This window comes from Bos indicus, chromosome 6 (genome assembly GCF_029378745.1).
Source record: "Bos indicus isolate NIAB-ARS_2022 breed Sahiwal x Tharparkar chromosome 6, NIAB-ARS_B.indTharparkar_mat_pri_1.0, whole genome shotgun sequence".
NCBI lineage: Eukaryota > Metazoa > Chordata > Mammalia > Artiodactyla > Bovidae > Bos > Bos indicus.
In genome coordinates, this window is record NC_091765.1 from 115,804,700 (window position 1) to 115,873,561 (window position 68,862).

The following is a 68,862-nucleotide window of genomic DNA, read 5'->3' on the forward strand; positions in this document are numbered from 1 at the left end:
ACGTTCCAGCCTCCAACCACAGAAACTGGTTCCAGGATGCTCAGGTGCTCTAAATCCGCCCAGCCAGTTCGGGGTGGGTGTGGACGAAGAGCCGTCGCCTCAGGAGTTGCTGGCAGACAGCTCGAGAACAGAAAGGGGAGGAAGCCCTGGGGCAAGCCAACCCTGCAGAAGCTGCATGCGGAGATAAGGACTGGGTCCCGGGTGACTGTCGAGCTGCTGGAGCACGCCTCACCTGAAGCTGCCAGTCCCACTGGGTTGGTCTGCTGTAGAAGCTGATAGGTTCATTTAGGTTGCATTTCTGTTGCTTGCAAGCTAAAGCATCTTTTAATGCTATACAGTTTTATAGGGGAGTCTTTCAGTCCCTCGATTATAGCCTTAAACCTGCAAAAGATGCAGTATCTTATTTCCCAGAACTCAGGAGTGTAGATGTTGTAGCCACGCGTTCCAGGAAACAAACTCACTCAGAAGGACAGTGCAAATGGTGGAGGGCAGCTTATTACACCGGCGGGCCCAAGGCAGAGTCTCCTCTTAGCCAAGGACCTCAACTGGTTTTTGTGAAAACCTTATATACCGTAAGTGTATGTGCACAAACCCACCTCCCCAAATTCCCTGAAACTAGTCTGAACAAAGGAAAAGAAAGATACAATCAAAGTTAACCCGTGATTCGTCTGCCTTAAGCCTAGATAGTTAACAGTAGACAATTATCAATAGGCCTGTGGTCATACTCCAATAAGCATAATAGAATGTATGATTCTATTTGGTTACACAGATAATTAGGGTATTCTTTTAGGTGGCAGAGAGTCTAGGTACCAGTCCTGGGGCTCTTCCATCTGGGGGGTCTGGTTTTCCAGCTGGTATGTCGTTTCCATAGATACAGGGCATATAGCTCAAAGTCCACAGTCGGCCCAAGATGGAGTCCTGCTTTCATGGTGGAGCCTCTTCTGTTTCCTCCTTCACAGACCCTAAAAATTAGGAGAGGGAGGGGCAGCTGCAGGCAGGCACACCAGCAGCACACGAACACATGGGCTCTTCACAAAAGAGGAAACGAGATGCTCACCCTTGTGTATGACCAGCAGCACACGAACACATGGGCTCTTCACAAACAGGAAACGAGGTGCTCACCCTTGTGTATGACCTGAGAAATGCGTATTAAAGCCACAGTGAAAGGCTTTCCTGCTGGTCCCGTGGCTAAGACTTCGAGCTCCCAATGCAGGAGGCCCGGGTTTGATCCCTGGTCAGGGGACTAGATCCCACATGCCTCAGCTAAGAGTTCACATGCTGCAAGTAAGGCCCGGTGCAGCCAAATAAAATTTTTTTTAAAAAAAGCCCACAATAAGAGAGTGCTTCACACCCACCAGGCTGGCAAAACCAGCAAAACCAGGGTAACAGCAAACGCTGTCAGGGATGCGTAATGACTAGACTGTTCACACACTGCTGGTGTGAAAGGGTAGCGGGTAGGAAGGCCAGAGGTGCCCAAGCAGCAGGAGGAAATGCACTGCAAGCAGCAGACGCTTTCCGCTGGCTCAGCCGGTAAAGAATCTGCCTTCAGTGCGGGAGACCTGGGTTCCATCCCTGGCTTGGGAAGATCCCCTGGGGGAGGCCATGGCAACCCACTCCAGTGTTCGTGCCCGGAGAATCCCCATGGACAGAGGAGCCTGGCAGGCTACAGTCCACGGGGTCACGGAGAGTCACACACGACCGAGCGACTAAGCACAGCACACAAAACCAAAACAGGCTTGTAATTCTGCGTTGAAGACACCTGCTTCTGCCTTGGCTAACAATGCGTTTTCCTTATGGAAATGTTTTTCTTAAGCTATGCTAATGAAACTGTGTATTTGCTTTGGAATCTGCCTTTCTTCAAAATGGTTCCACCTAAGACGAACTGTTTTCCTTTTCTCAAACCTTGGGCTGATAATAGCTGGACAAACCAGTATTCATATCAGTTGCCTATGGCTGGGGGATGACATCATTCCAATGACATCATTCCATCCTATCTCAAAAACGGGTATTGTGGGAGAGGGGCCTGGTGAGGCTCCCTCAGCCTTGAGCTGTCCCTCTTATCGGATTAATAGCTTCTAACAGACATGAGACACCTGTGAAAAACTAGCGAGGCGGGCACTCTTTCTGCCCCTTCTATGTCTGTGTCAGAAGCTTTCCCTATCTCTATTACACTTGAATAAAACTCCGCTACACAAAATGTTCCAGGTAGTCAAGCCTCATCTCTGGCCCCAGATCCAAATCCTCTCCTCTGGAGGTCACGAATCCCAGCATAGCACACAGCTCACAGCAGCAACCGTTCAGTAGGAGTCAACGCATGGAGCATACTTCAGAAAGCAGTGTAAAGCAACTATACTTCAATTTAAAGTAAAAATTTTAAAAATAAAATTTTTTTTTAATTTTAAATTTCTAAAAGAAAGCAATTTAGCACACATATACATGTGCATATACACATATGCTTGTGTCTGCAATTTGCATTATATGTATGCATATGTGTGTAGGTCTATATGTATATAAATATTTATACTTATATGGCAAAATAGTAATGACTAGTAAATCTAATTGGAGGGCATACAGGTGGTCACTGGCTTGTTCATTCAACTTTCCTGTTTGCTTGAAAATTCTCTAAAATAAGCTCAGGAAAAATAGAGTAAAAGAAGGCCAGAAAGGGAAGAAAATATACACAGAATCAGTGGACAAATAGGAAGCACGAAATAGAAATTGTGAACTTCAATGTATCAGAAATGCATTGAATATAAATGGACCAGGAGCTCCAGGGGGAAATCCAGCACTGCATTCCACGGAGCACTGAGTATTCAGTAAATTCCATGAGACAGTCAACACTTGCTTATGAAACAGGCTCCGGGGACTTCAAGGGGTGAAGAAGGCGGCTGGAGGCGTCAGAAAGGGGTGGGCCGACATGCAGAGGCCTGGCGTGCTGCCATCCGTGGGGTCACAGAGAGTCAGACCCGACCCCACTGAACCGAACTGAATACCCAGAAGACTGCGTGCAGGGTATCTCGGCAGAGCTTTCTCCAAAACGGCTGAAACAACAAAGCCAGAGCCCTCCCTCGTGGGGGGCGTTCACGGAAGACACCCCACAGCACAGAGCAGCTGAGGCCTGGCCTGACGGGGCCCCCGGGTGACGCTGCTGGCCCCCTCACCCCAGGCCCCACCACCCTGATGCACGCAGACCCACACGAGCGCCCTGGGTCTGCTTCAAGGAGAGGGAGCCCCTGGATGCTCCCGACACCCAGGGATGCAGTGCCTGGTCGGATGCCCTGCACTAGCTAAGCAAAGGGCCGTCCAGCAGGCCTGACCCACCCGTCCCCTGGCTGGCCCAGGGCTCCCCTGCTGTGGACAAGCCACGTGGGCAGCAAAGGGTCAGGAGACATCCCGGCAGCCGGAGTCAGGCCGGAAGCTGCCACCTGGGAAAGGCAGGCAGAGGCCAGGGGCCCACCTCCAAACCCCACCCCCCCGGGCGGCAGCAGTCACCTCTCCCTTGTCCTGGCTCCGGCCATCCTGAGCCTGGGCAGGCCTTCTGGAAGGAGACTCGGCTCCTCTTCAAGGTCAAGGTCACCTGGCCCCTCCTCCCCTCCTCACCTGCGGAACATCCTCGCTTCATCTCGTCTTCCTAAACGTGCTCAGGAGCCGACGTGACCCTACAGCTGTGCAAATCCCCCCTAAATTCTTTCTTTCCTTCTTTGTCTCTTTCGGCCACGCCGCTCGCCCTGCAGGATCTCAGTCCGCCGGCCAGGGAAGGAGCATGTGTCCCTACAGCAGATGCACACGTCTGCACCCCTTGAAGTCCCCGGGGCCTGTTCCATAAGGCAGTGTTGACCGCCTCACGGAATTTACTGAACACTCGACCCAAAGTGAAACCAGACCAGTCCTCTGGGCCCAGAGGGTTTGTGAGTGTGTCGCTTGTCAACCTTCTGATCTCAGTCTGACCGGGAGCTTTGGCCATGGCCCAGCCTCTCGAGAGAAGGTGGGCCTGAAGGTAGAAAAGCTGTAAGTCACGCCATCATCAGTCAGGCACCGCCTGCGTTCAGTGGGAGGGGTCTGTCTCAAGGAGTTAGCTCACACGGGGGTGGAGCTTTGTGGGTCCAGGATCTCAGGACGTGCAGCAGGCTGGAAACTCGGGGAAGAGTTGAGCTCAGGTCCAAAGGTGGGCTCAGAAGTCCTTCTTCCTGGGGGAGGGCACTCTTTGTTCTATCAAGGCCGAACAGACTGGAGGAGACCCCGCAAACCCAGGAGTGTGGACACTAGTCTCACCCCGAAGATGCTCCAGCAGAAAAACGTCCTGACCAGGCTATCTGGTGCACGGCTCCGCCATGCTGGCACAGAATTACCCTTCACAAATACCGTCTCTAGCAACACTGGTAACAGGAAATCCTGGGAATAACACTCACAAAATACGTGAAGTATAAACAGAAAAGAAACGGACGTTTTTCTGCACGTCCTTAAAGGAAAGCTAAACCAGCAAAGAGGGAAAAACAGATCTGTTTAAAAATCAAACATGAGGACTTGCTTGGCAGTCCAGGGGTTGGGAATCCACCTGCCAGTTCAGGGGACGTAGGTTCAACCCCTGGTCCGGGAGGACTACGTAAGCCACGGGACAGCTAAGCCCGCACGCCACAACCAATAAGCCCGAGTGCAGCAGCTCCCGGAGTCCTCAGGCCCCGGAGCCCGCGTCCACAACAGAAAGACGGAGCACCGAGACAGAGTCGTCCGCAGTCGCCATAACTAGAGAAAGCCCATGCACAGCGACAAGGACCCGGCACAGCCAAAATTAAATGGATAAAAAATTTTAATAACAGTAGAAGTTAAGATGTCTTACTGCAAAAATAAAAAACAAAACATGTATGTGAATTAGAAGTCCCTATAATGTTATCCCCAAATGACTTGCAGGGTCAATTCAATGTCGATCACGATCTCTGTGTGCGTGTGTGTGTGTGTGTGTGTGTGTGTGTAGCACTTGGCAATCTGATTCACAAATTACCAAGATTAGCCAAGATACTCTTGAAGAATAACAAGGTAGGGGACATCCCTGATGGTCCAGATGTTAGTACTCCATGCTTCCAATGCAGGGGGCACAGGTTTGATCCCTCGGCAGGGACCTAAGAGCCGGCATGCCGCAGGAAATGGCCAAAAAGAAAAGAATAACAAGGTAGGAGGGCCTGCCTGCCCTACCAGATACCAAGATTTCCTTTAAAGCTACAATAAAGCCACCGGTGAGGAACCAGAGCGTGGGTACCGCCTACCATAGGGAGATACAACCTCGCCTGTCTGCTGGTCCAAGGGACCGGTGGACAAAGGGCAGGCCTTTCCTTACAGCCAGTTTATAGACCTGATTATCCAGAGAGGAAAAAATATTAATGAGACTCCTGTTTCACACTGTCCACAAAATTCAATGCCAGGGGCGGGGGGGAAGGTACTAAATTAAAAGCAATACCAGGTGGATTAAAGACTGAACTACGAACGACAAATCCACAGATCTTTCAGAAAGGCACAGAGGGGAAAACGCGAGGATTTCAGGGTAGGGAGGAATTTCTTTTTTTTTTTTTTTTTTTTTAGGGAGGAATTTCTTAAGCAGAACACAAAGGGCACAAACTATAAAGAGAAGGAAGAATTAATTGGGCGACATTAAAATATAGTCCCTTTAGTTCACCAGACACCACACAGAAAATGAAAAGATAAGCCACGCTGGGAGGACACATTTGTAGCACAGACGACCAGCAAAGACTCATTAGGAAATATATGGAGAACTTGACTATTCCCTAAGGAAAAGTCCAAAAAAATATTTTTAATGGACTAAAGCCTTGAACGGGTGCTTCAGGAAAAAAAAAAAAAAATTCAAATGGCAAATGAACTCAAGCAAAGATGCTGCCCTCACGCGTACTTGAAGGGAAGGTGAAAGTCACTCAGTTCTCGTCTGACTCTTCAAGACCCCGTGGAAGGTCCATGCCCTTCCCCAGGCCAGAATACTGGAGCAGGTTGCCATTTCCTTCTCCAGGGTCTTCCCAGATCAGGGCTCGAACCCGTTACTCTTGCACTGGCAGGTGGATTCTTTACCATTGAGCTACCGGGGAAGTCCACGGAAATGAAAGCGAAAGTCGCTCAGCCGTGTCCCACTCTTTGTGACCCCATGGACTGTACAGTCCATGGAATTCTCCAGGCCAGAATACCGGAGTGGGTAACCTTTCCCTTCTCCAGGGGATCTTCCCAACTCAGGGATCGAACCCAGGTCTCCTGCATTGTGGGCAGATTCTTTACCAGCTGAGCCACAAGGGAAGCCCAAGAACACTGGAGTGGGTAGCCTATCCCTTCTCCAGGGGATCTTCCCGACCCAGGAGTCAAACCAGGGTCTCCTGCATTGCAGGCGGATTCTTTACCAGCTGAGCCATCAGGGAAGCATCACGAATATTTAAGGAAACGCAAATGGACCACTGGCAGTCCTCTTGGACATGCACTCCGTTGTCAAAGTGTTGGAATCGGACAGACCCCAGGGTTGGTGGGACACGGAGCGTGGGTCAGGCTCACAGGGCACCTGGGCACCAGCCCCTCGGCCACCCGCCCTCGAGTCCAGGGAAGCTGAAGGGGTGAGGACCATGGACACAGCAGGTCCCTTCTGGGAGTTTCAGTAAATGAGATTTCGTGACCCAGGCGCCAGAATGCGGTGCTTCTAGCGTGCGCGGCAGGGTGGCCCCTGTGATCACAGGGCGCACGCGGCGATGACAGTGACCCTCAGACGACGTCAGCCTCACTGCAGCAAGGCACCGAAGGGCTCCTACTGCGTGGCCCCGTTTACAGCAAATTCAGACACAGACGAGCAAGCCGCAGGGGCCCGGGAAGTACCTGTGGTAGAGACACTGTCGCGGAAGCCAGAACCGGCTGCCGCAGAAGTAGCCTTAGGGCTTCCAAAGCGCGAGGGGGCTATGTCTGTCCCGGTCAGAGGAACTACAGCCAGACAGGGCCCACCCCACCCGCCTCCAAGCTGAACTGACGTGACACCTCCTCCTTTCCCCTGCCCCCCACCCCCCAGTTAACGTAGAGGGTAGCCTGCAGAAGGGCCTCCTCCTGGCCCGTCCCCTGAGGTCTGCGGGGTCGCAGCGCCAGGGACCGAGCCGCCTGGCCGGGAGGGGCCTGCCTGTGTGGGAGGGGCCTGCCTGTGTGGGAGGGGCCTGCCTGTGTGGGAGGGGCCTGCCGGTGTGGGAGGGGCCTGCCTGTGTGGGAGGGGCGTGGCTTCCGGGTCCAGCGCTGGGTGTGCACCCTTTGGTCGGTGACCCAGGGCCACTCCCAGCCCCTCACGGCCCTAGTTTCCCCGGGAGCAGGCAGGAGGGCCCAAAAATGAGTGAAGGAGTGAGTGATTAGCCCCGCCCCTCCCCTCCTCCCCCCGCCCCGCCCCTCCCCTCCTCCCCCCGTCCCGCCCCTCCTCCCCCCGCCCCTCCCTCCTCCTCTGCAGACCCCGCCCCCCGCCATCCTGCCCGCAGCGCTCACTGGGCCCCTCCAGTCCCTCCTAAAGGGAGAAAGTGTCATCGAACCCTCCAGATCTCGCCTCCCTTGGCAGCCACATGTCCAAGTCCAGGAATCCTGCTGCCCCTCCCGCCCCAGAAACCTCCTCCCCAGCCCACCCACTAACCCTGTCCTCCTCCAGTCCACAGGCCTCTGGGCTGCACGACTTTCTGTCCTTCAATTCAGTCACTCAGTCGTGTCCGACTCTCTGCGACCCCATGGACTGCAGCACGCCAGGCCTCCCTGTCCATCACCAACTCCTGGAGCTTGCTCAAACCCATGTCCATCGAGTCGGTGATGCCATCCAGCCATCTCATCCTCTGTCGTCCCCTTCTCCTCCTGCCCTCAATCTTCCCCAGCATCAGGGTCTTTTCTTCAGCTCTTTGCATCAGGTGGCCAAAGTATTGGAGCTTCAGCTTCAGCATCAGTCCTTCCAATGAACACCCAGGACTGGTCTCCTTTAGGATGGACTGGGTGGATCTCCTTGCAGTCCAAGGGCTTCTCCAGAGTCCTCTCCAGCACCACTGTCCTTACATCACTTCTTTTCCTCACTTCACTCGGCCCCGGGGGTTCTGCCTCCCTCTCCCCCTACTCCCCCCTTTTTCTGAAAACCCACCCCCCCGGACCCTACCACCCACACAAGCTGGAGCCTGGCATACAGTAGGAGCTCAAGCAGTGTCTTCTCCCTCCAGCCAGTGCGTTTGCTCTGCACACACTTACATGCACCCAGCAAGTAAGTACCTCGAGTAGACTCGAGGGACCCAGGGGCCACCCCCCGCCCCGGGGACCGTCCCAAGCAGGAGGGTGGGCGGCGGGGCGGGGTGGCCACGGGCAGGGGAACTTCTGTGGCCCCAGGGACGGCCGTGGACAGGGAAGAGCTGGAGCCCTGAGGCCTCCGTGTCCGGTGGGATCTGCCAGGGGGGACCGGGCTGGACAGAGGATTTCAGGTACATGTCCGTGTGTGGACTGGAAAGGAATTTCCAGACATGAGACCAAGTGAGAGGACAACAAAGTTTATTAGAGTGGGAGACTTTGTTAGAACAGCAGGCTGGCTCAAGGGAGGGCCGAACGCTTTCACAGACTCGCAGCCAATTTTTATATCCTCAAGACAGAGAAAATTCCCACTGGAAGGGTGGTATTAGGCAACTGGTTATGATGCTCTGGGGTGGGTAATAGGGTAGATGTTTTACCTAATATGGGGTCAGGGAACTGGCTGGATTAGGTCTGGAGGCTCAAGGCAGTAGCCGTAATGGGGCTTGGCCCGTTCTAGATTTTTGTCCTGTGATCTTTATTTTTAACATTTCTCTGAGAATATTTTATCAAGTGCAGAAAAAATAAGAATAGGAGTATCTTGAATGACATAATTAACAATTTAAATATAATAGATCTCTATTTGTATTGCTGCTGCTGCTGCTGCTAAGTCGCTTCAGTCGTGTCTGACCCTGTGTGACCCCATAGACGCCAGCCCACCAGGCTCCCCCGTCCCTGGGATTCTCCAGGCAAGAACACTGGAGTGGGTTGCCATTTCCTTCTCCAATGCATGAAAGGGAAAAGTGAAAGTGAAGTCGCTCAGTCGTGTCCGACTCTTAGCGACCCCCTGGACTGCAGCCTCCCAGGCTCCTCCGCCCATGGGATTTTCCAGGCAAGAGTACTGGAATGTCCTACACAAACACATTTAAAATTTTGTATCTCATACATTGTTATTAGATGTCCATGGGACATTTAGAAAAATTTTGTCCTGTGATCTTGATACAGGGCTCCACACCTGTGACCCTGTATGGGGCTCCACAGTAAACATGGAGGAGACAGCATTCAACGTGATGCCGAGGGTCACGGGGCCCTGGGGACTCAAGCAGCCAGGTCACACACGTCTGGGAAGATGCCGAACTCCTGGGACGGGGCAGAGCCCTCACCGCGTCACCGGACAGAGCAAGAGCACCCACATCCCAGACGTGAGCGCCGGGCTGCTCCTTCCCCTCACGCCGTGCTCCCAGGAGGCTGCAGGGCCATCCTTCAGTCCAGGCTGGGCAGTGCAGTGCCGGGCAGGGGGCTGCCGGGCAGGGGCTGTGAGGAGGCTCGGTCAGCTTCCCATGGATGCCGAGGACACTGTCCCTCACGGAGAGCTGTCTCCTTTCTGTCCTTTCACAGACCAAGTTCACGGCCTTGTAGCTCCTATGACAGCTGCAATTGTCCATTTGTCTGTGCCCTTCACTGCCGTGAACCCAGCCCCTAAGCGCGCGCACACACACACACACACACAGGTCAGGGGGTGTCCAGCAGGGCTCCTGGCCGCAGATCCAACAGGGCAGCTCTGACCAAGGGCTGGCAGGAGCCCCGGACCCCTGGAGCCCTCACGATGAACCTTAAATGTCCAGGCTTCTTTCAGTGAGCTCCACTGCCAACATCACACAGAAGGAGGAACTGGGGGTTGAATCTGGGCCACTGGCGCCAGGGCACACACACCCACGTCTGCACCCGCGATCCCAGACGGTGGGGACAAAACAGGACAAGGGAGGGGAAAGGGCAGAGGGAGGGTGGGGCAGGGCCTCCAACGCCCAGGCGTCATGCGAGTCCTGTGGTCCAGAAGGGGCCTCCCTTTAGCTGTGGGTGTTTTTCTAGTGTCTGCCACCTACTAGGTCCCTTAGGCAGCGCTTGTTGGCTGGCTGGATGAACGGGTAGATGAATGAACGGGTGGGTGGCTGGACGGGAGAGTGGGCCGATGGACAGATGGATGGGGGGGTGGGTGAGTACGTGAATGAGCAGGTGGGAGGCTTCTAGGGCCGTTGGACAAGAGGCTAGAGTGTGTAGGACGCAGGGTGACAGGGTAGACGGTTGAAGAGGAGGAGGAGTGGGAGGTGGTGTTAATGTGACATTGCTTCTAGGTCTGCGAGCGGGCTTCACTTAGGAAAACTATCCAGAAATCCATTTTATTCATTAAATTTTCATTTATTAATGTTGCAAAACCAGAAACCTAGATTTTTTTCTTCCTTTAAACTCAATTCAATCTCATTATACTTTTAAGTCTAACAAATTTCAAAATGCTTTTTAAGGATTCTTTGATTAACATTATGTCCCATGATCAAACTTACTTAACAAAACATCTTCAGAAATATAATTACATTCAAAAACTTCATGTACTTTATTTTATCTGATGAATCTTCCCAATATGTTAGGTAATTCTTATAAATCTAAAAAGATAACTTCTTGGGACTTCCCTGGTGGTCTGGTGGCTAAGACTCTGTGCTCCCAGTGTAGGGGGCCCAGGTTCGTCCCTGGTCTGGAAACTAAACTCTACCTGCCACAGCGAAGGTCTGAGATCATAAGTTTAAGTTAAATAGCTAAGTATGTATTTAAAATCTGTTAAAAGGTTGATGTGTTCTCCTGATTGTCCAAATTCCCTCAAACATCACAAATGCTTACAATATCAGACACCTAGATTCTTTCCCACAAAAATATCAGTACTGTGGAGTGGATATCATTACACAATTCTGTACAGTAGAAGTGAGATATAGATTTAAGGGACTAGATCTGATAGACAGAGTGCCTGATGAACTATGGTCGGACATTCGTGACATTGCACAGGAGACAGGGATCAAGACCATCCCCAAGAAAAAGAAATGCAAAAAAGCAAAATGGCTGTCTGAGGAGACCTCACAAATAGCTGTGAAAAGAGAAGCCAAAAGCAACGGAGAAAAGGAAAGATACACCCATTTGAATGCAGAGTTCCAAAGAATAGCAAGGAGAGAGAAGAAAGCCTTCCTCAGTGATCAGTGCGACGAAATAGAGGAGAATGGCATTAAAACATGTATAATATCATATAAGAAATGAATTGCCAGTCCAGGTTCCATGAAGGATACAGGAAGCTTGGGGCTGGTGCACTGGGATGACCCAGAGGGATGGTATGGGGAGGGAGGTGGGAGGGAGGTTCGGGATGGTATGGGGAGGGAGGTGGGAGGGAGGTTCGGGATGGGAACACCTGTACACCCGTGGTGGATTTATGTTGATGTATGGCAAAACCAATACAATATTGTAAAGTAAAAAATAATAATAATAATAAAAATTTTTAATAAAATAAAAAAATAAAAAATAAATTTAAACACCTTACTCTTTAATAGGAAAGAAATTCAAATAAAAATATTAGGAACAAAGGAAAAAAAAAGAAATAGAGGAAAACAATAGAATGGGAAAGACTAGAGATCTCTTCAAGAAAATTAGAGATACCAAGGGAACATTTCATGCAAAAATGGGCACAATAAAGGACAGCAATGGTATGGACCTAACAGAAGCAGAAGATATTAAGAAGAGGTGGCAAGAATATACAGAAGAACTATACAAAAAAGATCTTCATGACCCAGATAATCACGATGGTGTGATCACTGACCTAGAGCCAGACATCCTGGAATGTGAAGTCCCACTCAATATGCCAGCAAATTTGGAAAACTCAGCAGTGGCCACAGGACTGGAAAAGGTCAGCTTTCATTCCAATCCCAAAGAAAGGCAATGCCAAAGAATGCTCACACTACCTCACAATTGCACTCATCTCACACGCTAGCAAAGTAATACTCAAAATTCTCTAAGCCAGGCTTCAACAGGACGTGAACAGTGAACTTTCAGATGTTCAAGCTGGATTTAGAAAAGGCAGAGGAACCAGAGATCAAATTGCCAACATCCGCTGGATCATGGAAAAAGCAAGAGAGTTCCAGAAAAACATCTATTTCTGCTTTATTGACTATGCCAAAGCCTTTGACTGTGCGGATCACAACAAACTGTGGAAAATTCTGAAAGAGATGGGAATACCAGACCATCTGACCTGCCTCTTGAGAAGTCTGTATGCAGGTCAGGAAGCAACAGTTAGAACTGGACATGGAACAACAGACTGGTTCCAAGTAAGAAAAGGAGTACATCAAAGCTGTATATTGTCACCCTGCTTATTTAATTTATATGCAGAATACATCATGAGAGACGCTGGGCTGGAAGAAGCACAAGCTGGAATCAAGATTGCCGGGAGAAATATCAATAACCTCAGATATGCAGATGACACCACTCTTATGGCAGAAAGTGAAGAGGAACTAAAGAGCCTTCTGATGAAAGTGAATGAAGAGAGTGAAAAAGTTGGCTTAAAGCTCAACATTCAGAAACAAAGATCACGGCATCCAGTCCCATCATTTCATGGCAAATAGGTGGAGAAACAATGGAAACAGTGACAGACTTTCTTTTCTTGGGCTCCAAAATCACTTCAGATGGTGATTGCAGGCATGAAATAAAAAGATGCTTACTCCTTGGAAGAAAAGTTATGACCGACCTGGACAGCAGAGGCATTACTTTGCCATATTAAAAAGCAGAGACATTACTCTGCCAACAAAGGTCCATCTAGTCAAGGCTATGGTTTTTCCAGTGGTCATGTATGGATGTTAGAGTGGGACCATAAAGAAAGCTGAGCACTGAGGAATTGATGCTTTTGAACTGTGGTGTTGGAGAAGACTCTTGAGAGTCCCTTGGACTGCAAGGAGATCCAACCAGTCCATCCTAAAGGAGGTCAGTCCTGAATGTTCATTGGAAGGACTGATGTTGAAGCTGAAACTCCAGTACTTTGGCCACCTGATGTGAAGAGTTGACTCATTGGAAAAGACCCTGATGCTGGGAAAGATTGAAGGGCAGGAGGAGAAGGGGATGACAGAGGATGAGATGGTTGGATGGCATCACCAACTCAATGGACATGAGTTTGAGTAAACTCCAGGAGTTGGTGACGAACAGGGAGGCCTGGCATGCTGCAGTCCATGGGGCTGCAAAGAGCTGGACACGACTGAGTGACTGAACTGAACTGATACTTAATTCTTAATACACTTTTGAGTTTAAATTCCTTATTGACTAAGCAAACAAGCAAGAGCTTTGGGGGCCATTATCCTGCTGATCTGAGGTTGCAAGACACCAGCACCTCCACCTCTAGCTTGCTTTGGTGCTTTGACGATCCTTCCATCTGATAGAGTCATTTCCTAGGCAGGTTGATAGGGAGTCTAGGGGTCCCCAAGGAGAGAGGGGTCTGGAATTCTCAAGGAGGAAGAAAGGACAAACTTTTTTTCTTTCTCCACATTCCTTAGGATTATATAACAATAATGTATCCTGCCTGAGGACAGTATCTGGATTAAGGACAGTCTTTGGATTAAACCTTCTGGCTAATTCTGTTATCTTAAAATGTAAATTATGGGAGTAGGTCTGATGAGGTCTTTACAACCTCCAGACATTCTTTGGATTCATTAGAGAGTATATAACTTCATTGTCAACACTAGCAAGCGGGTACTCTTTCTACCCCCTTCTGATGCCTATGTCAGAAGCTTTCTCTATCTCCTTTATACTTTAATAAAACTTTATTACACAAAAGCTCCGAGTGATCAAGCCTTGTCTCTGGCCCCGGATTGAATTCTTCTCCTCCGGGGGCCAAGAATCCTGGTGTATTCGTGTGATTCAACAACAACCTTTCACATCTGCACAGAGGGAACTTGCAGAGTTTATGCTTTATTATGTTTGAGGACTGCAGAACTCAGAGTCCAGTCTTCAGCCCTTGACCCCATACATTCCCATCCCCATCCTCTCATGCACACCCACAAACTCCAGCCCAGAAGCTCTACTGGATTTTGCATTTATCAAACCCTCCACGAGAAGCATAGCCTTCCTGGCAAGACCACACATCCCAGGTACTCGGAAGATGCCAATCGGAAGACAAAAATCTCAAAACTGAATTGGAGTCTGCAGACAAGCCTTCTAAGATACCAGCACTGCTGTGTGATGTTCGGATAACTTGGATGAGGGACTGTGATGAGGTGGAGAGACGGCTTGGCGACCGGAAGTCAGAACAGGCGTGTATGTGGGTGAATACAAGTTTCACAAGTGTGGGGGTAAGTGGGCAGTAGGGCAGGTGGGTGGGGAGTGGGGGAGCAGGTGTGTGTGTAGGAGGTGAGCGAGTGGGTGGGAGACGGGGAAGGGGGCTGTGGATGGAGGAGGGGCAGCTGGATGTGTGGCCCTGCAGGGAGCCGGTGGACAAGGTGGGTGTCTGCCGGGTCAACAGTGGTGGGCAGATTGAGGAGTGCGTGGCTGGATGAGGGCACGGGCAGGTGGATGGAGGGGCAGGTAGATGAATTGGGGGAAAAAACATGTTCAGCTGGTTTGTGGGGGGATGGATGAATGAGCAGGGGCGGGTGAGTGGGTGGAGGGGCAGGGGGCTGGGGGAAGGGACAGAGGAGGGATGGGAGGCTGGTGGATGCAGTAAATACAGAAGCTTAGAGTTCAGATGACTTGTCAGAAGTTACCTTGCTTTCACTGCCAAGGGTCTGATTCCTGGTCAGGGAGCCAAGATCCCACAAAAATAGACAAACAAAGGGGACCAGCGCCCCTCCCAGAACCCTCTCTGAGCGTCTGCCCCTCTGCTGGGCTGTTTCCCCTTCTGCTCCGCGAGCGTCTTGGTGCAGATGGAGCCGATGGGCTGTGCCCGCTGCAGCCGTCCAGCCTCCCAGGCCAAGCCCAGGTGCCTGGAAGTGACACCCCAGGGCATGGCACTTGCCCCTGGGGCCAGGGTCAGCAGCCACGGGCCAGGCTCGCCCCCTAGGGGCCAGCTGGGCTGGAGAAGACGCTCTGTGTCCAGTGGTTGCCATAGGAAACCCCTCACTGCTTGTTTTTCTCCTTGACTGATTAAGGAAAGAGACTCGTGAAGTGACAGAGCCTCATGGTCTTTGCCTCCGGCCAGCTCTGACTCGTCCTCTGACATTTCCCAAGAGCCAGCTGACCTTTTCTGTCACAAATAAGGCTGACGGGGCTCCCTGGAGGCGACTTGGCCTGGCAGGGTCCGGTCCCAGGGGCAGGAAAGGGAGTCAGATGATGATAAAGACCGGGCAAGAGGGCGGGCGGCTCTGCGGGACCCTTGCGTCCAGAGGTGGGTGGTGGGCACGGTAGGGCTGTGGGGGCTGCAGGAAGACAGACTCCCAGTGGGGCAGGTGGCCATGGGCACCCATGGCCCCAGAGATGGTGAACTCCCCGTCCTTGGAAGTGTGCAAGTTGAAGCCACTCGACCACCTGTCATGCAGGTTGAAGAGTCCGGGGGTCAGTGAGGTCTATGAACTCCCAGCCAGCCCTGCATTTCTGTGAGTCTGATGCTCTCACAGGATTCCAGGATTCTGGGTCTTTCTGCGGGGAATCGGTTAGGCAGCCACCATCTGGTCAAGGGATAAGGCCAGTTCGGCTGCAGTGGTCAGGGAGGGCAACCTGGAGGAGGTGCCATCAAGCCAAGAGCTGGGGGAAGGGTGTTGCCATCATAGGGAACAGCTTCCCGGGTGGCACTAGTGGTCAAGACCCTGCAGGAGGAAAAGGCAACCCACTCTAGATTCTCATCTGGAGAATCCCATGGACAGAGGAGCCCAGTGGGCTACAGTGCACGGGGTCGCAGAGAGTCGGACATGACTGAGAGACTTAGCACAGCACAGCACTGGGCCTCAGGTGGGTGAGTTTGGGGCCCAGATGGTAAAGGCATGAGGGGCCTGGGAGGGCCTGGCTGCAGCCTGGGCTCAGGACCACGGTCTGAGCACGGGGGCCTGGGCAGCTGCAGGCGGTCAACTGGGAGGTGGCCGGAGGGAGACCCTCTCCTGCCTCCTCTCCTTGCTGCCTCCCTGAGCCCCAGTGGCAAGTTGGGCGCCTCCTTCCCCAGGGCTCTTGGGGCTTCCCTGGTGGCTCAGATGGTAAAGGGTCTGTCTGCAATGCAGGAGACCCAGGTTTGATCCGTGGGTTGGGAAGATCCCAAAGAATCAGATACAACTGAGCGACTTCACTTCACTTTCCCCAGGGCTCTGCCTTTCTGACCATGAGTTTGGGTGGGGCTGAGCCACTGGCAGCCCCCTCTTTCAGATCTGAAGGCCCCAGGAGTGGGCTCTGGGCCCAGCATTCACGGAGCCCTCATGGCAGAGTCTCCCCAACCAGGCTCCTGGGGGCTTGGTGCCCCAGTGGTAGGAGACGCAATGCCCCCTCCTGCACAGCCCAGTGGGGCCATGGGACCCCCCTCACTCCGCAAGGAGCCAGTCAAGGAACTCACTGCCCAGGGCGACCCCTTGGTGGGCTCTACTATGACTTGGGGGCCACAGGAGCAGGGCTGGGGGGGTTCCTGGATGCAGGGCCCACAAGCCTGCCTCTGGCAGAGCAAAGCTAGTGAGACAGGGTCCTGCACGTCTGGGTCTGGGGGTGGCCGGCAGCTACAGGGAGCTGGCTCTGCCTCCAGACTGACCCTCGCTGACCTGCAGCCCAACCAGAGAGCTGTGCGTGGGAGCTGGGCCCGGCCTGGCTGGAGAGACTCAGGAGGGGCCCGAGGCGGCTGTTAGACACTTCTGTGCTTCCAACTGTAAATCAAGCATTAGCCACAGAGCTGCTCCAGAGATAGAGGGGCTTGCCCACAGGATCCGAGGCTGGTCTGAGCCCCAACAGAAGGCCGCTCACCCTGGAAGGCCTGGAGGGAGGTCAGTGAGCCAGCATCACGCCTCGTGGGTGGCTTGAAACCTCACCTGCAGACCAGGAAGCCAAGGGAGAAGCCTGCCTGGTCCCACAGCCAGAACGGGGTCCAGCTGAGACCACAGTCAGGCCCACCCGGGGCCCCACCCGGCCTGTGTCCTGTCCACGCTGCACCCCTGCCCGGGGTGGGGGATGTGGGGTGAGGCTCATTCTCCCACCTTGGGGGCCAGGACATGCCCCGCAAGGAGCTGGGACAGGATTGGAGAGGTTGATGAGTGACCAGCTCGTGGACAGAGGGGCCCAGGCCAAGGGAGCCCCCTCTGGGTTTGCTTCCTCCAGACACAAACGCAGCTGAACACACAGCCTCAACCTGGGAGGGGGCCTCGGGCCACTGGGCCCAGTGCCCTGGTTTTATTGACGGGGAAGCTGAGACCCAGAGCCACACACATCTTGGGGTCTCCAGCGACCCCAGATCCCTCCAGGGTCCCACCCTCCAGAGACCCTCCCCCATCTGGGCCCCAGCCCCCCACCTGGGCAGTCAATCTGATCAGTACCGGCCTCCATGCCCACATGGGGCCACTGGTCTTCAAGCAAGGGTTCTGAAGTGGACGGCACCGGGCCAGGGGTGCGTCGAGAGGCACTGGACCAGCCTGGCCCCCAACGGTGCTTCGGAGCAAGTGTGACAGCCAGACCAGGCTGACCCCACCACCCCTGGGGCCCAGAGGTCCACATCGCAGTGCCTGAAGGGAAGAAAGGGGCTATTTGTGCCAGGGTAGGAGGTGAGGAGGGGGTTCCCACCTGAGATGTCCCCAGGATCCGCGCTTGACGACTCTGACTCAGCGAGTGTCCCCTTCGCAGTCGGGCTGTGTGCGGCTGTGTCGAACTTCCCAATGCCCAGAGCATGGGCGCACTTGACCTTGGGAAGCCAGCTCTGTGGGGCACTCCTTCCACGCTAACCACCCCAGGGCAGGCGCTGGGCTTCCCAACCCAGAGGGACAGTGGGGAACCTGGCGAGGGGAGGGGAAGAAAGGAGAGGGAGGGAGGGGGAGGGGGGCCAGGAAGCAGAGGGGCGGGGAGGTTGTTGTCCCTGCAGAGAGCGTGGTCTGGGAGGTGGCTCGGCATGAGGAAGTGTCTATGGCTGGAGTGACGCGGGCAGTGCCTGGTGAGGGTGGCCACTGAGTGGGCGGCTTCTCTGATCCCTGTTGGCTTACTGGGCCACATGCCCCTTTAGCCAAAGGGGATCAGCACCTGTGATGCCAGAGGAGACTTGGAAAGCTCCAGAGCCTGGGGTCTGTGCTCATACCTCCGCCTGCCGGCCTACCTGCAGCCCAACTCGGGACACAGGAGAGAGGCCACATACCTGACCCAGAGCCAGCCGTGCCACCGGCTGAGGGCAGAGCCCAGCCCAGCCCACTGGGAGCAGAGGAGCTGTGCACTCAGCCCAGGAGTCTTGAGCTGAATGAAGTCACTGATGTGTTTGATTGTGGCCTCGCTGGGTGGCATGTGACATCTTAGCTCCCCAAACAGGGATCAAACCCCGTACCCCCTGCATTGGAAGAGCGGAATCTTTTTTTTTAATTCACTTTTTTTTGACAGCACTGGGTCTTCGTTGCTGTGCTTGGGCTGTCTCTAGTAGCATGGGCAGGGGCTGGTCTCCGTCGCGGTGCTTCTCTTGTTGCGGAGCATGAGCTCAGTAGGTGTGGTGCACGGGCTTAGTCGCTCCACTGCATGTGGAAATCTTCCCGGACCAGGGAGCAAACCCGTGTCCCCTGCATTGGCCGTCGGATTCTCTATCCACTGGACCACAGGGGAAGTCCTGAGAATGGTGTCTTAACCACTGGACCATCAGGGACGTCCCGTTGCTGGTGCTTTAAGTCACTTTGAGGGTTTTTAAGCAGCCAAAGCTCCCCTGGCAACAGCCTCCTCTTCCTCAGGGTCTCTGCCTGCACTGGAGGATGAGCTTGAACACAAGACCCTGGTCCGTCAGGCGGTGTGGACACTGCACCCCTCCCCGCCTCCCCCGCAGAGCGCTGGGCTTCAAGCTCCCTCCTTCATCAAGCACCTAAGTTCACTGGGTCGAATTTGCTGGGATGAGGAATTCCACATTGTAACAACGTGCCACTTGTCACCTAGATTTCTAAACTAGAAAACAGTGCGGGCATGTTCAGGGCCCCAGTTCTCAGCAGCAGTGCCGAGGAGAAAGAACCTTGGCCGTGGAGTCAGCAGGTGGAGAGGCTCACGCCGCTCAGTAGAGCTGGTGCTGTGGCTTCAGGAGTACTCAGCATGGGGGGAGGTAGAGGTGGACGGCCCCGCCCACCCAACACTAACAGCATCCCTGGTCCTCAGCGGCGAGGAGGTGTGGCTCCCCCAATCTCCTCCCCGAGGAGTCATGGCTCCCCAATCCCTGCCCAGATGAGGTGTGATTCCCCAATCCCTGCCCCAAAGCGGCGTGGCTCCCCAATCCCTGCCCAGATGAGGCGTGGTTCCCCAATCCCCGCCCCCGAGGGGGCGTGGCTCCCCATCCCCGCCCCTAGGAGGCGTGGCTCCCCCAATCCCTGCCCAGATGAGGCGTGGTTCCCCAATCCCCGCCCCAGAGGAGGCATGGCTCCCCAATCCCCGCCCCTAGGAGGCGTGGCTCCCCATTCTCTCCCCAGAACACAGGGGCCGCCTCTGACTCTGGTCTATCTCGACCCTGATCCTCCCCTCTGTGCATGTCCTGGCCCCTCGGGGAACCCTCACGACAGCCATTGACCCTCCCAGGTCACAAAAGTAAACTGGAGCTAAAGGCCACAGGCCAGTGAGGACAGAGGAGAAACAGCAGGGTTCAAGGCGCTGAGCTGTCCTGAGAACCAGCGAGCCTTCCCAGAAGAAAAGCTGATCCACGGGGACCAGGAACCCTGGAGCAGCGTCCCCACCCCCATCCCACTCCCCACCACCGTCCCCCACCTCCAGGGTCAGCACCAGCCCCTGGGCCCAGAGCTGGGGGAGGGACTCCCTAACGTTTTAACTGGGGACATTAACAACCTGGACAAGAGACGCAAGAATAGTAGTGACGCCCATACACTCCTCATCACACACACGCACACGCGTGCATGCGCCTGCGAGACCAGTGAGCACTGACACGAGGGCACTCTAATACACAGTCAATACTCAGACTTCTCCCAGTGTCCTTTCCGGCCACATTGTTTGACCCAGGATCCAACAAGGAAGATCCGTGGAGTTTGGGTTCCTGTGTCTGATTTTTCCTTTAATGACCTTGACAGCCTTGAAAGGGTCAGGCCGGTTTCTATAGCACACACCAGCATCTGGACTGGCCATGGTCAAATTCAGCTGGGGCATCAGCACTCTAAGGGATGCTGGGACATCCCACGGGGACATGTGGCGTCTGCCTGTCCCTTTGCAGGTGAGGCTAAGTTGCATCACTTGGGGACGGGCCCCTGACACCCCCACCCTATAGTTCCCCTTTTCCTTTGCTGTCAGTGAGTCAGCATCGGGGTGTTTCTCTGAGTGTGAATCTCCCGTCCCCAACAGCCTTTAACTCGAAGCTCTCAGCAGCTGAGTCCATCTCTTGCTGCTGAAACAATGACCACAAACTCAGTGCTCTAAACAACACGAAATTATTCTCTTATGGTCCATGGATCAGGAGTCCGAAGGGGTCTCACTGGGCTGAGGTCACCGTGTCCCAGGGTGGTTCCTTCCAGAAGCTCCAGGGGAGAAGCGTGTCCTCCCCAGCTTCCCGAGGCGCCTGCACTCCTCAGCTCCCACGTGACCCTCCTCCACCCCCAGCCTCTGCCTCCCTCGTCACATCACCTTTTCCTCTGACTGGTCGCTCTCCCTCTTCTAAGGATACTTGTGATTGCATTTAGATAGAGGAGGAAATGGTACCCTACTCCACTATTCTTGCCTGGAGAATCCCATGGAAGAGGAGCCTGGCAGGCTACAGTCCGTGGGGTCACAGAGTTGACCATGACTCAGCGACTGAGCACACACACAACCCAGAAAAGCCACGGCCGGGGAGGAGGCGGCCCTGGGAAAGCAGCGCAGGTGCCCTGCACCTGCCTCATTTCTCCACCGGCTCAGGACTCACAACGGAAATGTGAGTGATCACGGGTCCCCTCGGAGGCCCCGGCGACTCTCTGCCCTGTGGCTCTGTTTTATTTCCTCGGCAGCACTTAGCACCATCGAAACCATCCGAAGTGTCTGCCTCCCCGCCTGGAAGCCCAGTGCACAGAGCAGGCCCGTGGCTGACCCCCAGCAGCTTGGCATCACAGGTGGTCTGTCGACCACTGTTGGATGGACGGACGTACGTTTGGTAATGGATGCAGGATGGGGAAAGGGTGGAGGAAGAAAAGAAGGAGGGATAGAGGGCTAACTGGGGGTGGCACGTGAATGGGAGATGGATAGATGGGCAGATGGACGAATGGGTGGGTATGAGCAGATGGAAGAATGGAAGTAGAGTGGAGGAGGATAAAAGAAGGAAGGAAGGAAGGAGAGAAGGGAGGGAGTGAGGGAGAAGCTGGGTGGTAGATGGATAGAAGATGGAGAGGTAGGTGGGTGGATACAAGGATGGCTGGATCGCAGAGCAGCCTCAACACCGTGCTGTCAGTCCCTGCATCGTCAGCCCTGGGCAGGGTGCAGAGGGAGGGGCTGAGCGGTATTCTAGAGCCAGTCAAGGCATCGTCACAGGGACTGAGATGACCCCAGGCCTATCCCCCAGACCAGGGCCCCCACAAGCCCCCTGTCCCCACCTCCAGCCACTCTGATGGCTACAACAGAGCCCAGGCCTGGGGGCTCCCTCCAGGCTCCTCCTGTGCAAACTTCACGGCTCCTCTCTCCTATCAGTTCCAGTTTCTGGCCATGAGGACCAATGCAGGGTTCACGGTGACAGTGAACAGGTTCAATCCTGTGCGGCCATTTACAAAGCCAACTGGAATACAGCTGTTCCCCTGGAAAGCTGGAGGGGGTCTTGTGCTGCACCCCCTCCAGCAAGAGAGCCCTCCTGCATCTGCTCTCAGCCCCTCTCTTCACTGTTGTTGTTCAGTCACTCAGTCGTGTCCAACTCTTTGCAACCTCATGGACTGCAGCACTCTGGGCCTCCCTGTCTGTCACCAACTTCCAGAGTTGACTCAAACTCATGTCTATCGAGTCAGTGATGCCATCCAGCCATCTCATCCTCTGTCATCCCCTTCTCCTCCTGCCTTCAATCCTCCACAGCATCAGGGTCTTTTCCAATGAGTCACCCTTCATATCAGGTGGCCAAAGTATTGGAGCTTCAACTTCAGCATCAGTCCTTTCAATGAATATTCAGGACTGATCTCCTTTAGGATTGACTGATTTGATCTCCTTGCAGTCCAAGGGACTCTCAAGAGTCTTCTCCAACACCATGGTTCAAATGCATCCGTCAGCCCCTCCCATGTCCCTCACCAAACTGTCGGGCTGTGTGAGAGCCCAGCCGTTGTCCACCCAGCCTCCTTCCAGCACTCAGCGAGGGGCCTGGTACGAGGTGAGTGCTCAGTGCAGCTGAATGAATGAATGATGCAAGAATCCGAGGGCTTTGCACAGTGATAGCACCACTCCTGGTGCAGGGCTGCAGTTCAGGAGGACATGGGAAGAAGCAGGTGCTCCAGGGCAGAACCGATCCACACACAGGCATGCACGCATGCACACACACAGACACACACACACACACACACAGACACCAGGTGTGCGCAGGAAGCACAGGCAGAGCAAGTCCTTCCCTTCAGAGTGACGGCAACAGAGCAGGCGCCTCTAAACGTGCCCCCACATTGAGGTCAGAAAGTGACTTTACAGTTATTTGTCTCCAGGAGCCCTCCCTCTGCACAACATCCCAGAAATAGCCAGCAGCCGGCGAGCTACAGGAGCCCCCAGGGCAAGCCGCTGTGGCTCTGCTCCCATGCACACCACCCATGGGGAAGCTTTGCCAGGAGGATGTTGTTTGCATCCCAGGCTGCCGGGGTCAGAGTCCCGTTGGTGCCGGAATGCAGACATTGCCAGCCAGAAGGAGGGGCACGTTCAGAGTCTGCACCCACCTTTCTTCCATGAAGGTGTCCTTGGGTGATGCCCTCTCTATACTCAAGGCTTGCCTACCACATGTCTTCACGTCTCTGAGCGTCCATTTGTCCTTCTGTAGAAGAGTGGTCAGGGTTATGACGGATACTGGCAATAATATGTCCATCGTGGTTTGGCTTGGCTGCGCGTAAGCAATCCCAACAAAAGAGGCATAAACAAGATAGAGGCTTATTTCTTTCCTAGGTAAAAAAGTCTCAAGTTGACAATTCCAGGGACGCATGGCAGCTCTGCAGTGTCCTCAGGGACCCAGACTCTTACTCTCTGCTTTTCCCCATCCTCAGGGCATGGCCTCGATGCCCAGCCCACCTCATGTCCAACATGGCTGCTGGAGCTCCAGCCATCAAGACCACAGGACAGGAGGAAGAAAGCTGAGGAAGTACAGGGCAGGAAGGGCCCCTCCCAGGAGTCCCAGGTGAGTCAGCTCATTTTTCAAGCAGTCATTCTGGAAGCCTCACAGAGAACTTCCTCTTTTGTTTCATTAGCCAGAATACAGTTGCCTGACCCGGTTTAGCTCCCAGGGAGGGAGGTTAGGAGTTGTAGCCTTTTATCCAGACCAACTACCCTGCCAGATAAAACTTGGGGTCTGTTCCCACAGAGGACAGGGAGCAGGAATGACCAGGAGCACGTGGTCCCAGCCCGAGGCTGACCCGTAACGAACGGAGCCACTGCTCTTGCTGACATTGCCAGCATCCCTGGGGACCGCCCACAACTCTGCCTTTCCTGAAGTCACACCCCCGTCACAAGCGTCCAGCCCAGGCAGGTCCTCCTGCAGCCGGGAAGGGACCAGGGTGCAGGGGGACAAAACCACATCAGAGAGGGAGCTGAGGCAGAGGCCACCCAGGGGAGGGAGTCCTGGGGCTGCCCGGGTCAAGGGGCCCTCTCCCTCTGCCCCTTTCCTGCCCCTCCTCTCCCCTCACCCCCTTGCTGTGGGCTTTTTAATTGTATCCCCCCAAATTCATGTGGTGAGATGGCTTGTGGAGTGAAGGGGGTCAGATGAGGTCACAGGGGTGGGGCCCTGTAAAGGATTAGCTTCTTCATCTGATTGGGATCAGAGGGGAGATGTCAGCCCCACCCACCGTGGGCACCCCCAGAAAGGCTGTGAGGATGAACCAGGCGGGGGCCTCCCCAGAACGCAGCCTGACCCTGGAGTCCCTCTGGCAGACTGAGGGGTGAATGTCTGTTTAAGGCCCGTCTGTGATGTTCTGTTTATGGCAGCCTCGACCTGCCCAGGGGGGACACACACACCCCGGCTCCCCGTGAGGTAGGAGACTGTGACAGCCAGGGTGGGACGGACCCCCCACTGAGGCTCTCGGACAGGCCTGAACTGGGTGCCCCCTCACATGGACCCTTTGTAGCCCAAAGTGGGTGCCGGCTGAGAGGTGGGCAGCTGGGCTGGAGACCTCTGTCCCGGGGGCTCTGCAGGTGGGTGCCGGGCCAGGGGCGGGTGCGTGCTCTCACGGGACCTGGAGCTGAGCGCCAACTGAGAGCCCCGTTCTCCTGAAGGTTTCTTTGCACTTGATTATTCACAGACGCCTGGAGTATCTAGTGAAACATTTTTAATCAACATTTTATCGCAAAAATCTTCCAGCACACAAAGTCACTGCCTTTTTTTCTTTTTTCCAGTTTGCAGGATCTTAGCTCCCCAACCAGGGATCAACCATGACCCTGCTGTGGAAGCATGGAGTCTTAGCCACTGGACATCCTTCTCACTGCTTTGTATTTTTTTGTAGATATGCTTTGGGTTTTTTAATTGTTTAGTCTTGGCTGTGCTGGGTCTTCACTGCTGTGCGGGCTCTTCTCCGGTTGCGAACAGTGGGCTTCTCGAAGCAGGGGCTTCTCCTGCTGTGGACCACGGGTGCTCGGCTCACCGGGTTAGCCTAATCTGGGTTATCTTAGCTAACCTAGGGCTCTAGGCACTCGGGCGTCAGTGGTCGGGGCTCCCAGGCTTCATTCCTCTGCGGCACGTGGAGTCTCCCCGAGGCAGGGACCGAATCCACGTCCCCTGCCAGGCCGGCAGATTGGACCACCTGGGAAGCCCCTGTCATCGCTGTGTAAACTCACTCTACCCTGCTCTGGGCAGGTACCCGCCTCCATCTGTCCCCCAGGTTTCCTGCCACATTCCCACTTTCCTGCCATAAACCCTCCTGGTTTCCCTGTCCACATTCCTGATGGAGACATCAGGAAACTCCACGTCTAGACAACTCCACGTCCAGACCATGAGCTAGAGTTCACACTCAGAGTTCTAAGCAGGGTCTCCAGGGACAATGGCAGGGTCCCGGGGCTGCCATAAACAGTCCCATGGGCTGGGTGACTTGAACCAGGAGGTTATCGTCTCAGTTCTGGAGACCAGACGTGCCCAGTCAGGGTGTCAGCAGGGCAAGTTCCTTCTGAGACAGTGAGGGGACCTCTGTACGTGGCCTTCCCCCTGTAGTCGTGTCTACAGGGGGATCCCCAGGTCCCCTCTGCATAAGGATGCCTGTCAGAAGTGGATTCGGGATGCACCCTGCTCCATTATGACATTGTCTTAACTAATTCCATCTGCAGGGACGTGTGTCCAGATAAGGTTGCATTCTGAGGAGCTGGGGGCTTCATGTATGAATCTGGGGGGAACATGACTCACCCCCTAGCAGTGAGATGTACAAACCTCACCCACAGAGCTCGGCAGATGCAAACCCCATCAAGCGACCAAGCGTGCCTGTCACCCAATGCCTACCCGCCGTCCGGTGTGGCCACCCTTGCAGAGGCAGCCCCATCCCGCCTTCTCCCCACAGACTGGGCGGGCTGTTCTCGAACTTCTACCGATGAAGTCGAGCTGAGCTGGTAGGCCTGGGCGCAGGGCCGCTGTCCCTCAGGCACCAGCACCACCACCAGCCGGAGCAGGGCAGCGGGACCTTGAGGCGGAGCCTGTCCACATGCCAGGTGGGGACGCACTGCGCTGAGGGCAGGAGCCGTCTGCACATCCAGGGAAAAGCACGCCACATGAAGCGAGTGACAGGAAAGGACCGTCTCCACTTTGGGGACCGCACCGTGGCCCCGCAGGTGAAGCCTCAGCAGACGATCGCCATCACAAGCAGCAACCCCGGCACCTGAATCTCCAACACGAACTTCAGCTCTGAAGGAAGACCACGATCCAGGGCAGGTGGGCACGGAGTCTGACACGGGAACCGACGTAATTCAGGGAAGAAATGGAGGGAAAGGCAAAACCGTTTCAGAAACAAAGCGATGACTTTACGAGGGAGGTGAGAAGAGAGATGGAAGTCACAGGAAGGGACATTGAAAAAAGGGACAAGTGAACAGATGAGAAGAAATAGGGAGGAGACTAAACAGGATTCGAGAGAAAGTAGTAACCATAAAAGGCAGGGAAGGAGTTAAAACACACACATAATTGGAGTCCTGCAAGGCGACACCAAAAACAGTCAGAGTATTTGAACAATTGCTCAAGAACGCTTTCTTGAAATAGCTTGAAACGCTTTCTTGAGTTTGTGCATCTGTGTATCAGAGTACATGCCGTGTGCATGGGCATACTGACCACGGAACAGTCAGCAGCAGGACGTAGCCTGGTAAATAACCTGGCTTGAAAGGAAGAGAAAAAAATCTTCTGGGCAACTGGACAGAAAGAACAAGCATCTTATCAAAGGAGGAGAACCAGGCTGGCAGCAGATTCTCAACAGGACCATCGAACGCCAGAAGAGACAGAACAGTGTCTAGAAGCGCGTTGCTGTTCAGCCGCTCAGTCGTGTCTGGCTCTTTGCGAACCCGTGGACTGCAGCACGCCAGGCCTCCCTGTCCTTCACCATCTCCCGGAGCTTGCTCGAATTGTCCCTTGAGTCGATGATTCCTTCCAACCATCTCATCCTCTGTCACCTCTGAAAGATACCTGTGGGTTGAAAGTGTCCCCCCTTCCAAAATCTATGCTGAAACCCTGAGCCCCGCTCTTGTGAATGTGACCTGCTGTGGAAGTCGGGTATCAGTAGGTGCGCTCACGTTACAGTGAGATCGTACTCCATTCGGGGGCCCCGATCCAAGATGACTGTTGTCCTTATAAGGAGGAAAAAAAAGATGCAGACACAGGGGAGGACGACATGTGACGGGGACGCAGAGACTGGCGTGTTTTGGCCACGAGCTCGGGGCCTCCGAGCACCACCGGCAACCCCAGACGCTGAGAGTCCACAAAGCGGGGGGCACACACGGTTTCCTGGGGAACTGTGCTGGCTTCTCCTGCAGAAAGAGAGGGGCAGAGAGCATCCAGCGCAAGTAACTGAAAAATTGTCAAGAGCGGGAATGAGCCTGGCCTAACAGAAAGTGAATGCAAGCGTGTCATCAGATGACGACACAGAGCGAGTAAGCCAGCAAGCCAGGAGACAAGAAAGACGCCGGGTCCCAGCTCGGCTTTGTAAGCACTGGAGGGCGGGAAACGGCAAAGCTGGCTGCCGGGAGCATCCAGCAGCACAGAGCAAACACACAGAGAGCATTGCTGACCAGGTGGGGAGTGCAGGACGATGGAGACGGGCTGGAGATATGGGCCGGGCACCCCCAACACACACACACGTCCAGACGACGGCCCCAAGAGCCGTTCCTAAGCAGACTCGCCCGCCAGTTTCCCACGAGGGGCGGTGACCACGCAGATACACAGCAGGACCGGCCCAGCGGTGGGTGTCAATCCTGAAGCTGCAAGTTCAGATCCTGTGTGAGCCCCCGCTTTCCAGCCCAGGGCTGTCTCCCCATTTTAATCCTGAGCTCTACCCCATTCCCTCCACTCTGTAATGTCCCAGACAAAGGGCCTGCGGTGTCTCCCCTGCAGAATCCCAGGCCCTCCCACACACCCAGGACCCCCAGTGTGGAAGGACCTCACCAGGCTCCAGACTCCATGCCCCAGGCAGGTCAGGGCCAGGGGTGAGTGCCGGGGGTCAGTCTGGCTCTCACGGACGAGGTGGGTGGCAACCCCTGCAGACTCTGCTTCCTCCTGGGGGTCTGGCAGGGGCCCAGGGCCTCAGGTGGCCGTGGGGGTTTCTGGCACTGAGACCACAGTGGGGGTCCTGGCGTGGGTGAGCAGTGGGGACCCCCTTCCCTCGCAAGGCAGAGGGGGTCGTGCACCTACCAGGCTGGTGAGGAGGAGGTGCCGGGCCAGGGATGGGGCAGTCCCAGCCTGAGGCTCCTCCAGGGACCGGGCTGGCTCCCAGGCCGGTTGCCATAGCTGCCACTGGGGAGCCCTTGGCAACAGGGCTGCCTTGTCCTCCAGGACACCAGGAGGTGTTGTGAGCAGAGGCTGCGGGGGGAGAGTCTGGACAAGCTTCCTTTCCCACCCCGAGACCCACGCAGACACCTTCCTCTGCTGGCCTTTGCTGGCATCCCCGTCAGGGAGGCGGCAGCTGGGGGGCAGGTACCCCCAGGACTCATCGTGTGTGACTGTTCACACCCGGCTCTCAGGAAAGCCTGGTGTGCAGTGTTTGCACAGATGCCCGCTGCGGCTGATGTCAAGCTACAAGTTGACACCACACCCCACCAGCTCTCACTGCAGAATCAGCCTTGAGTTTCAGTCTGAAACTTGCATGGGAAAGGTTGGGAGGAAACAACCCTCTAACGGTTGTTGCTGTTCACCCAGTCATGTTCGAGTCTTTGCGACCCCATGGACTCCAGCATGCCTAGCTTCCCGCCCTTCACTATCTCCTGGAGTTTGCTCAGATTCATGTCCATTGAGTTGGTGATACCATCCAACCATCTCATCCTCTGTCACCCCCTTCTTTCCCATCATCAGGGTCTTCAATGAGTCGGCTCTTCACATCAGGTGGCCAAAACATTGGAGCTTCAGCATCTGTCCTTCCAATGAACATTCAGGACTGCTTTCCTTTAGGATGGACTGGTTGGATCTCCTTGCTATCCAAGGGACTCTCAAGAGCCTTCTCCAGCACCACAGTGGGAAGGCATCATTTCTTTGGTGCTCTGCTTTCTTTATGGCCCAACCCTCAATCTGTACATGTCTACTGGGACTATATGGTGCTCGCCCCCATTTCAGGACCCGTATTTGCCTACCTTGTCCGGCCCAGGCACCACGTTCCACAGCCAGTCACCCGCCCCCAACACCCCATCCTCCATTCAGAGGAGGCTGGGACACCTCCGAGAGAGAGAACTCAGCCAGTAAGCCAAGGACACCACTGTCCCACCCGCAACCAGGCCAAGCCCCTCCCCTCTGGCCCTGGGCCTGACTCACAGGTCACTGAACAGCCTGAGGGAGTCGGGATCTCCACCCACCCCAGGGGTCTCTGCACCGTCCCACTTGGGAGCTACACATTCCTGTCTTCAGGCCCTCCCTACCCCGGAGCGACCCTGGCTGGGCCCAGAGGCCGGCTCAGACCCGCCCCCCACCGCCCCCACTCGGAACCCCATGCACCATTCTCATTGGAGCCCCCCCCACTGTGGGAGAGGACAGGCCGGACAGGGACAGAGCCCAGCCCCTTACACAGCGAGCAAACCTGTGGAGGCCCCAAGAGGTCAGGTCAGAACTGGCGCTGCACAGTCAGGAGGCAGACAGCAGCCACGGCTCCTCTGCTCATGAACGCCTGGCCCCGAGGGATCGTCCGGTCCCATAGGACAGGCCGACACCCACCCCAGCAAGCAGCCAGGCCAGGGGCCACTCAGCCCTGCCTCTGGCCTGCCGGGGAGTCAAGGGCTGGGCTTCTTTCTGAGCCGTAGCTCCTTTATCCACACAAGGCGTGTTACACTTGAGTGTGCAGAGCCTGGGCCTGTGGGCGCGCTGGGAGACTCCTGCGGCACCCCACTTTCCGCCCCCTCCTCACACACACAGCAGCAGGCTCCTGCTGCACCCCACATTCCGCTCCCTCCTCACACACACAGCAGCAGGCAGCTCGAAGCTCCTCGGGAGCCCGGCTATGACCACCCCTCAGAAATGCAAAGAGGTCCTTCAGGCCTCAGTAAGGTGATTATCTTCCCAAACAGGTAACCTTAGCTATCCCACCGTGGAATCTCACCGGACAAGCTCAGAAGGCCTCCAGGACCTGCGGTTACAAATTCCGGACTCGTTCAGGTGGACCCATGTCTGGACATGCTGGCCCAGCCTCAGCAGCTGCATCTGCAAAATGGGGACAAAGGCCTTTCCTTCTTGATTCTTGGAAGCGCGGGAGGACAAAGTAAGGACGTGATCTGGAAGGGTGAATTTCTCTGCACACGAGGAGCTTTCTGCGGCAGAGTAACGGGGATGCAAACCCTGAGCTGTGGGACTGGCACGGAGGGGGCCCCAGCCCTCCAGGACCCTGTCTTTCTGTGAAACAGGAACAGGAGTCCTTGCGCCCACCCCAACTCCCAGCTGCTTCCCTGACCACCACGTGGCACAGACTCATAGATCCCTGAGATCGCCCAGCCCTGGGACAAGCCAGCACCTCTGCTCGGCACCAGGCTCCCCTCACACCCCCGGCTCTACAGGTGGGACTGGATAGGGGGGCTGCCCCTAGCATCGCTGTCCTCCAGCCCCGAGAGGCTGGTTTCCCTCTTTCTACTGGCTGGTGACGACCCCCTTGCCAACTGTTCCCGGGGTTGGGGGGGGGGGGTTGCGGAAACTTTCCCCAGTCGAGAACTAATGATCTGGAGAGCATCCGTTTTACCATCTCTGACTCCTTCTCCAGACAGGGAGGCTGTCTGACTCCTCCTCCTTCAGGCGCAGGCCTCATCCAGCTCAGGTTTTTATAAACCAAGCCCGCACGCAGCACCAGGCCCCAGCCTGGGGAAGGGAGGAAGGAAGCCAGGGCAGGATGTGAGAGAGCGCGACACGTTACGGGGCGACCTCATGGGAGCCCTGGTTTGTCGAGGCCCACATGTGCCAGGTGCCATGTGGAGCGCTGCAGGCGATCACCCTCAAGCAGGATTCTAGGGGGTTCTGTCTCGCCCCTGCAGTGCACAAGTCCCCATCCAGCCATGACGCCAGGCCTCACCAGCCCCACACCCCCCAGCCTCCGCCGGGTCCTTCCTCCACCCAGGCCCAGCGGGCAGGAGGCAGGGGGCAAGTGAGATCCAGGGAGCTTCATGGGGCCTGAAGCTCACACGGCTTGGGGCTCTCTTTACAGAAGAGAATGCAAAGTTACAGAAACCAAATGAGGTATGACAGGGAACGTTTATTTAGAGTGAGAAAAAATGAAGACAACTTTAAACTCCGACAAATACACAAAATCTGAAAAAACAACAAGATGCTTTTATTACCTAGCTGCCTGGTTCATCTCCATCGTACTCTTCCGGGCATGACTTGGTCACATCTTTTTCAGTCGTCTCAGCGTACGGCGATGCGATGTCACGTCTGAGAGGCCGTTCTCCCAGCAGGGCTGCCTGTGATGCATTTTCTCTTCTTGAGATTTAGGATACATAGAACGTGGTCCCCCACCCCACGCAGTATATATAGATGGCTTCCTTGGTGGCTCAGACAGTAATGGATCTGCCCGCAATGCAGGAGACCCAGGTTCGATCCTTGGGTCGGGAAGATCCCCCAAAGGAGGGCATGGCAACCCACTCCAGTATCCTTGCCTGGAGAATCCCATGGACAGAGGAGCCTGGCGGGCTGCAGTCCATGGGGTCACAAAGAGTTGGACATGACTGAGTGACTAACACTTTCTTTTCTTCTATATGTGTATATTTTTTGTGCTTAGTCGCTCAGTCATGTTCAACTCTTTGGAAACCCATGGACAGCCAGGCTCCTCTGTCCATGGGGTGCTTGATGACTTGAGAATTTAATCTCATCAAAGAACCATTTCAACATGGAGGAAAGGATGAATCGGGTTTAAAAAGGATTTTTGTTGAGTCACTAGTTGGATGGCACCACCGATTCAATGGACATGAACTCGGGCAAACTCTGGGAGATGGTGAGGGACAAGGAAGGCCGGAGTGCTGCAGTCCATGGGGTCTCAAAGAGTCGGACACGACTTGGCGACTGAACAACAACAGCAACTCTATCCACGTAGTTTGGATCACTGGGTATTCGTATTTGAGGGCCCACACTTCAGGGCACTCTCCTAGGGCACAGCTAGTTTCTTGTGCCCTACACAGCAGTTCTGGTGAAGTCCACTTCCTAAGATTCCCATTTCTGAAAAAGAAACAGCGCATGATGCACGTTTATCGTCGCAAACAACGCACGGTCGACCACATTTCTGCTCTGAAAACTGCCTGCCCTGAGGCCCTGTGCTGTGTGCGTGCTAAGTCGCTCAGCCACGTCCGACTCTTTGCGACCCCTGGGCTGTAGCCCACCAGGTTCCCCCGGCCATGGGATTTCCCAAGCAAGAATACTGGAGTGGGTTGCCATTTCCCACTGTAGGGGATCTTCCCAACCCAGGGATGGCACCTGCATCTCTTATGTCTCCTGCATTGGCAGGGAGGTTCTTGACCAACTGAGCTACCAGGGAAGCCTCCTAAAGGCATTCTCAGGAGTCAATCCCAGGCGGAGCAGAGACTCCAACGTGAAAGGCAAAGCCACAGGGTCTTTAGAAGCTAATGTGGAATGTACTCATCTCCTTGATGCTGGAAAGGCTTTACACAAAAGCAGTAACAAGCGAAGGAAAATATTGATTGTTACAGTTATATTAAGCTGCCTGTTCATCAAAAGAGGCCATCAAAAGAGTGAAAGCGAGCCCAAGGATGGGAGGAGATAGTCACAACACACAAAACTGATGAAGCATAAGTGTCTGGGTTACACAAAGAGCTTCAGGGACTTCACGAAGAACATTGGAGAGGCTCGCACCAGAGCCCCCGTCAGCTCAGGGGGTGTGTGCGCTGGGCCCAGAGCCAATTTCCCTGCACCTCGGCAGGCATCATCGCGAAGTTGAGTCACATGGAAAGTGCCTGCGTGCAGGTCTCTTTGGGGAAGGATGGAGGCGGGGGAGGACGAACTCTTACAAAAACGTCAACTTTTTAAAATGCGTTTTCAGTAATTGCTGTTCTGTGCCAAGCTCGGCCTGGTAGGAGTTCCGTTTCGGAGTCACTAAGTAGCAGGTGATAATGGACAGGTTAATCGTCCTCGTGCAGCGATGTGGTGCTGAGCGATGATCCAGGGCCAGGTGAGGTGCTTCCCCGGGGCTGCCAGGGCAGGAGGCCACGGGCAGGGCAAAGGGTACAGGAACGGGGGGCGGGGGAGCAGGGCACACCTGGGCTGGAGAAGCTCCAGGCCAGCCCCCAAGCCCTGAACCAGGAAGCTGCAGTCTGGTGAAACACTGCAGGGGCAGGCGCCGTGCGGACGGAGCTGTCTGGAGCCTGGAAAAGGAGGTTAGAGCCGCTTCTCTACCTCACCCCCACCCCAGCCCCTTCATCAGGCCCTGATGGCTGATGTCGCTCCCAGTCCCGCTGCAGACCTGAAGTCTATATGAGATGCTCACAGTCTTTCCCTCTGCCCATCACCATCAAGGGCTTTGTGGCATCTTGTTGTTGAAAAAAGACAGCATATTCTAGGACCAGGCTGGGAACAAAGGAAGAATTCATTATGCATCCCTCCATTCGTCCATCATCCAGCAAATCACAGCTTGATTCCAGGCACCTCAAGCCCCTTCTGGAACATCACAGGCTACAATTTACTACAAAGTAACTAAAGTCGCTCAGTCCTGTCCACGACCCCATGGACTGTAGCCCACCACCCCATGGACTGTAGCCCACCAGGCTCCTCTGTCCATGGGATTCTCCAGGGAACGATACTGGAATGGGTTGCCATTCCCTTCTCCAGGAGATCTTCCTGACCCAGGGATTGAACCCTGGTCTCCTGCATTGCAGGCAGATTCTTTACCTGGAGCCACAGTAGGTGCTGTTCAGTTCAGTTCAGTTGCTCAGTCGTGTCTGACTCTGCCACCATATGGACCGCAGCACACCAGGCTTCCCTGTCCATCACCAACTCCCGGAGCTTGCTCAAACTCGTGTCCCTTGAGTCGGTGATGCCATCCAACCATCTCATCCTGTCTCTGGAGGTGCTGTACAGCCATAAAAAAGAATGAAATGATGCCTCTTGCAGCAAGATGGATGGACCTAGAGATTATCATGCTAAGTAACTCAGACAAAGACAAGTATCATATAATATCGCTTACCTGTGAAATCTTAAAAAAATGATACTAATGAACTTATTTACAAAACAGAAATAGACTCACAGACATGGAAAATGGAACTTATGATTACCAAAGGGGAAAAGGCGGGGAGGGACAGACTGGAAGCTCAGGATTACTAGTTACACACAAGAAGACATAAATAGATGAACAACAAAGACCTACTGTATAGCACAGGGAACCATATTCAGTGTCTTGTAATAACCTGTTATGGAAAAACTTGAAAAAGTATAGATACACACACACACATATATGTATATCTAACTAAAATACTTTACTGTGCGCCTGAAACTAGCACAACACTGTAAACCCACTATGCCTCAATTCTTTCTCTTTTAAACAATCACATGAAGAAGCATTTATTTGCGGTTTAACATATAATCATACAAATAAAGTTTGTATAAACACAAATCCATACTGAGTCACAACACAGACAGCAACAGACAAAGCTCAGTTCCGTCCACTGTGTCTCTACTTGCTCCTCGTCTGTATTTGTAATAAAGCAAAATCCTCTTCTTTCCTTTGTTTTTGTAACCACAGGAAGTTCGATAGTTTCAATCTCTCCAAAGTCTCCAAAATATTCTTTCGTTTGTTCCTCCGAAGTATCTGGGCTCAATCCACCCACGAAAATCTATTTTTGGGGGGGTTCCTTCCCCTTTAAAGCTTTGGACCTTCTCAGTTCAGTTCAGTTGAGTTCAGTTGCTCAGTCGTGTCTGACTCTTTGCAACCCCATGAATCGCAGCACGCCAGGCCTCCCTGTCCATCACCAACTCCCAGAGTTCACTCAGACTCATGTCCATCGAGTCAGTGATGCCATCCATCCATCTCATCCTCTGTCGTCCCCTTCTCCTCCTGCCCCCAATCCCTCCCAGCATCAGAGTCTTTTCCAATGAGTCAACTCTTCGCATGAGGTGGCCAAAGTACTGGGGTTTCACCTTCAGCATCATTCCCTCCAAAGAAATCCCAGGTCTGATCTCCTTCAGAATGGACTGGTTGGATCTCCTTGCAATCCAAGGGACTCTCAAGAGTTTTCTCCAACACCACAGTTCAAAAGCATCAATTCTTCAGCGCTCAGCTTTCTTCACAGTCCGACTTTCACATCCATACATGACCACTGGAAAAACCATAGCCTTGACTAGACAGACCTTTGTTGACAAAGTAATGTCTCTGCTTTTGAATACGCTATCTAGGTTGGTCATCTAGGGTCTATCAATTTGCCATCCGGTTTGTGTTATTTCAGTTCCCAAACCTTATCAACACTAGCAGCATCCTTGAAAAGCACAAATCCAAATCCTCGTGATCTTCTACTAACAGGATCTGTTTTAACCGTGCAGTCCACCACGTCCCCAAATTGAGACAAATATTCAGTCAGATCTTTCTTGCTTGTATCCCAGCTCCAGCCTCCAATAAACATCTCACCGTCATCCTGCTGGTCCCTGCTCGCGTTGATCTTGGAGCCCTCTGCGAATTCCTCTATGTTGCTGTACTGTTCACGACTTCCGTAGCGGCGGAGCTGTCGGCAGAGGGTGCTGGCTCCCAGTCTGCGTCCAGCAGCAGTGGCGCGGCGGAGCATTGTATGGAGCTGGATTTAAAACGGCAGCGGAAGAGCCTCAATTCTTCTTTTAAAAAAAGTAACTAAATACCAGTTCCTCCCAAGGTGCCCAGGTTTTCTCCACTCCCTTTTCCTTCACGGACCCTCCACTTGGAATGCCCTCCTGTAACCCCCAGAAACTGGGTTCATTTCTTAGTGGGCATCGAGCCAAACCAATCAAATCAAAAAGTGGGAGAACGATTTATTATCTGCAGCAAGTAAGGAGAATTTTGGGGGTGCTTCCCAAAGCAGTGTCTCCCAGGACAGCAAAATGGGGGAAGTTTCAAGCTGCGGGAGCACACATCCTCATGAAAGGGCTTGTGCAGAGAGGAATTGAGCACAGAACTGGGGCAGGCGTCATCCTAGGCTGACAGAAGCCAGGGTCTTGGTTGACTGAAGCCAGCAAAGATCAACATCGTCAGTGGTCTGGCTGCAGTTAGTCTGGCAGCCAGTTGTCCAAGGGGGTTTGGACCCTGTTTGACAGCTCAGAGAATACGTATCAGACTATTCTTTATCTCGGAAACAGAACTGGCAGTCTCTATGACTGATGTAAGGCTTCCGTTGGGGCTCAGCAGTAAAGAATCTGCCTGATATCTTGAAGACTGCCTGCTATGCAGGAGATCTGGGTTCATTCCCTAAGTTAGGAAGGTCCTCTGGAGAAGGAAATGGAAACCCACTCCAGTATCCTTGCCTGGGAAATCCCATGAACAGAGGAGCCTGGCAGGCTACAGCCCATGGGGTCACAGAGTCAGACACGACGTACAGACTGAACTACCAGGACTGACGTATCATCTCCGGTTAAACTGTTAAATTATCTCCCTGGCCTGGTAATAGCTGTTCGCTCTCACGTGCTTTTGTTTCCTTAACATCATTCACTCCCGAGGCCTGCCCTTCCTCACAGGTACGCGTCGTGGCCAGGTTGAGATGACAATATGACCTGGGCCGACAGCGGCTTCTCTCAGGTCAAGAAACCTATGCTTGGCTCTCTTCCCTTGGGCACTCCCTCTCAGGCACGGGCCACCATCCTCACCACACGTGGCTTGCCCAGCTCCTTCTTGAAGCACCAAAGCACCCCCGTGGGTGCCTCTACCTGACCCCAGAAGCTGCTCGAGGCCACCGTCTGGCTCCCACTCTTTCCCTGTTCCCCCGTCTCCCCACTGGGAGAGCGGCCCTAGCACGTTGGCTGTATTCAGGTTTGCTTGTTTACTAAAATGCAGCAGGTGGGGAGAGAGAACAGGTACACAAACATCTCTAATAACAGAACAAGTGCAGGGGGAGAAGAGGATGCAATTTAAAGTTGGTGTTGAGGTGCAGGCACTCGCTAGATGGCGGGGCGGGGGGAGCTTTGGGGAGGTGGGAACCCCTGTGGCTCCCTGGGAAGGAGTGGGTTTGGGAGGGGGGATCTAGGCTTCCTGACAGAGACATGTACAGTGGGGTGCCAGCCAAGGCCAATTTCCAGAGTTCATAAGGACAGGGAAGGCTCAACACTGAGGCAGGGGACACAGAAACAAGCTAAATTGTCAGCCAGACACAGTCCCGAGTTTTCAACTGTTTCCTCTTTCCATGCAGCTCAGGGGAAAATGCCCTTGTGCGGGTCAATCCAGGATGGGAAATCAGATCTCTGACCCATCTATAGCCCCCAGCAGTCTCCCGTCCCAGCTAGGGCCGCCCTAGCTGCACTGGTGCTGAAGCTGAAACTTCAATACTTTGTCCACATGATGTGAAGAACTGACTCATTTTAAAAGACCCTGATGCTGGGAAACAGTGGAAACAATGGAAACAGTGACAGACTTTATTTTTTGGGGCTCCAAAACCACTGCAGATGGTGACTGCAGTCATGAAATTAAAAGACGCTTGCTCCTTGGAAGAAAAGCTATGACCAAACTAGACAGCATATTAAAAAGCAAGAGACATTACTTTGCCAACAAAGACCCGTCTACTCAAAGGTATGGCTTTTCCAGTAGTCATGTATGGATGAGACAGGTGGACCATAAAGAAGGCTGAGCACTGAAGAACTGATGCTTGTGAACTGTGGTGTTGGAGAAGACTCTTGAGAGTCCCTTGGACTGCAAGGAGATCCAACCAGTCCATCCTGAAGGAAATCAGTCCTGAATATTCATTGGAAGGACTGATGCTGATGTTGAAGTTCCAATACTTTGGCCACCTGATGCGAAGAACTGACTCACTGGAAAAGACCCTGATGCTGGATAAGATTGAAGGCGGGAGGAGAAGAGGACAACAGAGGATAAGATGGTTGGATGGCATCACCGACTCAATGATGAGTTTGAGTAAGCTCCGGGAGTTGGTGATGTACAGGAAGGCCTGGCGTGCTGCAGTCCGTGGGGTGGCAAGTTAGTCGGACAGGACTAAGACTGAACTGAACTGAGCCACACTTAGCCCTGGAGGCGCCGGGAGAAACCAGGCCGTGGCTGCGGTTGCCTAGGAAATGCCCCAGCGCCGTGCCTCCGCAGGGCGCCCCGGGCCTTGTAGTCCGCCCGCTGGCTCCTTTCGGGTCCGCTGCGCGGGGAGGGACTACAACTCCCAGGAAGCAGCGCGGCGGGGCCTGGTGGGCGGGGCGAGCCCGGTGGGCGGGGCGGGGCCTTTTCCTTCCCGCAGCTCCCGGGGCTCCGCGTCTGGAGGCGGAAGATGGCGTCGCGGAGGGTCCTGTCTGGGCTGCGCGCGGTCCGGCAGCCGCCGCCGCCGCTGCTGCTGCTGCTTCTGCTCCTCGGGCCGTGGGCCGCGGCGGGCCATGCCGGCAAGTACTCGCGGGAGAAGAACGAGCCCGCGCCGCCCTCGAAGCGCGAGCCCGCGGCGGAGTTCCGCATGGAGAAGCTGAACCAGCTGTGGGAGAAGGCCCAGCGGGTGAGCGGCGACCGGGTCCCTCCACCTCGGGGCTCCGCGAGCCGGGACGTCCTCTGATCCTGGGGTCCGCGGAGCGCAGGCCCGGGTCTCTTCAGTCTCGAGGGTCCACGGGGCGTCCTCTGATCCTGGGGTCCTCGGAGCGCAGGCCCGGGTCTCTTCTGTCTCGGGGGTCTGCAGGGTGTCTTAATCCTGAGGTCCGCAGAACGCGGGCCCGGGTCTCTTCAGTCTCGGGGGTCTGTGGGGCGTCCTCTGATCCTGGGGTCTGCAGAGCCCAGGCCGGGGTCTCTTTAGTCTCGGGGGTCTGCTGGCCGGGGCCTCAAGCGTTTGACAGCCTCAGACCCGCCGGCACATACAGGTGCGAGTCCCTCTTACTGCGTGCCCTCTACCCTTCATCAGGGAACAGGGACCCTGGCCTGGTGATAACAGGTGAAGACAGGAGGCCTTGGCCTGGGCAGAGGGGCTGCCCCGTCAGTTTGAGGCCGAGATTCCCTTTCAGCTTTGCAGATTTTTGCCTTTTCAACATTCTGTTTGCCTATATGGAGAAACAAGAAAACGGGTGATGCTGGGCATGAGGACAAGTCAGGGATAGCAGAGGCCTGAAAGCAGACAGATTCTTGTTAAATTGGGTGAGAGGATGTGGTGAGAAGGGAACGGCTACCCACTCCGGTATTCTGGCCTGGAGAATTTGCAAAGAGTCGGACACGACAGAGCGACTCACTTTCACATGTGGTGGGAGGATAACACCTGAAACATAAGTGAAGTGAATCTGACCTTCCTCAAAGCCCAGAGGGCAAAGGACGCCTCTAAGGTCACTCCACCTGGAGGCAGCTTGCGAATTGACTGACCTGCACCAGCAGCTTCCTCATTAACATAACAGTCCCTGCTGTCTTTTTCAGGCGGGGGGGTTTTTTAGAGAAATGGGTATTTACAAGCTTCCCCCAGCCTCTGGGCCTCTGTCTTCATCTCTCAAATGGAGTCTTATCAGCTTCAGTCTTCCAGTTTTAAGCACTCCTGAGTCCTTGAAAGAGAGCAAAGTGAGGACTAAGTTTGGGAAAAGAAAAGAAACCGAGGGGGAAGAAAGGTGGGGAGGGATATGACAGAGAGCCGCCTGCGGGGCAGTCAGGGCCCAGTAGATGCCCCCAGGCCCTTAGCTTCCAGGCCCCGCGCTGTGCCTGGGCCAGCGCCCTTGAGGATTCCGCTTGGAGCCCCCAGCTGTCAGGGCCACTGTGTGTGCGGCCTGCCTGGTGAGAGAGCACTCTGGGTTGGAGAGGCTGGAGGGCTTCCTGGGAGAAGGGGCTCTTGTGCCCACGAACCTGCCCAGAGCCCTCCTGCCCGCAGGGCGGTGCTGGTCAGCCCCGTCTTGTCTGTCCAGATGCCGCTTCACATCTGCCAGCCTCCTCACGCCTCCTGGCTGTCGCCTGCCCTCCAGCTGCGCCTCCATGACCCTCCCTGCCCCGCCCCTGCGCTCAGTCCACTGAGACTGACCTGGTGACTGTGTGTGCAGTGTGACCTGGTCAGTCTCAGGTCACGTCTGTCTGAGAGGGCCTCCTCTGTTCTCTGGGAACCCAGCACTGTCCTTGGACGGGCCGGCCTTGCACTAGACGTCTTTTCTGGGCCCCTTGGCCCTGAAATTCTCCAATGACGTGTACAAGTGTTTTCTGCTGAACGAAGGGCACAGGTCCTCAGGGTGGGGTTCGTGCCTGGTGGCATCAGTTTCTTGGCTCCCTGAGCAGACCTGTGGAATACAAGCTGGCCTGTCCCAGCCTTCCTAGACGGTGAAGCTTCAGGAAGCTCCTCAGGTGGTGGCAGGAGCCCGCAAGGGGGCACGTGGTGCGGGCCTTCAGCCGAGTCCCAGGGTCAGCACTCCCCCGCCCAGAGCCGAGCCCAGACGGGAGGCAGGGCCAGCCCGAGGCACTTGTGGTTCTTAGCCTTTTGGTTTTGTTCTCAGGATAATTTGCTCTCTGAAAACATCAAGACTTTGGCCACCTGATGCGAAGGACTGACTCCTTAGAAAAGACCCTGATGTTGGGAAAGATTGAAGGGGGGAGGAGAAGGGGACGATAGAGGATGAGACGGTTGGATGGCATCACCGACTCGATGGACATGAGTTTGAGTAAACCCCGGAAGTTGGTAGTGGATAGGGAGGCCTTATGCGTGCTGCAGTCCATGGGTCACAAAGAGTCGGACACAACTGAGCAACTGAACTGACTGAAAAAATATCACGTGTTTCTAAACATGAGGTGATCTCAGGGTGTGTCTTGCATGGCGTGTGCTCAGGGTGGGAGAAGGCGTCTCCGTCGTCTCTCGCCAGTCCTTCTGTGGGCTGGGGGTGCGGCTCCCACCTCGGTCCAGGGTCAGCGTGCAGAGCTGTGGCTGGAGCTGACATGTGCGTGGATGCTGGGTCCCAGGGGATTTTTTTTTTTTTGGTTGGTTGTTGGTTTTGGTTTTTTGTTGTTTTGTTTTACCATTTTTGAGGTACGATTGACCTCTGAAAAGTTCTATGTTGCTAATTAGTTTGGAGATAAGTGTACAGGCCCACAGACACACCCACCACCTCCCAGATATTCTCCTGAGCTCTTGTGTGTTATTATTTGTGGTAAGAACCTAAGACCGACCCCCCACCCCCACCCCTTAGCAAATTTTTAAATAATAAACAGTTTAAATGGGATTCCCAGGTGGTTCAGTGGTGAAGAATCTCCTGCCTTGCAGAAGACCCAGGTTCGATCCCTGGGTTGGGAAGATCCCCTGGAGAAGGGCAAGGCAACCCAGCCCAGTATTCTTACCTGGAGAATCCCATGGACAGAGGAGCCTGGAGGGCTACGGAGTCACAAGGAATTGTACACGACTGAGTGACTAAAGGGAATTCCCTGGTGGCTCAGAGGATAAAGCTTCTTCCTGCCATGTGGGAAACCAGGGTTCGATCCCTGGGTTGGGAAGATTCCCCTGGAGAAGGAAATGGCAACCCACTCCAGTATTCTTGCCTGGAGAATCCCGTGGACTGAGGAGCCTGGCCGGCTACAGTGCAGGGGATCGCAAAGAGTCGGACACAACTGAGCTGTGTAGTGTAGTGTAGTGTGAGTGACTAAACAGCAGAAACGTGTGGTTGCCAGGGTCACACTGAGCGGTGAGGCTCCGGGACTCACTTGAGCCGCACGGCTGGCTCCCCTTTGACCAGCCCTTCATTTCCTCTCCTCTGCCTCTTGTCCACTCTCCACCCTCGTGGAGCGCTGTTGTGGAGGAGCGTTTGCTGATGCGTCTGGCTCATCTCACCCAGCACCTGTGCCATCACAAAGGGCCAGTCCCCTTCTGTTTTGAGGCTCGTATTCCGTTGTACGCCTGTCCCGCGTTTTCCTTCTGTATCTCGATGGACATCTTGGTTGAGTTGTGACTGGTGCTGCAGGAAGCTTGGGAGCACAGGGCTTTCTTCGAGATTCTGGCTTCGGGCCTCTGGGTCAGTGCCCGGCGGGGATTGCTGGGTCGCATGGCCGCTCTCGTCTCCGTTTCTGAGGCACCTCCTCGCTGTTTGCCGCAGCGGCTGTGCCCATTCGCATCCCACCAGTCGCCCTCGGGGGCTCCCTTTGTTATCCCCCCAGCAGGGGCTGCTTTCCATTCCCCAGAGTAACTGACCTGTAACCGCTGTGAGGCAGTGTCTCTCGTGGGGTTTCCATTCCTCCTGATGATCTGCGATCTGGAGGTTCTGTTCATGGCCCTCTTGGCCATTCATGTGTGATGTCTGGAGAAATTTATATTCAAGTCCTTTGCCTGTTTAAGAATTAGGTTATTCTTTTCAACAAGGAGTGGAAGCTCCAGGCAGAACAGCCAGGCAAGAAAAAGAAAGAAAAGTCATCCTGGTCAGAAAAGAAGAGGTAAGGGGCTCTGCTTGCAGATGACGTGCTCTCCACTTGTAGCAAACCTGAACACTGCACAGTCGCTAGATCTTGAACAAGCTCGCCACGGTTACAGGGCACAGGAGCGGCACGCAGGCCTCGCTGACGCTTCTGTCGCCTCCATCCAACTCTGAGAAGGAAATTGATTCTGCCCCCCTTCCAGTAGCAGCGGAAAGGGTCCGATAGCCAGGGACACACAGCCGTGTCCTCCAGGCAGGTGCTTACCCTCCCAGGGGCCCCTGACGAGAGCGGAGGAGAGGGCCCCGGGCCTGCGAGGGCCCGCCCGAGAGCACCTCCAGGGAGGCGGCCAGGACGCTTCCCGGTGTCCGCCCAGCCCGGCAGGCGGACAGCAGGAAGTCGGGGCGAGTGGGGCCCCGGCGCCTCTGCCGTGAGTCCTCACCCTGCCTGGCAGCTTCGGTTTCCTCTCCACACCGTCTTCCTGCCCCGACTGAAGGTTCTAGCCCCGAGAGGTCTCTCTCTGCCTTCCTGCTCCTGTGCACGCGCGGGCACGCGTACATGTGTGCCTCCAAGCCCGACCTCGCAAGGGTCCCCTTCCTGCAGGACAGGCAGGCTGTATGGGGTCAGGTCCCAGCGCCTGCCTGGGGTAGCGGGGCCCCCCAGGGAGCCTACGGGGGTCGCGGAAGGGCTGCCTAGGGGGCCCACACTGCAGCCCCGCGTCCTCACCATGTCACCCCCCATGCCCTTCGAGGGGACAGGTGTCTGCCAGGCGTGCTAACATGTTCATTTTTAAAGTTGCACGTTTAACGGCCTGACCACAGCCTTCGCATGCCGGTTCTGGCCCAGAAGTGAGGAGGCGCCCTTGGGCTGAGCACAGAGCAACCTCTGCCAGGAGCCGCAGAGCCCTTCTTAGCCCCGCAGCCCGTATCCAGGGAGGCCCCGCGCCCCTCGGTCAGCCCCCAGCACGGGCAGTGACCCTGGGGAGCGTAGCTGTGCTTTTTGTTTTTTAATTGGAAGTCTTCCATAAACATGATCTACTCTCCAGTCCTTGCGGTTTATTTTTCATCCGAGTTACACATGCAGGGAGAAGTTTCTCGGGCGAGCCCAGCATCCATGTGCCTGCGTCCCTGCGCCCGGGTGTGCACAGGTGCCCAGGGTCCAGGCTGGAGGGTGAGCCGGCCTGTCTTCCTCAGGACCAGTGCTCAGGCTGCTGATACCCCAGGGCTCCCTGGGGACGTGGTGTCTGCCGAGGCTGGAGGGCGAGCCAGCTTGTCTCCCCAGGGCGGGTGCACAGGCCGCCGATGCCCTGGGGCTCCCTGAGGACGCGGTGTCCGCTGAGGCTGGAGGGTGGGCTGGCCTGTCTCCCCAGCGCCCACGCTCAGGCCACCGAAGCCCTGGGACTCCCTGGGGACGCGGTGTCCACCGAGGCTGGAGGGTGGGCCTGGGGCCTAAGGGCCGGTGGGCTCCACGCAGTGCACAGAGGCCCCTTTGACATTCTCGTGCGGGAGCGTGAGCGGGATCTTTAGCACCCAGGACCCGGGCTCCTCCTCCCCGCCTCTGGCGTCTCCTCTCTGAGGTCAGTTTCTTCTGGGCTGTCATTGGTCACCATGCAGCTGGTAGTCAGGCGTCCTCTCTTCTCCTCCTCCCGCAGCTGAATCTTCCTCCTTTGAAGTTGTCCGACCTCCACACTGATCTGAAGATTCAAGAGCGGGATGAATTCAAGTGGAAGAAGCTGAAGGCTGAGGGCCTGGATGAGGACGGGGAGGAAGAGGCGAAGCTGGTCCGCAGCCTCAGCGGTACTTCTCTTCTCGCTCCCCTCTCCTCTGGCCAAGAGCAGTGGTCGCCCCGACTCAGGCTCCAGCTTGATGTTCTGACTTGGTCTGTGGGCAGGACAAGAGTCAGGACCGCTCCTGTGAGCCTGAGCCCTGCAGGGTGACCCTCAGCTCCAGGCGGGTGCAGCTGCCAGGCTGTCTTTGATGGGCCTTGGCTGGTGGGAGGGGGTCCAGGGCAAGGGCATCTGGCTGAGCGAGCTCCCAGTGGCCGAAGCCCCGGGTCTGTCTGGTCCGGGAAGACGGCCGGGGCGGCCTGGAGTCACCTAGACGAGGAGGCGGGGTGTTCCTGGGGTCTAGTCCCTTGGGAAGAGCAGAGCCCTCACGGTCCACGGCCGTGCCCAGACAGGCCGCCTTGTTTGTCTGGGTGACACTGGTCTCTGTGGGCGCCCAGGTGACCTGGCAGGAGACTCAGCTGGCCTGGAGAACTGGAGCCTGAGCTGGGCCCGCCGATCTGGGGGTGGTGTTCCCCGAGCGGCTGGCCGTCTTCTGGGTGTGGCCCGAGACCCCACATCCCACCCACCCCCCCCGCCCCCAGCCGACGTAGCCCCTTTACAAGGCAGATGCCACACCTGGGTGTCCACATAGTATGGCATCCAGACAGGACCCAGCGGTGGCCAGATCTGCCCTGCGCCCTGCAGACGGTGGTCACCCCTGCCCGGCGTCTCAGGGAGCTGGCGTGGAGGGTTGGCCTGGAGGCTGGGCTGACGGCAGACCCGCCCCCCCAAGCCAAGTCCTCACGGACGGCTGGGCCACCCCTCGGGCTGCACCTCCTGTGGGTCTGGCTCCCGTCGTTGGGTGAAGGGCTTCTGCAGTTTAGGAAGAGGGTCACACACGGGTTCTTAATGTTTCGAAAACCACAGGCTGGACACCAGGAGCACAGCCTCTCCATGGCTTACTCAAGACCCCTGTGGGCTGAGCCCCCAGGCAGGGTAGACAGGGCAGTGTAGCCCCACGAGGTGAGCTCAGTCTGAACGGGGCCCAAGGTGCCTCCAGCAGCAGGCCCAGGGCCAGGAGCTGGGTGTGGGGGCTGCACAGGAGGCTGCGGGCCCCTCAGGGACCACGCGTGTCCAGTGCTCCTGGAGTCAGGCCAGAGGAGGCTCTGGGGGTCAGGGGCCAGGTGGCCTCAGCTTGAACGAGGACGCCAGGGATGGAGGTCAGGGGAGAGGAAGCTCAGGACCCCAGGAAGCCCGGGGGTGAAGCCTGGAGGGTGGATCCTGTCTGCAGCCTGGGGGCCCCATCCCTCTAAGCAGGGAGGGCAGGGCAGCGGGGTGGTTGATGGGAGTGGGCGGAGATGCCAGGAGGGGCGTCCAGGGCAGACCCAGCAGCCCAGCCCCGCTGCGGAGAGAGCTGCCTCCAGACCTCCCCAGGTACCCACCCTCCCCTACACAGCGCGGAGATGCAGGCCCCTGTGTGGTGTGGAGGCCGTGGGTGGGCGCTGTGTCCTGGTTGCTACGGAGAAACGTCAGCCAGTCGCTGGCCTGCAGTGACCAGCCAGCAGCGGCTGAGCCAGTCCCCGCTCCACTGTCGTTAGTAAACTTTCCCCTGGCAGCTGTTGACAGCAAGGTCCCACCGTTAGAAATCTTCTCCAGATTTAGACATGGGTTGGGGGGGGGGGGCTGCCCCTGCCCACGTGGCCCCGTCCACTTCCGTCCCAGCTGGACCTTGCCCCTCGACAGGATCAGATGGCGAACCTGTGAAGGCGGTCCCAGGTGCCAGGCCTGTGCGCGGCTCTCCGCACGGGGAGGGGTGGAGGGGTTGGCTGGAAGCCGGCCGGGGCGGGGGAGCCCCAGGTCCCTGCTCCTCCCCAGGTCCTGAGCGGCAGAGGAGGGTACTGCCCCCAGCCCACCGCCCTGACCCCGCCCTGCTCCCTCCTAGTCATCCTGGCCAAGTACGGTCTGGACGGCAGGAAGGACTCTCGGGTCGTGAGCAGCAACTTCGTCGACCACGGCCCCGATGACGAGAGCCTGGAGGACCCCCGGCTGGAGAAGCTGTGGCACAAGGTACCCTCTGCCGAGAGCCACCCTCGGCCCTGGCGTCCTGCCCGGGGCAGCCTGTCTCACCCCGCGGGCCTTCCTCCCCGGCCCCGCTGGCCTGTAGTCCCGTGTCTGCCCCACCTGGAGTGCTTGCTGCTGTGAACAGGAGCTCGCAACGTGTGTTTGCATGGGAGTTTCTCGTGGCACATGGGGGCCTGAGCCTCGCGCGTTGCCAAGCGTGCTTATGAACCTGTGGTTAGAAACGCAGGCTCGGGGTGTCATGAGCGGCTCTTTTCACTTGGTGCCTGAACTGTCAACCTGTGAACAGGGCGGGCAGTGGGGGCACTGACTGTTCCCTGCCCAGGGAGAACCCGCGTGTAAGTAGGAGTCAGCCCTCTGTCTGCGGAGTCAGCCAACTGCTGATCGTGTAGCAGTGCAGTGTTTTTTTTGAAATAACCTGCATGTAAATGGGCCCACAGGGGTCAGACCTGTGTCCGGGGTCATCTGTGTGTGATCTGCGCTTGGATCCTGTGGATGGTTTCTGTGAGCTCGGCCAGGGTGGGGGTGCCAGCTGGCCGGGGGCTGTGGGGGTCTTCTCTCTGGGACCTGCCATCCTTGGTCATGAGGGGTGGGGCCGGAGGGGGGAGCTTCCTCGGGGCTGAGCCCAGGACCCGTTATTCCCTTGTGTGTATGCACCCTGCACCCCTACCCCTGGGCAGGTGGGGCGATGCCCTGGGGAGTGGCCAGGACTCCCTGGCCCCTGCCCCGGCCCAAGGTCCTGCTGGGGTCCATCCCCATGCCCGGCTCGCTGGGTGGTCTCCCCGCCATCTGCCCTGGAGGCGGTCAGGTCTGGGCTCCTGCCCTGCCCCGCGGTAAGGTGGGTGAAGGCTGAGAACCGGGCCTGTGCTGGGGTCCCGCTGGCCCGGGTGAGAGTGGGCCCCGGGGCGTTCACCGGAGGCGCTACCCTTGCAGGCGAAGACCTCTGGGAAGTTCTCCAGCGAAGAACTGGACAAGCTGTGGCGGGAGCTTCAGCACCACAAGGAGAAGGTGCAGGAGTACCACGCGCTGCTGGAGACCCTGGGCGGGGCCGAAGGTGCTCCCTGCGCCGTCGGGGCCCAGACTGTTCCAGAACGGTGGTGGGGGGGGTGGCGAAGGTGCTCCCTGCGGCAGCCCGGGCCCAGAATGTTCCAGAACTGGGGGGGTGGGGGGAGCACCACGCCCTCAGGGGTGGGGCCGAAGGTGCTCCCTGCGCCAGCAGGGCCCAGACTGTTCCAGAACAAGGAGGGGGTGGTCCACACCCTCAGGCCTCCCGGCTTCTGAGCAGGAGCGGTTCGGGCCCCATCAGGTGCTCAGATGGGCTGCCTCTCCTGTCGCCTCGGGGGTAGCCCCCAAGGGGTGGTGGTCTCAGGGCCTACCTTGGAGTCAGCAGGGCGGGGCGCGGGGCGCAGCGTCCCAGGCCGGCCCCTCACAGGCCCCTGGCCTGGCTCCAGCAGAAAGCCACGAGAACGCCATCGGGCCAGTGGACCTGCGTGGCGTGCAGGCGGAGGCGCTGGCGAGCAGGCATGCGGAGCTGAAGGACCGGCTGCGGAGCATCGGCCAGGGCTTCGACCGGCTTCGCAGGGTCAGCCACCAGGGCTACGGCGCCGAGACTGGTGAGCCGCCACCCAGCTGTGACACCCGTCCTGGCGTCCTCCACCCTCTGTTCCCCGAGCGCTGACACGGGGCGGCCACTGCTCTTCGCCCAGGGGCACGTCAAGGCCGCGAGACGGGCTCCCTGCTCCTCGGCCCAATGCGGGCGCCCTGGGCTTGCTCAGCCCGCAGGGGTAGGGCGCCCGGAACATGCCGCAGGCCCACTGTGCCGACCTGCTGAATTTCCGGGGAGCAGGGACCCCCGCGGGCCCGGCCGTGCGGAGGGGTGGGGCCAAGGCTGGCCGCGGTGCCTCAGCCCCTGCCCTCCAGGGGCGGCACACCGGGTGGCTCCTCCTGCTGGAGCGCTTCCTGCAGCCTCGGGCAGCAGGAGGGGTCTGCAGGGGAGGGGTGGGGAGCTGGCCACGTGGCCCACGTGCTCCCAGCTTCCTCCAGGGCTGGAGGAAGGTGGCTGACAAGCGCTGGCTAAAGGGTCCCCTCCATTTGGTTTCCGTTGCTCTGGAGCTGTGAGGACAGGCAGCAGCCTGAGTCTCAGCCTAGAGCTGCGGGTGGGGGACCCCGCAGAGTCAGAGGCGCCCCCCAGCCCTGGAGTGCACCCCCTGCTCACTCGAGCAGCGGCTCCTGTGCCCTGGGGAGTGGTGGCCTGACCTGGGAGCTGCCGGCTGAGTGCGGGCGCAAGGAGTGCTTCCCGAGGACGCTGGCACACGCCCTGTGCCCTACACAGGTGGCACGTGGCCCCCAGGCGTCCCGGGCAGGAGTCACAGCCCGTCTTCACTCTCGTGCAGAGTTCACGGAGCCCCGGGTGCTGGATCTCTGGGACATGGCCAAGTCAGCCAACTTCACCGAGAAGGAGCTGGAGTCCTTCCGGGTAAGGGTGGCGCCCCAGCCCCGTGGGGTGGCAGCGTCTCCTTGGTGGACGCGCTGATGATGCGGGAAAGGCCCCCTTCTCCAACCCCAGCAGACCAGCGTGTGCACAGCACCGTTTCCAGTCGCCCCCTGCTGCCCCGAGTCCTGGTCGGCGGCCCGTGTGGGACAAAGCCGACCTCCAGCAGCGGACACTTTCACTTTTCACTTCCATGCATTGGAGAAGGAAATGGCAACCCACTCCAGTGTTCTTGCCTGGAGAATCCCAGGGACAGGGGAGCCTGGTGGGGTGCCGTCTGTGGGGTCGCACAGAGTCGGACACGACTGACGTGACTTAGTAGTAGTAGTAGCGGCGGGCGCTGTGACTCCAGGCTGTCTGCTGAGTTTGGGGCTCACCGGGTGTGAGGAGTAGGCTCATAGGACAGGTGGATTCAGAGGGTTATGGAGGCACCCCTGAGGCCCTGCAGGGCCTGTGCTGGACCCAGAGGGAGGGAGGGTTTTGGGGTCACTCGCCTCCACATGGTGCTGTCGTGGCAGAGCCACCACAGGTCAGGGGTCAGGGAAGGGCACGGGCCCCGGGCCTGTGAGGCTGTTGGTTCCCTGGACAGGAGCGCGGGGCGGGGTGGGCGCTGCGCTCCAGGGGCCTGCAGAGCGGAAGGTGGTGGACGTGTGTGGGAGGCGTCTGTCGCGGGCCTGGAGGCGGTGGGGCGTGTCGGGGAGGTTCAGTTGTTTCAATCTCATCCCAGGAGGAGCTCAAGCACTTTGAAGTTAAAATTGAAAAGCACAACCATTACCAGAAGCAGCTAGAAATTTCTCACCAGAAGCTGAAGCACGTGGAGAGCTTTGGGGATCAGGAGCACGTCACCCGCAACAGGGAGCGCTACGCCACGCTGGAGGAGAGGACCAAGGAGCTGGGCTACAAGGTGGGTGTGCGGCGCCTGCTGCCCCGGCACTCACCGCACGCAGGGGCGTCGGACACACGGTCAGGCCCCCGCCCCTGCCCGGGGCTGCACAGCCCTGGGGGGGTCGGGGCTGGGCTGTGGGGCAGGGGCCTCCCAGGCCTCCCCTCTGCCCCACCACCCCGCCTCCGGGCCCCCCACCAGGTGACCAGCAAGAGTTTTGGTGCGGCCGCACCCACAGGGGGCGGTGGGCAGGCAGGACGGAGCCGGGCTCTTCCAGCCGCACAGCTGGGACGTGTGGCCCGCCCCGGTCCTGAGTGACCTTCATCCCCGTGAGCTGCCCGGTGGCTCTGGGGGCTCCTGAGTGGCCGCAGGAGCCGGCGGAGCTTCGGGCCAGGGACACGTGGGCTCCATACTCGGCGCCACGGGAGATGGGCCACAACAGACGGCCTTCACAGCGTCACTCCCCGTGCGCGGCGGGCGCCCTCGGTGGGGTGACGTGAGAATCCCGGAGGACGTGCAGGACGCAGAGACCGAAGCCCCCTCGCTGGGGCACCTGACCCGGCAGGGCCTCCCTCTGGTCATCAGCCGTGAGCCCACAGCTCAGGGCACCTCCCAGGCACCAAGATCTGAGGGGCCCGTCTCCGGAGGGGGCTTGGGTTCAGGCTCAGTGAGGCAGCGAGGGGCAGGCGGCGTGGACCCACTGCGGAGCCAGCGGCACAGGCGTGGACACCACTGTGGGTGCACAGGGGAGCCAGGCCCGCAGAGGGCTCTGCAAGGGCCTGCTCTGTGCCTCCTGTATAGGGCACCCTCCCTATTCAGGATAAGTTAGAGGGGAAAGAAAGGAAAGTACCAGAATGGAGGGGGAAGACCGGGGAGAAGCCAGACCCTGCTGTGACGAGAGGAAGAAGAGGGAAGCTTCCCCAGTGGTGCTCCGTGGAAGCCCCAGCTGCTGCCCCGCTCCAGGCCCCACCAGCCCAGGGGGCTCCCACCCTCGGGCTCTGTGTGCCCGGGGAGCAGGGCAGAGCCCGGGGAGGAGGGCAGAGCCGGGCCCTGAGAGGCCACGGAGGCCCCCGCCACTGTGATGAGGACAGAGCCTGGGGAGCCAGGGGTGGGCTGGGTCTTCATTCGTCGTTTGTTTTTGTGTATTTTTTGTTGCACCCTGAAACCGCGTAGCTTGAGAATCAGGTTAAACTACAGGGAAAAAAAGAGCAAAGACCACAACACAGAGGCCACACGGTAGGCTCCTAAACAATCAGTGGGTCACGGAAGAAATGGAGGAAGAAGTCAGAGTGACCTGGAGACAAAACCCAGGGGACGTCGCAGGAGCAGTTCCAGGAGGGCGGTTTGTAGCCACACAAGCCCACCTCAGGGGGCGGAACATGCAACCTGACCTTACACTGGAACCAGAGAAAGAACAGACAAACCCAGAGTCAGGAGAGGGACGGGGACAAAGGTCAGAGCAGAAACGTGAGGAGGAAAAAAAGACTGAAAAAATGAGGAAAGGTCAACGAAACGAAGAGCTGGTGTGTTAGAAAAACAGAATTACGTGGGGGCTCTGCCCGCAGCGCGGGAGACCCGGGTTCCATCCCTGGGTCGGGAATATCCCCAGAGAAGGCAATGGCAATCCACTCCAGTACTCTTGCCTGGAGAATTCCATGGATGGAGGAGCCTGGTGGGCTACAGTCTGTGGGGTCGCACAGTCAGACACGACTAAGGGACCTTACTTTTACTTTCAAACAGAATTGATAAACCTTTAGCCAGACTCATCAAGAAGAAAAGAAGTGAGGATGCTGGGTGGAGAGAGAGGCCCTTCGCGGGGTTCCCCAGAGGCTGTTTCTGGTTAATGAACTGCTCCAATAGTTTATCTTATGGGTTATAGATGGGGGCTCAGTGGGGAGGCACTTGGAAAGCGAACCGCCGAGCTCTTCTCTGCAGCAGTAGGCTGAGCCTCGGGCCGTGCGCAGCTCTCCTGTGTGACCAGCCCGCGCTGTTCCTGCAGGTGAAGAAGCACATGCAGGACCTGTCCAGCCGCATCTCCAGGGCCCGCCACAACGAGCTCTGAGGCCACACAGCGAGCTCTGAGGCCCCGCAGCGCAGCCAGCCGCACGGAGGAGGAGGCAGCGGCCTGGGGTTCCTGAAGAGGGCCCCAGACCCTCAGGAGTCACTTGTCCGCCAGCAGAACCTCAGGGAAGGCGTGGAGGGGACCGGCCAGGAGGGGCCGTAGCCGGAAGGGCGGACAGACTGCCGCGGGTGCCCCGGGGCCGGGAGGAGCTCCACAAGCCCGCGCCCCCTGCCTGACAGCCGGCTGCCCCCATGTCAGGAACGCGGTTCCCAGCTGCCCCTGGAGCGGTGGCCGCTGTGCTACAAGGCCGCGGTTTGCATTGAAATCCTATGACTGCCACTGGAAATGCCGTGTACAGAAGTCCTTACACGTACGTGACAGTATTTAATTAAACCTCGCCATCACAGCTGTCACCGGCCCCGCCTTGCTGTGTCTGCTGGGCCCGGGGACTCCAGGCCCCTCTCCTGCCCCGTCCCCATGCCCCCAGTCTCTGTGTTGGGAGATGCGGGAGGGCTGCTGGGCTTGGCTGGGCCTCCCTGGCTTGGCGCTGAACTCCTTGGGTGGGTGGAGTACCACCCTGGCCTCTGACGTGAGGTCCTACCCCTGCGGGTCGGAGTTGCAGGGGAGCCCAGCAGCCTGCCGGGCTCACCGACCACTCTGGACTGTTCCTGGCCCCTCGGCCAAGGGCCCAAGGCAGGGCCGGATCCACAGGGCCCGTGGGCCCCAGACACTGCTAGGCGCCGTGTCCTGCTCTCGGCCATGTCTGACTTGCCATCATCACTGGCACCCTGGGGGCAGACGCCCTGTTAGCTGGTCTTAGAAGGAAGGCCAGGGCAGCCGTCCCGGACCGTCGCAGCACCGGGAAGAGCAGGGAGGGGGTCCTATGGCAGGAGGTCCCCCCTCCAGGTCACTGGGCCTGGCGCCTGTCCAGCCTCGGAGACCCACCCAGGCCCTCACATCGTGTCTGCCCCCGACTGCCCACTGCCATGTCCCTCCCAGCCGGGGCCAGGCTGCGGGCAGGGCTGGGGCCGCTGCACTGAGACAGCCGTCTGAGGACAAAGGAGGACCTTTGCCTTCCAGGGTGGAGCCCAGGCGTCCAGAGTGCTTGGGTGCCAGGGGTGGTAAGAGCCCCCAGCCACACACTGAGGGCTGAGACCCCCTCTGCAGGAACATCCTGGCCCTTGTGGGCTCACAGTGGGGGACAGAACAGGGTCCGCCCGGGACATGGACGCTAACGGGGACTCAGTTTACTGTCCGAGGAGCCGACAGCCTGGAGGCTGCTCCTGGCTCAGACGTGCCGGAGGAGCGACGGGCCCTCGCCGGTCTCTTGTTGGCCCTGGAGGGCGTCGGTGAGGTGAAGGCCCTGCTCAGGGGCAGTGGCTGCTCTGTGCAGCTGTGGCTTCTCAACGATCATTTGGGGCAGACAGTGTTCATACAGGGCAAAGAACATGCCTGTGGCTCAGCGGGCTCCCCACGAATGCTGGGGACCCACACCAGCCCACCAAGTGCAGGGCCCCAGGGTTCCCCCAGCACTCTTTTCTGAAGCAAGCCACTTAGGGTGTCCCCAAAACCTCCACGTTGGAACCTAACCTCCAAGGTGATGGCACCTGGAGGCGGGGCCTTGAGGTAATCAGGTCAGGAGGTGGGGTCCTCATGAAGGGCGTCGGTGCCTTTACAGGAGAGACCCCAGGGAGCACCCTTGTCTCCTCTAACGTGAGAACACGGTGAGGAAGAGGAGGCTGGCCCCACCAGACCTCCCCCAGCATAACCTGTCCTTCCAACCTCCAGAACCGGAAGTAAACACTGTTAAGCCCCACCCCACCCCCGCCTGTGGTTTTCACAGTGGGCCTGCCTCAGCTCACGATGACACTTCCTCCTCCCGACCCCCACCTCGCAGACCCGGGCCCTGGCCAAGGGTGCTTGTGTGTGAGCCCACAGAAGGCTGCCAGGCCGGGCCCATCCCCACGCCCAGCTCCTCACTTGCCTCCCTTGGGCTTGCCTCAGGTGCCTTAGCCCTGCCGATGATACTTAGACGTGGAACAATGGACTGGTTCCAAGTTGGGAAAGGAGTATGACAAGCCCTGCTTATTAACTTACATGCCAAGTACATCATGCAAAATGCTGGGCTGGATGAAGCACAAGCTGGAATCAAGATTGCCGGGAGAAATTCAGATATGCAGATGGCACCACCCTTATGGCAGAAAGGGAAGAACTAAAGACCTTGATGAAAGTGAAAGCAGAGAGTGAAAAAGCTGGTTTAAAACTCAACATTCGAAAAACCAAGATCATGGCATCTGGTCTCATCATTTCATGGCAAATAGATGGGGAAACAGTGCAAACAGTGGCTGACTTTATTTTTCTGGGCTCCAAAAATCACTGTGGATGGTGATTGCAGCCATGAAATTAAAAGACGTTTACTCCTTGGAAGGAAAGTTATGACCAACATAGATAGCATATTCAAAAGCAGAAACATTACTTTGCCAACAAAGGTCCGTCTAGTCAAGGCTATGGTTTTTCCAATGGTCATGTATGGATGTGAGAGTTGGACCATAAAGAAAGCTGAACTTTCAATTCAAAAGAACTGATGGCTTTTGAACTGTGGTGCTGGAGAAGACTCTAGAGTCCCTTGGACTGCAAGGAGATCGAACCAGTCCATTGTAAAGGAAATCAGTCCTGAATATTCATTGCAAAGACTGATGCTGAAGCTGAAACTCCAACACTTTGGCCACCTGATGCGAAGAACTGACTCATTGGAAAAGACCCTGATGCTGGGCAAGATTGAAGGCGGGAGGAGAAGGGGATGACAGAGGATGAGATGGTTGGATGGCATCACCGACTTGACGGACATGAGTTTGAGTAAACTCAGGAGATAGTGGAGGACAGGGAAGGCTGGCGCGCTGCAGTCCTTGGGGTCACAAAGAGCCGGATACGACTGAGCGACTGAACAACGAGGGCACTGCTGTAAAACACACAGATGAGTGGAACAGAGCCAAGGTCAGAAGCAAACCCCACTTACGTGGTCAGTTAACTTGTGACAGAGGAGCCAAGAATATACGATGGGGAAAGGATAGTCTCTTCGATAAACGGTGTTGGGAAAACTGGGCCACTGTCTCACACCAGGGCCGCTGGTGGTGAAGAACCCGCCTGCCAGTGCAGGAGACGGAAGAGACGTGGGTTTGATCCCTGAGTCGGGAAGATTCCCTGGAGGAGAGCATGGCAACCCACTCCAGTATTCTTGCCTGGAGACAAGAGGAGCCCGGTGGGTGACAGGCCACAAGGTCACAGAGTTGGACACGAATGAAGCAAGTCAGCACATATCTTACACCATGTATAAAAATTAATGGATTAAAGAATGTAAGACTGGAAACCATAAAACTCCTAAAAGAAAACCTAGGCAGTAAGCTCCCTGACGTCGGTCTTGGTGATAATTTTTGGACCTGACACCAAAAGCAACAGTAAATAAGTGGGGCTACACCAAACCGAACCGCCCCTGCTACACCAAACCGAACTGCTCCTGCTACACCAAACCCAACCGCCCCTGCACAGCAAGGGAGGCATGGGCAGAGAAAAGGCAGCCTGTGGGATGGGAGAAGAGCCCTGCAAACCACGTACCTGAGAAGGGTTAATACCCAAAATGTGTGAACTCTTATTACTCGGCAGCAAAAACAAAGCAACAAGAAAGACGCTCAACATCACTAACCACTCAGTGCAGTCTCAGTCGTGTCCCACTCTTTGCGATCCCATGAATCGCAGCACACCAGGCCTCCCTGTCCATCACCAACTCCCAGAGTTCACTCAGACTCAGTCCATCAAGTCAGTGATGCCATCCAGCCATCTCATCCTCTGCCGTCCCCTTCTCCTCCTGCCCCCAATCCCTCCCAGCATCAGAGTCTTTTCCAATGAGTCAACTCTTCCCATGAGGTGGCCAAAGTACTGGAGTTTCAGCTTCAGCATCATTCCTTCCAAAGAAATCCCAGGGCTGATCTCCTTCAGAATGGACTGGTTGGATCTCCTTGCAGTCCAAGGGACTCTCAAGAGTCTTCTCCAACACCACAGTTCAAAAGCATCAATTCTTCGGCGCTCAGCTTTCTTCACAGTCCAACTGTCACAGCCATACATGAGCACAGGAAAAACCATAGCCTTGACTAGACGGACTTTTGTTGGCAAAGTAATGTCTCTGCTTTTGAATATGCTATCTAGGTTGGTCATAACTTTCCTTCCAAGGAGTAAGTGTCTTTTAATTGCCTGGCTGCAGTCACCATCTGCAGTGCTTTTGGAGCCCAGAAAAATAAAGTCTTGACACTGTTTCATTAGGGAAATGCAAACCAAGACCACAGCGAGACATCACCTGGCACGGGTCACAGGCACTATTACTAGAAAGACGACAGGGTTTCCCTGGCAGCTCAGGGGCAAAGAATCCGCCTGCCAATGCAGGAGAAGGGTTCCATCCCTGGTCTGGGAAGATCCCACATGCCACGGAGCAACTAAGCCCAACAGCCACAACTCCTGAGCCCCCAGCCACGACTACAGAAACCTGCGCTCCCGGGAGACATGCTGAGCAACGAGAGAAGCCGCTGCAGTGAGAACTCCCGGCGCCACAAGTAGAGGGCAGCCCCTCCAGAGAGAAGTCCCTGCAGCAATGGGCCCAGCGCAGCCGAAACGTAAAAGTAAAATGATATAAAAGACAACAGATGCCAAAGGTCGGCAGGGATGTGGGAAAAGGCGGCCCTTACGCACTGCCGTAGGTGGGTGCAGCCTCCAGAGTGAACGCGCTCAGTCATGTCCGGCTCTTTGCAACCATGCTGTCCAGGGGATTCTTCAGGCCGGAACACTGGAGTGGGTCGCCTTTCCCTTTTCCAGGGGATCTTCGCAACCCAGGGATCGAACCCAGGTCTCGTGCATTGCAGGTGGATTCTTTACCAGCTGAGCCACAAGGGAAGCTTATTCCTAAGTGGAATATCACTCGGCCGTTAAGAAATGAAACCCTGCCATTTGTGACAACTTGGATTACCTAAGAGGGCACTAGGACAGAGAAAGCCAGATGTATGGTCTCACACATACGTTCAACCTAAAAAGAAAAAACTGAACGGGTGGAACAGATGAACACGGTTGCCAGAGATGGAGGACGGGGAGTGGATGATGACGCAGAGGGAGTCAAAAGGCTCCCGGTTACAAACCAGGCCACGGGGGCAGCACCCAGCACGCGGCTCTAGGCAGCGATGCTGTAAGAAAAAAAAAAATCCTGAAACTCGTAAGGTGACTAGACTTACTGTGGTCATTTCACAATATATACAAATATAGAACCGTAATGCTGTACATCTAAAACTAATACAATTTGTCAATTACACCTCAACAAAAAGCATTAAGCCTTCCGGTCTGACACTGATACTCCAGAATTAGGGTGCTAAGCCCTTCCCGGCCCAGGAGGCCCCCAGGCTGCAGGGCACCCCTCCGCCGGCTCTGTGTCCAACACCCTGTGGGGTCTCCCTGAGGGCTGGGGGCGCGACAGGACAGGAGTGGGGCGGGCAGTGACGGGGCTGCCCACGGGGGCCAGGCCAGTGCTCCTCTGTCGGCAAAGTCGAGGCGCCCTTCTCAGGCCTCATTCGGGTCCAGGGCTCCTGAGACCTTTCACAGCCACAGTGGCCCGCGTGCCTCAACCCTGGTGGCTGCAACAGTTTTGCCAAGGTGACCCCAACGGACTTAGCCACCACCAGCCACCCTTCACGGCTCTGCAGGAAGGGCAGGCATTTGTTTGGTTCCCACTTGGCTCCGTGTGGCTTAGCCCCCGCACCCCAGAGCCTCGCTGGCCAGAGGGTGGCTGTCATGTGTCAGGACAAACCCCTGCCTGCCCCTGGTATTCTGATTCCTGGCTCCTCAACTGCCCCTCCAAGGTGCCCGTGGCCAGGCCTGGAAGACCCCCGTAGGGAACTGCTCAGCTTCCCATGGCCACGTGCCTCCAGGCAGGTGCTGCCCAGGAGACCCCCGGCCACCCATGGGGCAGAGGGCCAAGGGGGTGCAGGGGCCCTTCCTGGGTGCCCCCACATCCTGGGTCAGCATCACGAAGCCACGGTGGGCTCCTCTTATTCCAACAACAGGAGAACCCAGACGCCAGCCACCCGAGGCCACGGGTAACACCTGGACCCTGACCGCCTGTCCCCATGCTGCAGTGTGTGGCCCGCCCAGACCCCAACCCCCAGCTGAGGGGCCCCAACACAGCAGGAGCCCCAGACTGGGTGCTTGGCCACACTTTTCCCCCACTTGCAAAGACAGAAGCTTGCTCCCTCTGGAGTGCTGTCCATGGTCTGTGAGACTCTGACCTGCGTGTGGAGCGGCCCCGGGGCCTTTGCCTCTCACTGGGGGCGTCTGCTGGCTCAGGCTTGGTGGGGGAGGGGAGCTACATCAACCCTGGCCACATCAACCTGAGGGACCCTCCCCCAAGAGGCAGAGCACGTGGCGGGTGTCCCACAGGCTTCCCATGGTCAGACTAACCGAGGCCTGCTGGGGACTGGGTGGGATCACGGCAGGAGGCAGTAGGCATGGGTCTGCGGGGGGCGGGGTTAGGGGGGGTGGTTGGAGCCCCCACCAGGCAGAAGAGCCCTATCACATCTCTGAGACCAGGGTGGGTGGGTCCGGCCCAGCAAGGAGGACAAAAAGCCCACCACCAACTCCAGGAACTTTCCAGCACCCAGACCACCCGCACTGGCCAGGGGAGCCAGGACCACCCCTCCTGCCCACTGAGTCATGGTCAACCCCCGTCAACGCCGGTCAACCCCCAAGGCCACGGGAAACCCCCGCCCGCCGGCCAGGGGTCCGTCCTGTGCCCCCAGAGGGACACAGCAGGAGCCCGGGCGCTCAGGAAATAACTGGCCATGTTGACAATGGAACATAAGAGATTTTAAAGATCTAAACCGTTTACAGGACTAACTCAGTGGGTCCCAGGAGGCCGACAGTCGCCGAAGGGCCTAAGGGCCACGCCCTCCAGGCGCAAGGCAGTGCTGACGGGACGGGAGGTGGAGCCCTGCAGATGGACGCCCCACACCCCCGTCGGGGTTGGAGACGAGGGTCCTCGTCACTGGGCCGCTGCCTCCAGGGAAGGTTGCGGGCAGGTCACATCCCAGGGCCAGAAACTGCTAGCCAGACGCTGCCTCGGGTCCACCGCAGCCGCTGCGGACACCTGTCCAGGCGGCACCTCCCGCCGGCCTGGGGGCCAGATCAGGCGTCAGAGGGGCAACCAGAGCCGTCCGTCCACCCGCCGCCGCCCCCCACCCCCCACCCCCCGGGCCCGGGGAAGCGCGCCCACCCTCGGTTCCGAGCCCGACCGCCGCGATGGCGCGGGGCCGCTCCCTCCGCCGTCCAGGCGCGTCGCCGTGGTCCGGCGCCTCACCGCGGGGCCGCCTTCGGCCTCTGCTCTGGCGCAGGCAGCCGCTCCTCCCGGGCCTGCGCGTGCTGGGCCCCCGCCCTGTGCGCCGCCTCGGTGGCTGCGACGTCAATCAGCGCGTAGCGGGAGGCGCCGGCCCCTGCAAGTACACGGGGTGAGCGCGGCCGGGCCGAGCCCCCCGGACCCCAGACCTCCTGGACCCCAGGCCCCAGACCCCTGGACGCCCGGCCCCCAGCCTCCCAAACCCCGGACCCCCAGAATCCCTGGACCCTCGGGACTCCCGAATCCCGGACCCCCAGACCCACGGAGGCCCTGGCCCCTCAGACCCCTCGGATCCCCGGGGGTCAGCCCCTCGCCTGCACACCCACCTCGCACACCTGCGCCCGCCTCTGGCAGCTGCAGGCCCAGGTAGTGAAGCCGCTCGGCAGGGCAGGGGCTGGTGGGCACATTCGCGTAGGTGGGCGTCTCCCCACGCGGCCTCCCAGGACCCCGCGCTCCTGTGGGGACAGCAGCCATCAGTCCCCAGGCGGTGACCCCCTAGACAGTCCAGAAAAGAGCTCCCCACCGCTGCCCACCCCTCTGGCGCCTCACCTCCACCTCTCCACGGCTTCCCCGACTCCCCCCATCTTCCCGACCACCTTTGCCCACCCCACCCAGGTTTCTCCCTGCCCCTCCTACACACACACAGCGGGCACCCAGGGGTGGCCCCGATGGCCCCACTGAGCCCAAGAGACCACACTTCTGTCTTCAGCCCCTGGCCACCCAACCGTCCAGCGTCTCTCCCCACCACTTGCTCCTGGGCTCCCCAGTGCCCAATCCCCTCCCAGGCCGCCGCCTTTCCCTGCTGACAACCCCCAGCCCTCCCCCTCTCAGCTGTCCTCCTGGGTCACCCCACCTGTGTCAGGGACCCTCTCTGGGCCAGTGAGTCCTTCCCTGAGCACAGGCCCACCCACACTTTCAGTCACAGTGACACCTCCTCCAGGATGGCCCCCGGGCACTTCAAGTCCCTTCCCCCATCAAAGAAACTGCTCCCAGCTGGCCCTCATTGGGGTCCAGGGTCCTGGCTGTCTGCGGCGTCCACCGGAGGCGTGGCCAGGTCAGGGGGTGGCCCTGCTCTGTGGGTCAGCTGGCTGAGCGCCTTCGTCAGGCAGAGGATGGGAGTGAGTCCAAGCCCCAGACGTCTCAGCTCTGAGGCAGGGCTCAGAGCTCAGGGCTCTCTGTGAATCCACTGTGTCTGTAGCACAGAGCCCATCACCCCATCGCCCCCGAGAAGGAGACGTCCTCCCCGAGGCCCAGCGGGCAGAGAAAGAGCCTTGGTGGGTGGCACTGGGCAGGGCCCTCTGCACGCCCCCGCCCAGGGCTGCAAGGAAGAACCTGGCCTTGCCAAGCTCACGCTGGCTACAAGCTCCCACCCAATACACCCAAACAGCAAGGCAGGACCCCACTCTGGCCAGGCTTGGGTGGGCACTGACCCACAGAGGGGTAGACGCAGATCCTTGCCCGTGTAACCCAAGATAACAGGCAGAGGCGCCTCGGAGAGGCTTTTAGACCAAGGGGCCCAGGGGAAATCTGGGCAGACTGCCTGGAGAAGGCGGCATGTGCCAAGGGATGAAGTTGGGGGGTGTAGGGGGTGGCAAAGGCCTGGCTAGAGCGAGGAGAGCCCTTGGGGGCTGAGATGGGGTCTGAGGGGAGTCTGGGAAGGAGGCCCAGCTCCTGAAAGCCAAGGGGAGGGCTGGGGTTTGACCTGAGGCCTGGGGGACAAGCTCCCTGTTACTCAGCGGCTGGCCTTAGGTCTGGGTCCGGTGGGCGCAGGAGCGGGAAGCAGCCCAGAGAGGCTGGTCTGCCTCGCCCCGGCCGCCCGCATGGGGTGAGGGTGCCCCCCGGAGGCCACCACCTGCCCTGGCTCCGCCAGACTCCCCTTGGCCTCCTGTCTCCCTCCCTGAGCCTTCCCTCTGAGCGTCTCGCCAGCATCTCCGAAGCCGCTCCGAGTCCTCTCCGGGCCAACCAGAGATGGAGCGGGGCTGCCCTGGCTTCTCCCTGGCTGTGCAGCAGGCCCGGCCAGACCACCCTGAGCGTCTCCTCCCCGGCCTGGGTCCGACTGTCTTCTGCTGACCCCCAGCCCCCTGCCCAGAGGAGAGCTTCCTCGCCCCCCAGCAGATCCTGATGCCGCTCCCGGGAGCACACCCTGTGCTGGGGGCAAGGGGCAGGGGGCGGCATGCAGAACCCTGCTCCGTGTCATCGGAGGATGGTCCCGAGAGCCCCATCCTGACCGGGGAATCCCCACGCCGCCTCGCATGGGGCTCCCCCATGGCCGCTCTCTGACCCTGCATGTCCATGACCTTGACCCTCCCCTCCTGCTCCCTCCACTGCGGGCGGGCCTGAGCCCTGCTTGGCCTACAGGGGCCAACCCCAAACAGGGGGCACACCCCCTGAAGAGGAGAGGGAAAGACCTAAGCTTGTAAGGACCCCGCCCCCAGGCTGGAGGTGGCCTCTATGAACCAAGAGGACCAAGCACAGAGTGGACCCCCAGCCGTGCCAGGCCAACCGCCCCACCCGCGGCCCCTCCCACGCGCCCAGGCCTTCCCAGCCCAGAGCCAGCTCTGCCCAGCTGGCCCCGTGTACTGGGATGTCCCCCTAACTCCCTGCCTGGGCCCCCTCCCACCACGCTCCCCTGGGCCATCATCACCTCCATTCTCTATCCCCCAGGGGACAGGCTCCCTCTTAAAGGTTGGGGCTCCAGGCCAGCTCTGGACCCGCCCGCCTGCCCACACACCCTCCACGGCAGGCTGGACATACTCGGCCACCTTGACCCCAACCGCTGCCTGGTGCCCCCCAGCTTCAGCCAGGGCCCACCCAGCCATGGGCTGCTGTTGGGCTGTCTACCATCCCGCTCACTGTCCGCCGTCCCCCCTCCCACCGTCCCCCTTTCCCGCCGTCCCCTCACTGCCTGCCGTCCCCCTACTGTCTGCCGTCCCCCTCTCCCACCGTCCCCCTCTCCCGCCGTCCCCTCACTGCCTGCCGTCCCCCTCTCCCACCGTCCCCCTCTCCTGCTATCCCCCAATGTCCCATCTGGCAGACACTCTGGCTGGGCCGTGACCATGGCCACTGTGACCACACATCCCTTCCCCAGGCTGATGGGCGCCGGTGCCCAGGCTGAGGCCTACCTGTGTGCGTCACCAGGAGCCCGGGGGGCGTGGCAGCAGCTGCCTAGACCAAGGAGACACATGTCAGCCGTCAGCCCAGCCCCACCCCGGGCAGAGGTCGGGCTCCTTGGGTCCACCCCCTCTCAGGGCCCCACACGCCTGCCCTGACACGCACACAGCCCATGTGGGGCGAGGCGGTGGCACCTCGGGGCCCTGGACGTGGCCCGCAGCCGCGCCATGCCACACGCTCACAGCAGGTGTGTAGCCAGCTGAGGTGCTCAGGGGCTTGTCACGCCACCCCTGAGCACTGCCCACCTGCTCTAAGCAGAGCACCCTGGGTGAGCCACTCCTGGGGGCCCTGTGAGATAAGTCAAGGCCCCCAGACTGCAGGGCGGCCACTCTGGGCCGGAGGAGGAAGGTGGTTTGGAGACCTCAGAGCCGGGGGCTGAGCGGGTGGGGCGGTCACTGCTACCTGGGGCTCCGCTTCGCACACCCAGGAGGAGATGGGCCCCCGCAGGGCTGGACCCAGCACCCCGGCGCGGCTGAGGGCACAGACTGGCAGTGGGGCCTCCCGGGGGGCCGTGAGCTGGAACGGGTGCAGAAGCCGACCCGCTATTCAGGTGGGCAAAGGTGGTGCCCACTCTCAGGACGCAGCACCCCAGCCCCGGCCCCAGGCCGGCTCCTGTTGGGAGCCCCGACCCGCCACCTGTGAAGAGGCCCCGGCAGGCTCCGGGACTCGGGGAGGGTGTGTCTGACCCCCGAGACCCAGGACGAGAGCCGGCTGCCCTCGGGGGTCTGGGAGCTCCCCACAGCGGCGCCTGCTTCCCGGGGCATAGCCTGCAGCCCCGACGGTGCAGCCAGGTGCTGGTGGGGCGCGAGAGCAGCCCCTCCTGTCCGCCCTCCCTGGGGGCCGGGACCAGGTGGGGGCAGGCGGGCACACGTGGCCCGTGGGGTGCGGAGGGCTCTCTGGTGGCCCCGGGGGCGGGGGCGAGGAGCACGAGGCCCAGGGACCCAGGCCCATCCTACAGCCTCACGCTAGACTCCCCCTGGGAACGGGGGCCGGGGGATGTCTTTGTCACCCGCCCCATGGGCTCAGAGATGAGCACAGGTGAGCTGGAAGCCTTGTGGTGGGGAGGCGCTGTCCTGGGGCCCACCCAGCCCCACCAGGCGAGACGCCCCCCGCCCTCACCGGTCCCCTGGGCCACGCTGGGCTCAGGGAAGACCGAGACGCAGCCACCATGGGGGCCGGGCCTCCTCCGGAGCCTCCCCAAAGGGCCTCCGTAGTCAGGGGCCACCGCCATGAAGGGCCCTGCCTCCCCCAGCCCAGGGCCCCCACTGGAAGGCCTGGGCCGCCCGCTCCACCCCCGCCTGGGTCCCCCCACTGAGCACTGCCCGCAGTCCACCCCGCCTGCCTCGCCCCCGAGACTGCCCTTCCCTGAAGTCCCAGCCATCAGCCTCAGACGAGGAGCCCAGAGCTCACAGCCAGGACGCCCTCGCGGGGCAGGGGGCCAGCAGAAGGGAGGCCCAGCTTCCAGCCTTCCCGGCTTCCTGGCAGTTCCCTGGGCCGCCAGGGCCTCCGCTGGCTCTGCTGGAGGGGCGGCCCGGTGGGACGGAGCCTGGACGCCCCCCACCCATGGCTCCGGCCGCTCCCAGCGCCTCGCTCTTTGGCAGCAAGGCCAGCGGGCCCGCTAGGGGGAAATGGAAGCGGTGTGTGTGGTGAAGACTCCCACGGAAAAGCTCTCACTAGACGCGTTGTCTCGCCAGTCCCTGGCCCCCCAGACCAGCAGCACTGCCATCCCATGTACGGGGCAGGGGGCTCCAACGGGAGAGACCCCCCAGCCTGCCTTTCCCACTGCAGTCCTGCAGGGGCCGGGTCAGAGGCTGCTCTCAGCACCCCCAGGGAACCTGGGACCCGGGTCCCCACCAAGCAGTGACCAAGGCTGAGACGTGGCCCCCCAGGACATGCAGGGAGCCTGTGATGGGGGAGTCCCGGCTGCTCTGCCGCCCACACGGGGCAGACTGGGGACGGGGGTGCTTCAGGCTCAGAGCCAGGACTCTCGCTGACCCAGAAGGTGGGGGGTCCACCCTCTCTGGACGCAGGGAGCCACCTGCCTGAGCCCAAGCGGACCACTGAGGACTGCGCTGTGGTCTCCAGTGAGCGCGCGCAGACACGGGCACACGCGCGGACACCTGGCACACGTGCATCACACACATCACCTGGACATGCAACACGTGCACACAGGACACACGCCACGTGCAACTGCATGCATGTGTACACACATGTGCACGCCACATGCCACGCTTGCGTACACGCCTCATACACAGTGCACGCGCATGCACACGTCACACGCGGACACACACCACACACGCATGCGCGGGCCCTGGGGGCTGGCCGAGGCCACTCTCCTGGTTCATGCTTCTGGCGTGTTCAGGCTTAAGGCCGACCAGACAGGCAGGGCCTTGTGCAGCTGCGACCTGCGGGCCAAAGGAGGCCCCTGGATTTCAGAGACAGCGAAAGGCCCCAAGCGGCAGGGCTGGGGCAGGAGGCGAAGAGAGCCGGCCACACGGAAAAGGACACGACGGTAAGAAAAAACAATTTTATTTCCAGTCTAAGAAGGTCTTACAAACGGTGTCAGGTTTTAAAAATGTGAAAAGAGCAACAAACAGTCTTCAGCCGACACTGAAGGTACAAAGCGGAACATTTACAGGTGAGCTGAGCGCGGGACGCCCGCCGGCCGGAGCCCAGATGAGCGGCCACGGGCCTCGCCTTCCACGGGGGCGTCCGGAACCAACCGCGGCGCCAAGGGACACAGCAGGCCACGCAGCCAAAGTCCATGCAGGTGAGCAGGCCGCCCCCGAGGGCGCACGCGGTGCCTGGGGCCCCAGAACGGGAATGGACAGCCCCACCCTGCACCTTGCGGTCCTGACCACCGACCTCCAGCTCGGCCAGGAGTGGGAGTGGGGGGGGTGGTCCTGGGGCTTCTGACACATGAGCCTGACCCTGCCCTTCCCCGCCCACAAGAGGCCGCTGTGAGTGAGCCACGGAGGTGCCAGGGTCCCGAGAGCAGACCCCCGCCAGCCAGCAGGCCCCCTGAGCCTCGGGGTCCTGTTCAAAGGTTGGGACACCTGCGGGTGCAACTTCAGCCAGGAGGCGCGAGGGCCAGGCAGGTGGAGGCCCCTGGGACGCACGTTGAGGGGCACAGGGAGGTCCTCGGGTTCTGCCTCCCTGAACCTGCCCAGGACACAGCCCTCCCTGCAGGCTGGGCCCCCACCCTCAGCCCGGGCCCGGCCTACCAAGCCCAGCGCCCACCCCGGGCCACCACCACCCTCAGGGAGGGGGCTTTACCTTCAGTCCTCCGCAGATGGGACACGCGGAAAAGAGCGCGGGAGGGGGCCCGGCGTGGGGGGCGCCGGCTTCCCAGGACTCGCCGGCCCCTGCCGCTGCCTCTGGCGCCGGTCCCCGCCGTCTCTCACCAGGCCAGCCAGCGGTACACCCCGAGTCCCGGGCGGTGCCCGCCTCGGGGCTGCCCGGCGCAACGGGGGGCTGGTCCCGGGGCGCCTGGCGCAGGCTGCGGGGCGTGTCGTAGTGCGGCCGAGGGGCGGCGGGCACCTGGTACTCAGACACCCCGGGCGGGCAGGCGCACAGGCCGGGCTCCGGGGCCCCAGCCGCCGGCAGGCTGAGTAGGGAGCCGAGCTCGTCGCCGGCCCGCCACACGTCCAGGCTGCTGCCCGCGCATGACGAGAAGCTGCCCGAGTAGGAGGAGTGGCTGCCCGTGGCGATGCCGCTGTCCGAGGAGCTCTGGCGGCCAACCTCCTGCAGCTGCCGTGGCCGCAGCGGCTTCGGGGCGGGCCTGGCGGTGCCCGGCGTGGCTTCCCCAGGGGCCTGGGCGGCGGCCAGCCCAGGGCCCTCCTGCGATGTGCTGGCCGAAGACGAGGACGGCTCTGGCCACGGCGTGAGCCGGCTGCTGGCGCTGACGTCCGAGTGACTGGCCTCTGATGACGAGCTGGACACGCTGCGGTCGTCCCCTGGGTGGGAGAGCCCGGGGCTGAGGCTGCAGAGGGGCTCGGCCACTCAGGTGGGCGGGGGGTGGGGGAACCTGGGTGGGAGACTGACACCCGGCCCCTGAGGCCCCCCGCCCTGCGGAGGGCTTGCGCTCATCACGCTCATCACGCTGGGACGGCTCACACATCCCCTCCCCAGACTCCGCCCCCAAGGGTCCGCCCCCCAGGACGGCCCCCTCCCCACGTCAACGCTCTCCCGACTGTTGCCCTGGGAACCAGACGTGAGCCCCCTTCTCTAAGGAGATGGCAGCCCCGGGCACACCTGAGATCCCCTGCTAAGGGGCCTGAACGGCCCGCTGTCCCCAGCGTGCACCCGTAGGGCTGTCGAGGACAGAGAACCTGCAGGGCTCCTCTGCTCTGGCCCAGGAGAGCCCGGTGCCGCCCCACCTCTGGAGAGCTGCAGGGCCCCCTCAAGGGTCGTCAGCCCCTTCTGTCCCTCTCCCCATGAACCACAGCAGCGGGGGCGGGGTGGGGGGGCTCTGCTCCCAGCAGCTGACACCTCGGGCCCCCGCTCTGGACACAGATGGTGCAGCCATGCTCGGTGTCGCGGGTGGGCGGGAAAGAATTCAAGCCCAGCCCGCCAGCCGACTCCGCGGCAGCACCACACCCCAGTCGGCATCCAGGCTGGAGCTGGGTGAGTGTGGCCCCTTGTGTGAGCGGGGCAGAGGGGTGGACAGGAGCTGGGGTAGGGGGTCAGGGAGGGCAGCTTAAAGGAGCGGCCCCAGCCCCAGGGCCGCCAGACCTCCCCCGACCTCAGCCGGGTCACTGCCCTACCTCCGCTGCCCGGCCGGCCGGAGTGAGAGAGGAGGCTGAGCCGCTTCTCCAGCTGCAGGGCTTCCAGGGCCTCCTGCGCCACCCTTTCCTCCAGGGCGGGGCCCCCAGGGCTCGGGTCTGCAGCAGAGCAGAGTGTCAGTGAGGACGCGGCCCCAGGCCTGAACAGGCAGCGTCCTCCCCGTGACCCCAATGCCGTCGAAGCCCTGAGGACCCTGGTCCAGCCCCAACATCAGGACAGAGCCCCTGGGAGCCCCTCGCCATGCCTGCACACCAGCCACTGGAGCCCGAGATCAGGGTACCCCAAACATCCCCATGCAGGTGCCCCGGCCACCATCCTGTGTCTTGGGCCCAAGAAAAGGACAGCCCCTCAACCACCAGCTGATGGCCCTGGCCCAGAGCGGACAGTCCCTCCAGGGGGGCGGTCAGGACGCCAGGACACCCTCCTGCGGCTGGCGGGTCTGCAAGACGCTAGCGCTGGACGACTCGCGGCCCCACCCCTCGCCCTCCCTGAGCCTGGCATCCGCGTCTGCACCCCAGTCACGATGGGGCCCAGGTAGGAACGCACAGGGCAGGGGAGCCTCGGAACTCTAATCTCTCCCTTCCTCCTCGCAGCTCTGTCTGTCTGAGGCAGGCCCTGCCTCCGGGCCTTGATGTCTGCACGGCCCCGGGAGAGCCGCTGTCGGCTGGAGGAGACACTCCAAGATCCCCGAGGGTTAAGGCTGCACACCCAGTGGAGGCCTCATCTCAAGAGTCCCTGACGATCACGGGCCTCGGTGGGACGCCAGCCAGGCTCAGAGGGCAGAGCCCCACCAGCTCCGTCCACACTCCATGTGTCCACCCCTGCTCTGCCCACACCCTCCCCATCCATGCCACCCACACCCACCTGTGGCTGCAAGGCAGGAAGGTGCCAGCAGAGGGCACAGCCGTGCCACCCAGCAGAGCCTGGGCAGCGGGGCTCTGGTCCCAGGAGCCCCGTCCCTGCAGCTCATCTCCCCGCCTTCCCCCAGCTCACTGCAGGGGTTGGGGGCCCAGGGGCCGAGGTAGAGAAAGGGGGGACCTGGCACAGCCCCAGCCTCCCGAGAGGGCCCACCTGACCCCTGTCCAGCTGTGGGGCTCAGGCAAGGAGGCCACAGCTGGGAGCTCAGTGACTAGCTGCTGCCCGACGCAGGCCTTGGTCTCCCACCTGGACCAGGGGACAAGCGCCCCTCACGGGGGCCAGGGCAGCAGCGGCAGTCCTGGGTACCACCGCCCGGAGGGCCTCGGTCCCAGGGAGCGGCGATGCCCAGGGCCCACCTTTGTCCCTCCCAGGGCGGCTGTCCCCGAGCTGGTGGGAGGGACAGAGCTCACCCGGTGTGAGGAAGTGCCCGGCTAGCATGCCCTCCGGGGGCCGGCAGCATTCCCGGCCCAGGACTCTTGAATAAGAGGGGCGCCCCGCCCACACCAGGGAAGCGGGGAGAAAGCCAGGCCAGCTCAGTGCGGCGGCCCCCGCCCCCACCACCCCGACGTGTGGACACTGAGACCCCACCTCACAAGGCGGCCTCCAGCCCAAACACCGGCTCAGTTGGGGCCAGAGACCTGACCCCAGCCTCCTGGGGCAAGGCTCCCAGCCAGGTCTGGGAGGCAGGCCCCGCTCAGAAGGTCTCAGCAGGGCGCTTCCAGGCTGTGGTCTCATGCTGGTCCCCAAAGCCACGGCCTCTGAGCGTCTTGTGGTGGAGGGGCTGTGCAGGTGTGAGCGCCCCCCACCCTGGGAGCCCAGTGGGGGGTCAC

At 58.6% G+C, this 68,862-nt stretch overlaps 2 protein-coding genes and 1 pseudogene across 5 annotated transcripts in view; 1 reads left to right on the plus strand and 2 right to left on the minus strand.

Moving 5' to 3' along the window:
* Positions 1–26,191: 26,191 nt before the first annotated feature.
* On the minus strand, positions 26,192–35,862 carry LOC139183502 (heterogeneous nuclear ribonucleoprotein D-like; annotated as a pseudogene).
* Positions 35,863–38,352: 2,490 nt separating this feature from the next.
* LRPAP1 (LDL receptor related protein associated protein 1) lies at positions 38,353–52,151 on the plus strand. 2 transcript variants are annotated; one of them, XM_070791903.1, is made up of 8 exons: positions 38,353–38,613; positions 44,110–44,254; positions 46,166–46,290; positions 47,236–47,356; positions 47,754–47,915; positions 48,696–48,778; positions 49,521–49,697; positions 51,676–52,151. In XM_070791903.1, exons 1-8 carry the CDS (start codon positions 38,398–38,400, stop codon positions 51,736–51,738), a joined length of 1,092 nt encoding a protein of 363 aa, XP_070648004.1. In that variant the 5' UTR covers positions 38,353–38,397; the 3' UTR covers positions 51,739–52,151. The 2 variants fall into 2 exon arrangements, with proteins under 2 accessions (XP_070648004.1, XP_070648005.1); XM_070791904.1 differs by having other exon boundaries at positions 38,354–38,613; positions 47,757–47,915.
* Positions 52,152–58,610: 6,459 nt separating this feature from the next.
* Positions 58,611–68,862, minus strand: part of DOK7 (docking protein 7) — a 35,002-nt gene continuing 24,750 nt past the window's right edge. For all 3 annotated transcript variants that reach the window (XM_070791901.1, XM_070791900.1, XM_070791899.1), the window contains exons 6-11: positions 67,096–67,212; positions 65,606–66,285; positions 62,281–62,323; positions 59,485–59,613; positions 59,039–59,255; positions 58,611–58,938 (exon numbers count right to left, since the gene is read on the minus strand). In XM_070791901.1, the coding sequence (XP_070648002.1) occupies positions 59,119–59,255; positions 59,485–59,613; positions 62,281–62,323; positions 65,606–66,285; positions 67,096–67,212 (1,106 nt within the window). In that variant the 3' untranslated portion in view covers positions 58,611–58,938; positions 59,039–59,118. The remainder of the gene's footprint in view (positions 58,939–59,038; positions 59,256–59,484; positions 59,614–62,280; positions 62,324–65,605; positions 66,286–67,095; positions 67,213–68,862) is intronic.

Excerpts from the sequence above, each read along its gene's own strand:
- LRPAP1 (XM_070791903.1), top strand. The coding sequence starts at position 38,398 with ATGGCGTCGCGGAGGGTCCTGTCTGGGCTGCGCGCGGTCCGGCAGCCG. Across the intron at positions 47,357-47,753 it reads GACCCTGGGCGGGGCCGAAG|CAGAAAGCCACGAGAACGCC; the intron begins GTGCTCCCTGCG and ends GCCTGGCTCCAG. Across the intron at positions 47,916-48,695 it reads GGGCTACGGCGCCGAGACTG|AGTTCACGGAGCCCCGGGTG; the intron begins GTGAGCCGCCAC and ends ACTCTCGTGCAG.